The sequence below is a fragment of the Bidens hawaiensis genome, unplaced genomic scaffold, assembly GCF_021521415.1.
Source record: "Bidens hawaiensis isolate Kalapana, Puna unplaced genomic scaffold, B.hawaiensis_p1.1 tig00003653_1, whole genome shotgun sequence".
NCBI lineage: Eukaryota > Viridiplantae > Streptophyta > Magnoliopsida > Asterales > Asteraceae > Bidens > Bidens hawaiensis.
The window spans coordinates 304,093-376,181 of NW_027491209.1; the positions used below are offsets into that span (position 1 = coordinate 304,093).

General features: G+C 33.6%; 1 protein-coding gene and 3 pseudogenes across 3 annotated transcripts; 2 read left to right on the top strand and 2 right to left on the bottom strand.

Annotated features, from left to right (window-relative positions):
- The first annotated feature begins 24,058 nt into the window (after window positions 1-24,058).
- On the top strand, window positions 24,059-34,688 carry LOC143624056 (protein BRICK 1-like). The gene is made up of 2 exons (XM_077094805.1): window positions 24,059-24,285; window positions 34,497-34,688. The coding sequence occupies exons 1-2, from the start codon at window positions 24,153-24,155 to the stop codon at window positions 34,619-34,621; spliced, it is 258 nt and encodes an 85-aa protein (XP_076950920.1). The 5' UTR covers window positions 24,059-24,152; the 3' UTR covers window positions 34,622-34,688.
- A 221-nt stretch (window positions 34,689-34,909) lies between these two features.
- LOC143624055 (nodulation receptor kinase-like) lies at window positions 34,910-40,216 on the bottom strand (annotated as a pseudogene). Its single transcript, XR_013152029.1, has 15 exons — window positions 39,558-40,216; window positions 38,771-39,287; window positions 38,229-38,701; window positions 38,002-38,152; window positions 37,854-37,925; window positions 37,714-37,782; window positions 37,551-37,622; window positions 37,389-37,463; window positions 36,636-36,817; window positions 36,333-36,562; window positions 36,124-36,250; window positions 35,844-35,912; window positions 35,535-35,713; window positions 35,317-35,449; window positions 34,910-35,251 (listed from the first exon to the last, which is right to left on the bottom strand). The product of XR_013152029.1 is annotated as a nodulation receptor kinase-like (transcript).
- Window positions 40,217-47,168: 6,952 nt separating this feature from the next.
- On the top strand, window positions 47,169-52,107 carry LOC143624057 (glycine-rich domain-containing protein 1-like; annotated as a pseudogene). The gene is made up of 8 exons (XR_013152030.1): window positions 47,169-47,336; window positions 47,439-47,556; window positions 47,646-47,926; window positions 47,977-48,433; window positions 50,063-50,580; window positions 51,421-51,613; window positions 51,699-51,854; window positions 51,941-52,107. The product of XR_013152030.1 is annotated as a glycine-rich domain-containing protein 1-like (transcript).
- Window positions 52,108-66,071: 13,964 nt separating this feature from the next.
- LOC143623999 (secreted RxLR effector protein 161 pseudogene) lies at window positions 66,072-66,830 on the bottom strand (annotated as a pseudogene).
- Between the last annotated feature and the right edge of the window lie 5,259 nt (window positions 66,831-72,089).

Consider the following 72,089-nt stretch of genomic DNA (forward strand, 5'->3'; position numbering starts at 1 on the left):
ATCGACATGGTTCGTCTATGTCATGTCATGCTTTATCATTTCGTTTAATATCGAGTCATGCTTTATCATTAAAACGTTGTCACATCTCTTTATTAGCTGTTTTTAAGCTTTTCATGAGCTTTTGCTTTAGTTGTATGTTTTGCCTAGCTTTTCTATAGCTTTCCATACATCATGAGTTTGATTCAAGGAAATGATCCATTTAAATTTTCTCTCATATGCTTTGTTCAAAAAATAATAAGTTTAGTATTAAATTGCGTACATGCATTTTATAATGTATTGTGGAGAAAGTAATTAAAGTCAGTCAACCATGAAACCTATGTTGCAAGCAAGCATTTGAGTCCTATACAACATTTTACATTGTTCGTCCCACCTTAGGCTGTTATGCAGAGTGGCAGTTGAACGCTTGTGGTCAGGATATTGTATTAGTACCAGGGCCGTCTCCGAGAATTTAAATATCTAGGTCGAACCAAAATAAAAAGGCCTGTATTTTTTAAAGAAAATTTTTTATTCGCTAATGTACATGAATAAAACTTTTATCGACAAATTTATTATAAACAAAAACTATTCTGAGTATGTAATTATCTCATAAACCATTACAAATAACCTTATTTTTAACACCAAAAAACATATATATAATATATATATATATATATATATATATATATATATATATAAGTTTGTGCCCCAGAAACTTATGTGCCCCGACCGATGATGTGGCTCGCACACCCTCCGAGCCTCCCCTGATTAGTACCATGGGGAACACCATGTCGTCCCCATCGGTACCTATGATTTTTAGTATAGATGGTGAACTCATGAAAACTATCCCAATTATTTTCTATTGTTGGGATTAATTATAAAAGAGATCAAGAAATACTTTTGGACCGCCTAGATGAATTAATGAAGAAACGTATATTATTAATATTTTTATTTTATTTTTAAATCCCTATAAATTCAAACTTTTAAGTCACATTTTTTACATACCAAACTTTAATTGCTCTCACAAATATTAAGTATATATGGATTACTTGTAAACATCCGATGATGAGGCTTTTGATTTAAGCATGTGTATCTTGGGATTATTCACTGATATTGTTTTTGCATTGATGTTTGAAGTTCAAGACACAACATAATCAAGAACTAGCATATCTAGAGATTGTGAAGTGACGCACGAACGTCTAGTGCACCGTTATTTAGCTCAAAATTTCCTATACAATAACGAAATGTTACACAAAAGGTGTCGCATAATAGAGGACTTTAAGGAAAAATACCATTTCACTGTTCACATCCATCAAATTTAAAATCCTTCCATATTTACAATTTTTTTTATTTTTAAAAAAGAGAGAAAAAATAGATAAATTTTCATACAAAGTACAAACAATGAAAATTGATTTTAAAAAGACCTTATTCCATCATTCCATGATAAGTCCATTCTCACACAGGTTAAATGTCTAGTCTCAACGGGATCGCAGAATTAATGTTTGTTGCATACACAAAATGTTTCAAAGGAAGATTCGGGTCATAGTCTTCATTAACTTTGGTAAGTGACTGATAGTTAATCTAATCTTAACCCATTAACAGCTTGCTCTAGCTCAGCCCAATTAAACTCACTTAAAATTTAACTAGCCCGTGACTTAAAATTCAATCGAATAACGTTTGTTTTCTGAATAACGTTTGGAATTACTTTGAATACCTAAGCTAAGTGAGTCATTTAAGACGGGATGTCAATCATCCATACTGATTTAATTATTCAAGTCTAGCTCACAGAATAACACCATCCACGAGGAAAGCCAACGCTTTGGGACCCCTCAAGTCAGGCTTCAAACTTGAGACCATAAGATCCTAAACCTTAATCATCACCCCATGTCATTGGACCAGGAGAGCGACTACGTTCAATCCGGTAATTAAACCAACCAACCAAACCAGATGAATCAACTATTGAATCCGATTGAACATCTTTTTAGGTGAAGTGACGATTTAACACCAATTAAATTTTTACAATTTATAATGAACCTGATGGCTTGAGATTAAATTTTATTCAAACCATAACTTTTAGTAGGATTTGTTTTATATATATTTGAAAAGGAATAGATGGAATAATTTGAAGCTGTCACCTTTTGGCTTATGTAACACTGATAAACCAACAACCAACAACCAACAACTACCAACATTTGATGGATACTGACCATAACCTAAATTAACGTGAATGGTACTCGATTGTCGTTTGCCCACATGACTGTCAGTCTTCCCGCCCCACTACCAGCAAGCACAACCAAAAAAACATTCTTATCACCACAAATTCACTCTAATTATATTTTCTCATAAATAATTGTTTTTATCTTGTTACAAAAGTTAAATAAGTTAACATGTAACCATCATATTAGAACATTTGATCAACGAAAATTGTCTTACAAAATAGACATAATTAAAAACATCAATGAACAATTTAATTCCTGAAATTATCAAATACATTAGTAGGCATAAAAAAACATCAATGTACACGAATCTGATCTTAGCGACGATGATTGCCTTCATCGAAGTTTTGTGCATAGCTAACGGCGTCATATCGGTACACTAACGGCTTTGACGATCCGTAAATGCTCCTCTTGCTTTCTTCAACCACCTTGTGCATCAGCTTCTTCCAGTTTTTCCTTCTCTGACGTTCATTGTCATTGTCGTGTCTTCCGCTTTTGATTCTCGAGTAATGTTCATCGACAGGGATGCATGAGGGTGACATACAGCCAGAGAAGTAAGAAAACCGGCGTTGATTAGTGAAATCCATTATAGTAGCCATTGTTCCTAGAGAGTATGTGTTGTGATGACTGGTGACAAATAATGAAATAATTGTTTGGAGATAATATGTGGATCTATCTTATGGTTGGTTGATGGGGGCTACTTTGGTAAATTTACGATGAACAGATACGCCTTTTGGTTTTGTTTTTATATTTATTTTGAGTGTACAAGCCAAAAGGTCGTTTTAATTGTCACACTGAGTAATAAGTTGGTTTTGGTTAAATGGTAGAGCATTCACTTTATAAGTGAGAGGTAGGGGGATCAAACTTTACTATCACCAACTTATATGGGAGATATGAGGGATGACCCTGGCTTGCCAGGGTTCGAGTCCTGATCTCACCCGGTTTTACCAGCTCCTCGCTGTCGTGCCGTTTGACGGGCGTGGGGGTCGGGTTTTATCCGGTGAATCCCTCGGCAGGTGGACCGCTAGGGGCTCCGTCCGTCCGGACTAGTAGCTGGCTCGGGCTACCTTTAGCCAATAGGGGCCGCGTACGGGATACCCGGCGTTACTTAGTTGGCCGTTAAAAAAAAATTGTCACACTGAGTGACATTGACACTGTTTATATTGGGTAATAGTGAAGTGAGTAGATAACGTTTTATTTAACCGGAGTCCTATCTTATTAACTTACAAGTCACAGCCCAAAGTGTAGGCCCAACTACTAATAAATTAAAAAGAAATTATAAAATGGCTACACAACAAATTAAATCCCTTGCTATAGAACAAGCCCATCACCATGACCTAGTTTGAGAAATATTCGGTCATTTTCAATCCTATAGCTCTTATTGGAGCATGTGTAGTGAAGGGACATTCACTAACAAAAAGTACCGGCACATCACTAGCCTACTACTAAGGCAGATGAGGCATTCATTAGAGCATTCTCAACTCATCCTCTAAAATAATGTAAAGGAGATTTGTAAATTATATGGTATGATTATGAGTGATTTTGAGTAGAAGAGAAAGAAAATATTATATGGGAAAGTTAAATTTGGGGATTCATCCGTATAATTTTTTAATATTTTTTGAATGTGGTTGTGAGTAGAAAAGAGAGAAAATATAATAATAAAGGTATAAAATGCAGTGATGTTTAGTGTAATTATATGATATACAGTAAGGAATGGGCTGAGAATGCTCTTAACTTTTCCATAAAAAACGTGTAATAATTTAAGTAAGAACAAAATAACTATCTAAATTTTTTTTTGTAAATAAAAAAGTTGTATAAATGAATGTGATTGATTGAAAAAAATGTGACTCCACTTGTTTCCTTCAAGCCCGCTAATGGTTTAATCCTAACTGATTGGTGTTTGGTTTAATTTTAATCTATAGTGGAATTGTATAAAAATGTTGCTGCAACAATCATTGAAAAGCCATGTTAATCACCAGTACTTCTAAGAGTTTCTTTGGGTGCATTATTAAATTTTAAACAAAATTAAAATTCAATTCATTGTGTCCTTCATTGGCAATCAAAATTAACACCTCAAATAAATTTCACATCATTTCCTCATAGAATTTACCTTAGAAAATTTCTTACATCATCCCAAATTATATATGTATTAAAACCAAAATTTACTCCTTACTAGGTTTACAATTCGTGAAATCATCAATTTCCAACCACTCATTTTCGTACTAAGAAAGTCTTCAGTCAAGTTGTGAAAGTGGACGTAAAAAATAGCTACAGCAAAACCAATTATGGATTGTATGCAGTAAATTTGCATGATCTATTTTCAATACATTTTAGGTGTTATGAGTTTCTTGATATAAAATTGTATTGATAATATCTTTTCACACATTTAGTTGGTATTTTAGGATTGTATGTATAGAGACGTTAATTTTTTATTTTTTTTAACTTTAAAATGTTACTATAACGTTACGACTTTTTTGTAAGACTATATATAAATTTTTGACAACAACACTCTTCTAAAATACTTAGAGCAAACTATAAATTTTGGCCTAGGGTGTGTAACAAATTGGTTTGACTGCAATAGCACCCATCCTGCCCATCATAGATATCATAAAACCAAATCATAACACTCGCACGCAGCAACGTGCGGGTAAAAACCTTGTTAGATATTAAATTATAGATAAAATATCTTATTATTTTTCTTATTAATGAGAAAGAAAATGCCACTTCAGTTCTTTTGGATAAAGTTAAAAAAGCACAACTGTTATTCGATTAATAACATGACACGTTGCAAGTCTTATCCACTTATGTCAACGTTGAAAAAGAGCAGAAAAGCACGAAAAGTTGTATGTGATGGGCCTAATGGATCTCTCTATCGTATGGCCCATTACGTTTATCTTTTATTGTTTTCACAAAGGAGAACCCAAAATATTTGTGTTTCTATACATTCATAAAATGCAAATTTTAAATCACACATTTTATGATTTCATCAACATTATAACTTGAACTCAACTACCTAAATAAAATGGTTCTTTAGGGTATTTTCACAATCAGATGATAATTTCGTGAAGATGATGTTGATTTATTAAATTATTATTGATAAATATAAAGTCTTAATAATACTAATAATTCGAGTGACAATTCAAGTGAAACTAAATTTGACAAAGCTAATGTTTCTAGTGTTAAGCAAAGTAACAAACTATAATTGAAGTAATGATTTTAGTTGAGAAACCATGTTTTTTTATGATATTGATATATGTATAAATGACTGAGATTATTTCATATGATAAAAAGAATTAAAAAAAATCATGTTAATAATATGTTCTTTTTTCCTTAAACTTGATTATATTTATCAATAGTAACAAGCTTAACATCTAACCAAATCATTTGCAACCAAACCTATTCAATTATTAACATCTAAGAACTAAAATTGGTTATTTGCTTACCCCCATAACATGACTACAAAATTTGGAGTATATAAATACAAAGCCTTATTAAAAGTATATATAATTGATCTTACTATGGGGTAGAGGTAAGGTTGTCTACATCTTACCCTCCTCAGACCCTACCATAGCATTGCTATTGGTGGGATATACTGAGTACGATGATGACGATGATGATGATGATAATTGATCTTACTAACTTCAATATAAAAAAGAGCTTACATTCAAGATCCAATAAACTCTTCCTAGTCATTCTTAACTGAACAAACAAAACCTGTACATAACAAGAACATCCGCTTAACTAATAATCCTATGGGCATTCTCATAAAGCTCTCGAAAATCGACTACCATAGAGATAATACTCATCACAACGATTGCCTTCATCGAAATTCTGCGAGTAGCTAACCGCATCGTACCTAAATTCGGCAGGCTTTGAGGATCCATAAATGCTCTTCTTACTTTCTTCAACCACCTTTTTCATCTGCTTCTTCCACCTCCGGCCTCGCCTGTTGCGAGTGCCACTGTTTACAAGTGTGTATTCTTCGTGGACAGGTACGCATGACGGCGACATGCATCCGGTTAAGTATGATGATCTTCGGTGGCTGGTGGTGTTGATGAAGTCAGTTGTAGTGGACAATTTTCTAAGGAGAGGTGTGAGTTGTTTTTTCGTTACGTTTGATGTTAATAGGAAGGGATAATGTGAAGATTTTATTGTTGGTTTTTTGGGGATAGTTTGGTAATTTTGGTCTATGTTGGGAGTGTGAAGTCGTGTACCAATACCGTGTTAGGGACGTGTATTTCTCTATATGATTTTTATTTTTTCATTATAGATATTACTAGGTATGAGACAAATGTATGATATATAAAGTATTGACACTATATTTGAACTTATTTTTAAGTGCCCATGGTTGTTTGATTGTTAGTTGTGATGAGGTTACAACGTATAAATAAATAGTTGGTACATTTTGCTTTAAACATTTAATTACTTTGATAAGTTAATAAACAATCGTGCAAGTGCATTTTGTTAAAAGTGTAAAAAGAAAAAATAGATATGATTTACATCAATTTGGTTGTGTTAAAGAAAATTATCATGAGTTATGGGTTAATGTTTGTATGCACAACACATATGTACGTACAATTTTTATTCGATAGTAGGGATGTAATCGAGTCGAGCTCGGTCTCGAGTTTGAACTTAAACGAGCTAGCTTGAGCTTGGCTCGTTAACTTTATCGAGCTGAAAAATAAAGCTCGAGCTCGTTATTATTGATATATTTATTTAAAAGAAAGATATAAATATATAAACAACAAAAATATAACTGTTAACATCAATTTATATAAAAATTAAAAAATTAGAGAATTTATAACCTTATATATTTATTTTTTTTCCTTTTATATAATGTTTCAAAGCTTGAGTTGCATAATATATCTACTATATTTATTTATTTTTTTATCTAATTTAGTATGCTATTATTATTAATATTATTATAAATAATTTATTTAAGGGTTTAGTCTAAATGAACCAAAGATCCGAGCCAACCCTGGCTTGAGCTCAACTTGTTTGGAAACTGAGTTGAGCCGCCTTGTTAAGATTCAAGCTTTTTTCGCTTTTTTTAGCAAGCTTCAAGTGGCTACATGCCAATTATTTTTTGAACAACCTTATTTATTCAATAGTAATTGAAGACTAGTCAAACAAGTAGCAAGTCATATGTGTATGTATTTGAATTAACAAAACTTGTTTAAGAGTTTAAAACACCAACAAAAGAAAGTTTAGACGAAACAGAAATGATGAGATACATAAGAGTGAACGAAAAAAATAGTACAAGTCACATGTCTGTTGATTATATTGATAATGTATAAATTGATATAAAAACATAAAATCATATTTTTAATTTTAAAGGCCGAAAAAGGAGTATTATTACTTTGCATAAATGGAAGATACAGCAAATCACCAAGGTAGTAAGTGGATGAAGAGGGACACCATGATCAGTGAAGAAAAGAAGCATGTGAGTTTGGTACAACCACCCAGTTTTCATTACTAATAATCCAAATTGCATTTAATTATAAACATAATAAAATCAAAGATAACTTCCACCCATAAGTAGAGTATATATAAAATAAACAATATTACAAAATTAGTAATTAGAAACGTAACAAATTCGAAAACCCAAAGCTAGAATATCATCTATGATCTATGCGGAAAGAAATTAAAATAAAAATAAAAATTACTCGGATTGAGAAAGAAACAATACAAATCACAACTCTAACAAAACTACCTATTTGTAGCCGTTAATTCTTTGTCATCCATGGACCCCACATTGCTATTTGTGTTACATTTGTTGGCCTATTCCAGTTTGTCGACACGATTTATGTGTTGTACCAATATACGTTGGACCACATTAATGCATAAAAAGATATTTTTGTTAAATTAAATAGATAGATAATATCTTTCGATTTAATATATTGGATGCTGTTTTAGTCTATTTGAAATTAACTTGGTGTTCTAAGTTTACAAATTACAAATTATGTAAATGATTCTTGTATTTCTATTATGTCGATGGTTCATAATCCTAAAACTTATTCCATTAATGGCCTTTTAAGTATATGGTTGTTTGAAATGAACATTAATTAGAGTCTCTCACAGCTCACATATAACCTCTTCATATTTTTTTATATTCCGTCAATGCTCTCTACACCTCTCTCTCTCTCAGGTATCACAACTATCATCGTGGTCTTATGGCTTATAATACATAGCCTTGGTTAACTGATAAAGCCCGTTACTTGTTGGAGAAATGTATGTTGGTAAAAAATACCGTTGTATTAGTATAAGAGTGTAAAGTAGCTAGGCACGAATAAAGACTTAGAGCATTCAGTGATTTTTCTATGGGTGGAGTTTTTATAATGTAGAAAGTGATTTAGGATGTTGTTAGTGGATGCTAGAGACATGCAGTGATTTTTCTATAAATTTGAAAAGTTACTGTTTATGCCCTATAACTTTTTAATATATTTTGAAAATGGTTGTGAGTGAAAGAAAAAGAAATCGTAATGATAAAAGTATAAAAAAATATTATTTAATTGAAAAGGAGAGATAAAATATAGTGACTTTTAGTGTAATTTTAGGTTTGAATATAGAGATAGGATGAGAATGCTCTTAAATACCAAAAATATTTATCAAATTACATGAGCTAATGAGTAGAAACAACAAGAACGCTCGAAGTGCTATTGTTAATTTCTTGTGCTTATTTACCCTTGTGAGCTTATCGACACTTGAGAGTGCGCTGTTGGAATGATTTGATTATCGTTGACATATACTGGTTGCACGAAGGTTACTAGAGCATGATAAGTTGACAATTTCATATAGTTATCTATCATATTGCTAGCTATGACTTGATTATTGTTGCATACTTGCATGTTTACATCATGGAACAGATATATCATATATTGCGTGTGTAATTGGCCTTTTGGTTCATTGGTATCGAGATGATGGTTAAGGTTTGAGATTTTTATGGTCTCAAGTTCGAAACTTGCCTCGATAGGTTTTTCCATAAAACGTCTAAATTATTATAGATGGCTGATATTACGTCTCAGAAAGCTAAGTTTTATGCATGTGATAATTACATTAGCAACGTGTATGTGGGTTTCATCCCACCAGACTACTAAACGTATGTCACCTTCCTAGGCTAAATATACACGTATGTAGATTCCAACCCACTAGGCAAATGATTATATAAAATAATTTTTTCTATTAAAGTTTTAAGTATATTTTATTTGTTTTTTACGCACTAACATTGATAGTTTAGTGGTAAATCTTGTACATTCATTAGGCTCTTTAGACATAGCTCACTTCATATATGTGTCATGTGATAAGTAAAACATAGTTGGGTCAAGCAATAAGGACCGAAGTAGTAGAAGTTAGTTCATGTTTAAACAATATAATTACCTAACTTAGTCTCTTAAATAATTATGTTTAAATTAGTTACTAACCATATGTTAATTATGGATGTGTAATACTTAAGCATGCATGTTACTAGTTAGGTGCTCATTCTTTTAGATCAGCCATGATTCGTGTTTAATTTATATAGATTTTTGCAAATCACTCAAAATTTAGGAAGTAATAGATGGACTGTATTTAATATTTATGCGAGTATTAAATATTAATCATCATCAATCATCATCAGCACCTTAAGCGAACAAATAACTTGCATATGTACACGTTTCACTCACACTAAAAGGCGACTCCAAAACAACACCAAAAACAAAAAAAATGCTAAAATATCTAAAATAACATATAATTTAGAAATAGACTGTTTATAATAAATTGCATTACACTTCATTAATATGTTTTATCCATTTATATAAACGAATTATATGAACTGTATTCATATTATTTATTAAATGATTTCAAGTGCGTTGAGGTTTGAATTGATCTCTTTAACTCAAATAAATATACGGGTTTTGCATGAAATCAATTCAACTAAAAAAACACATTAATTATACTGACTTGTTATTTTCTTAGAAAAAAAGTTTGGGATGTTTGATGTATTTTGCTAAAGTTTCTCATTTCCTCACTCGATCTCCATGTTTTCTGCTTCTGTTATGAAAAAACACAAATTTCAAACACGATACAATCAAATTGAAAAAGTATTATAAATCATGACTACAAGATTATTGTGTATACAAGAGGAACTGGAAAAGCAAGAACCTTATTTGACTAAAAATATTAACCAAATTAACACTCATTCTTTAACAGCTTAGTTACTTAATTTGAGTCCTTAATATACTTGAGACTGTAATTTACACGATTAATTTGCTTCAGCGATTGTGTGTTTAATTATATCTCTATATTTTTAGTTGCCAGAAGGATAAATCATTTTAAGCCTAACGTATTAGAAAGATTGCAAATATAAGTAGACCTGATACTCTAAAACTTACCTTCATCATCATTTGATATGCTCAGGGCACCAATTAGTTATGAATCATCCGGATTTGATGAAAAATGGTGTAGAATGATTAGTCTTTACATGCTTCTCATCTTGTAGGTGTGTTAGAACTTAAATTTGATTGCTTTTGGGGTTATTTAGTAGCCTCTTAGTGAAATCATTAACATGTTATATCTGAATCGATCAGCATTAAGTGTATTTGTTTATGAGAATGGGGTTTCAGGGACAAGCTAGGGAAAGGACACGGTATACAAAAAGAAAATGACAAAATAAACTATTTCGAATCACTATTTTGAGTTCATGTTTATGAGAGTGACGAGTCTTGTAAGAGTAGCATTGACTAGTCACCTAAAATAAGTGAACATGTGCAACATAATGCAAAGCTAAAGTTATACCAACATTCTAAATATAGTGTATTTTGTTATTAGACGCTGATATATATTGCATACATACTACAAAGCTGTTGAATTTTACTTTTTTCCCGGCTTGCGTTTTATCCATGTTATATATAAAAATGTGTGTAAAATAGGTCAGATGGTAGAATAGTCATCATACACAATCATTCAGAAGTCTAACACATGGCCCTTACTAGCTCGGAGTTTCTTACCTAGTCAGATTTCTTATTGGTTAGGCACATATTTGTGCAAAGGTTGCGAACAAGCCATTGGTATATTTACATAAGATATTTTGTCTCCTAGATGCTACAACAAAGAGCCAACTGGCATCATTGAATGAAAAACTTGATACACTAGAGCGCCGTCTAGAATTGCTTGTACGTCGTCTAGAATTGCTTGATGTACAATTAGTACCCCTATGGCTAATTCAAAAGACATGATTATACTATATATGTTACATTGTTTATAAAGAAAAAAGAAGGGGAAAAACAAGGAATTTTTTTTCTCCTTAATTTTCTTCAAGTTCTCTATATGTTCATAGTACAAGTCAAAACTCTTATCTATATTAGTATACTTCAGAAAACTAGTGAAGTCAGAAAGTGCTACATTATCAAATTCATGTGGCCTATTAATCCATTATGATACATGAAAATTTACAAAGGGGACAACACTTAATATTTTCCATTTTTGTCTAGCCTTAAAGAGAGAGCATAACTAATGTTTGTTGGATACCCAACATTACTCCAAAAAGCCCATTCGCCTTTCAATCTTTACTTGCATTATTATCTACTGCATACACAATATATTTCAAATAAAAAGGATTGGGCCATGGTGTGTGCAATAGAATTTAGATTAGGTAAGTAATTATAGTTAATCTAACCCATTAACCACTTGCTCTAGCTAGCCCAATAAAACTTAATTAAAATTATAATCAGCCCATGATTTGAAATTCAGCCCAACGCATTTTTGGTCTCGGTGCAACACTGCAACCTGCTAACCAACCTACCAGAACTAGGACGGCTATAAACGACTGATACATACCGGACTGGCTGAGGAGTACGTTAGCAGCCTCGGTATTGTTATGATTCTTAGCTGTCCAGTCCGGTTAATTAGAAGCAGATGAGCAATATTAAACGAAGCGATCTGCCTGCATTTTATTCGATAAATAGAGGTAATTAAATGAAAGATAAACACCTACTATGTTTTTATAAGTTATTCATTTCTAATTGGTATTAAATAAATTTCTGCTAATATATGTTGTAGAAGTATATGTTGTATATATTTGAAAACAAATTTATTAAATAATTTGAAGTTGTCACCTTTTGTCTTTTGTAGCACTGATAAACCAACAGCCCTTAGCCAAAATATTTATGTGAATGGTACTCAATCGTCCTCTACTCGCATTACTTTCAGCCCTGGCACAACCAAAAAAAACATTCTTATCACCAGAAATTCACTAAAATAACTTTCTCATAACAATAATAGGTTGTATCTTGTGGCAACAAATAAATAAAATAGCATGTAATCATCATATTTTAATATTTGATTAACGAACGCTTACTTGTCTTATAAAATAAACATTCACTAATGAATTATTAATACGTAATCCAATGTACATGAATCCTAACAATGATGATTGCCTTCATCAGAGTTTTGTTAATAACTAACGGCGTCATACCGGAACACTAACGGCGTCATACCGGAACACTAACGGCTTAATTTGACGATCTGTATATGCTTCACTTGCTTTCTTCAACCGCCTAGTTCAACAACTACTTTCACTTCCGTCTCTGAGTGTTAAAATTGTTGGTTAAATTTGATTTTGTTTATCTAGTCTAACTTGGTTTTCTTTCTTAACATTAGTATACAGTGAAATTGCTTATAAAGGTTGTGTTGCAATAATTATTTAGTATGGTTTTTGACAAAGTTGTGATTTTTTAAAACTAATCTAAAATGGCAATTTAACTGATTTAGCATCCATCCTTAAGCTTCCAATTCTTCTCGAAATAAAATTGGAGTTTGCTGAAAGCATGAAAATATCACACTCTTGCACCAACCGTCAATGGTAATCATTCTCCTAACTATCACCATTCACCATTTGGTTTTGTGTGATCGATTTAGGTTTGAAGGCAATAAAATTTTGCCGGTATATGTAGAGATATCGTCTCAAATAAGCCAAAGCCCAATATGTAGGCCCTGACAGACCCAACTTGAAGGTAACTCATTAGGGTTATATTCATCATTTCCCCTATAAATAGAATGTTTTTTCTTCAACAAATGACATGTTCTTCCCAATTCTCTCTCTATACACAAATACTCTTATACTCATGTAAACGAGGGTGTTAATTGGCGATTGGATTGAGCACTGAAGAGTGGTTCAGAGACTCCGGTCTCTAACCCCCTTCTAATCGGTGTTCATGTTTTGCATATATGATGTGAGACAAAGAATATGAGATGAGGTTGAGTTCTCCTTTATCATCAAGGAAGCATTTATACGGATCTCCAGATTTGTTCCGAAATTTGCTTCTTCATTGATGCTATCCATGAAATCGGCAATGAAGCACGCTTTATCTTCTTCAGAGTCTTCAAATCAAGCTCGAACCCCAACCGAAACCCAAAAATGTGTAAATCACTAATCGTAACAATGCATACAAGATCGAGCACACAAAAATTTTAGATACTATTCACTAATAAAAACGTTCATTTATTGTTATTAAATATAAACTACACTTACATAGCAGATCCTGCAACTGACATGAACGCAACATCAACATTCAAGTCTTACGTTCAGAAGTTTCAACATAATGAACATTTGCATGTGCAGCACACCAAGCATTTGGCTCTCCCTCAGTGCAGCACACCAAGCTTATGCCTCCCACACCAAGCTTATGCCTCCACCTCGTCTGTAGCACACCCATCATTTACCTCATCCTCATGATGTGCTAAAAGTAAGGGTGACAATCCTGACCCAAACCCATTAATATGGGTCAGTTTGAGCTTTTTTTTAAACTTTATGGATTAATTTGGGGAAGTTATATAAACCAAGTGGGTCAGCATGAGTCATTACAAAAAATAGGGGGGGGGGGGGGGGGGTAGTGTGGGTCAAAAATGAATGGGTTATTAGGGTTGAGATTTCTAATTGAATAGGAAACCCATATTGGATATACTCATCGCCCAATCTCACGACAGACCTCCGCCGTTCATTTACAACAAGAAACCCATTTTAGTTAAGCGTCTCTTCCACCCAATCTGTCACTGCCGTGCCTCCGCCGCATGTAACCTCTAATTCTCTTCCATCTCTGCCGCCGTACCTCCACCGTGAAATACATAGCTGCCGCCGTGACGCCGCTGTGAGCTTCTTCACTCTATTTTCCACTCTATGTGAGCCTATTTGGGTGTTTTTACTACTTCAAATCTTGAAATGTGTGATTTTTAATAATAGGTATATGTGAATCTTTGTGTTTGAGTTGAATCTTACTGAATTTGTGTTATTGATGCGATTCGGAATGTCGGACAGTTGTATGCCGGAGGTTAGTGGTTTTGTGTTGTTGAATGTTGTTTGAGTTTGTTTTATAGGTAAGTGCAGAATAGTTTGTTGATTGAAATTGAATTTAATTTATATACATAATGTAATTTGTGTGGATAGTTTATTGAATGAAATTGATTTCAGCTTGTGATTGAAATTGTTACAGATTGTTTCCAGATTGAAATTGTGTGATAGTTTTTTGAGTGAAATTAATTTTAAGTTGTGAAATTTTATTAATTAATAGGTTTGGGCTATGGAAGATTTGTTGAATGAAAAGTTGTGAAACATTAAGTTTTTGGTTCTGTAATGTCTTAAAATCATTTGGACATTGAAATGATACTTTAAATTGTTAGTTATATAATATAGAATCATTTGAACATTGCAATTGTATGATACTTTGTTGAATGAAATTGATTAAATACCCTTGTGATTATTGTTTATTGTGTGCTTTTCGTTTGGTCTTTTTGTAAAATGTAGTGTGGTGATGATTGTACCATTGATTAGGTGGTGTTGTCTTATGTACAATGTTACAATTTTTTTTTTCTTTTTTACTTGACTTTTGGTAGGTCAAGAGTCACGAATATTTGGCAAATATGTTTATGCAACACTAGCTTTGATCGACATAGTGTAGGTGAGGAACACGATTATGAAGTTGATTCAGATGTTTCGAGTAAACTATGTTCTCATGTTTGGGACTACTTTGACCACTTACCCGTTGAATCTGATGGTATTAAGAAAGTAAGTTGTAAAGTGTGTGGAAGGAAGTACAAAACTGCTCTGGGAATATCTAACTTAAAACGACATATCCCTAAGTGTTTTGATCTTGATGAGCCAGGTCCACCAAGAAAACGTGCCCCTTTAGATCTAGAAATGTATAAGAAAAAGATAGAAATTTCTATCATCAAACATAACTATCCTTTTAGTTATATTGAACATGAGGGAACAAGAGATTTGCACAAATTCTTACATCCTGGTGTGAAGGACATGACAAGAAACACTGCAAAGGCTCATATCTTAAAAGTATATGATCGAGAGAAGATGATTCTTAAAGACAAATTGCAAAGTCTAACTAGTAGGATATGTTTGACTTCTGATTAATGGACTTCTCTCACGACAGACGAATATATGGTATTGATAGTTCATTATGTTGACGATGATTGGGTTCTAAGGAAAAAGGTGCTAAACTTTAGAGTAATACCCCCCCCCCCCCATAGTGGTTTCATTATAGCGGAGCACATAATCAGTTTGTTAGCTTAGGGTATTGAGAAAAAGGTTTTTACAGTCACACTAGATAATGCAAAGTATAATGATGTATTGGTAGCTTCTTTAAAAAGCCATTTGCGTTTAAATGAAGTACTATTGTGTGATGGATATTTTACTCATGTGCGTTGTTCGGCCCATATGTTAAATCTTGTTGTTCAAGCTGGATTGAAAGTAATTGAAGGATCCATTGAAAAGTTTCGAGATTCGGTTATGTATGTGAGAGGAAGTGCTGCTCGGAAATGTAAGTTTGCAGATTGCATTGAATCACTTTCATTACGATGTGGGAAACATGTTCGTTAATATATTGTAACAAGATGGAATTCTACCTATCTTATGCTTGATTGTGCATTGGCTTATCATCGGGCTTATTCTCGGTTAGCACTAGTTGATTCCATTTTCAATACAAATCCATCAGAAGAGGAATGGGCAAGGGTGGAAATAATCACCAAATTTTTGAAACCTTTTTATGATATCACGACTTTGTTTTTTGGAAGCTCGTATCCTACATCCAACTTATATTTCCATCAAGTGTGGAAAATTCAATTGCATATCGAAGATGCGCTTCGCAATACGGATGATGTCATAAGTAACATGGCAAAAGGCATGAAAGAAAAGTTTCATAAATATTGGGAAAGTTATAGTATGGTCTTGTATTTTGCGGTTATTCTAGATCCATGATACAAGATTAAGCTTGTTGAGTATTGTTTTTCAAAACTTTACATGGAAGATGAAGAGAGAAAAGAGAAACGAGTATTGTTGATGGCATGCATAATGTCACACCCCGACTTAGATCCTAGGCGTGTGACCAACAGTTGGTACTTGTTTTGTAAATGTATCATAGTTTAGCGGAAGTCTTTAAAAAGTATTAATATATTTTGAAATATTTATTTATTTGTTTATCAATATACATTTTGAAACTTTTGTCTATAAAAATAATATAAATTTTATTGAAAAGATTCTCGGATAATAAATACCCAAGTGTTTGATTTATAAACCTCCTTTTGTTTTAATAATCATAATATTGTTTATAATATTTTAATGATTTAAAACTGAACTATCTCTACCTTGCGAGCGTCTATCTTCTTGAATGGCTCTACTTCCTTGCTACCTGTACTAACTTTATCTCCTGTAATAGGGGGGATACGTCAGCGATATGCCAGTGAATCGTTGACTCTAAAAACATTTTATAAATCTTTCTTTGACTGACAAGATAGTTTTCTTGAACAATCTTAGCAGAAACGTCTCTTATTTCTAGGATTTGTATCACTTTCTATACACACATAATAACGATTCTCCGGGAGTTGACACCCATTGGAGAACTTTTATTATGATCTCTAGTCTGCGGCCACGTAGCCTTGATTGATAGACTAGATTAATTAGTTATGTTTAGATCCAGACACATGTGTACTCGGTCTGAGTTTGTTTTTATTTTATATCTTGTATTTTAATAGGGATCGCGTAATCCCATAAATCTTTATTTGACTGACTTTGTTTAAGATAAATAAACCGTTTATCTTGACTGAAAAAGGTTTAACATATTCATATGTGATTGTCTGTTCTGAATGATGAGGTAATCTCGTTTGAAAACCTTTGTGAATGAATGAATGATTGACCTATAATAAAATAGGTTTATATATAAATACCCGGACCATCTCTTAATTCGGCTACAGACCTTTAGTCTGGTTTTGATAGATTTAAACCTTGATTGATCTTTTGTTTGAATAAAACATTTTGGACATGAATTCTTTCTCTTTATTTTCCAATCATGTACTATGTTTCTTCTTCAAAAAGAAATGTCTATGATATGTTTTTTTCTTCAAGAAGAAACGTTATTTATCTATAACCTTTGTATGTTAAGTCTTATGTTTCTTAATAATAAAGAAACACTATTTTGACTATAACCTATGTATATAAAGTTGTAACTTTTACTTTTCTTAAACAATTCAAATATACCATTTGTATGTAAAAGCTTAGGTTTTTTAATTATGAAGAAACTATATTTTTTGCTATAACCTTTGATTTTATAATTTTGTATTTCTTAATCATAAAGAATTGTTATCTTTTAATTTGATCAAGGTCTAAGCTATACCCCCGACAAGGGTCAAAGCCTTTGAAATAACAATATTTTATTTGGGCAGAACCCCTACCTTTCTTAGCTTAATAATTACCTAGACTTTCGGCAGCACTTCCGCACTTGCACGAATGTCAGGGTATTCTTGATCTACTTTTCTTGGCACGCAAATCGAGGCAACGTTCGGGGGTCGCTGGTTCATGCACGTACTTCGAGGCAGAATGTCGGGTTATTTTAGGGTGGCACACACTTCGAGCAAACGTCGGGTATTTAGCACGGGTTACGAGGTTCGACACGCCAAACGATTTTCGGCACGCAAAACGATGTATAGAAAGAAAGTATTTCTAGAGAGCGAAAGTTTTGGTGTGTGAAGAATGAGCCGTGAACCCTCCTATTTATAGCTGAAATCTGGTTCCATCGCGTTACGCGATGGATCCTTTCTTATGGTCATCGCGTATCGCGATGACTCATGTTATTCAGAGAGCGCCACATGGCCTGACACATCTGCCACGTGTTGCCATGTGGTGGACACGTGTCATCTTTTTAGACACATCTGTCACGTGGCTGACACGTGTCATCGCGTATCGCAATGGCTTAATATCTTGGGCCGTAGCGTATCGCGGCACCACCCTTTTTGGATTTCTGTGACGTTACTATCGCGTATCGTGATGTCTCCTTGGCTATGCCCATCGCGTATCGCGATGGGTTAATAAATCAGAATTTTCAATTTTAATCCCTTTACTTTTACTAACTTGTCAAATTTGGATCGAAATTTTGGGTATTTTACATTCTCCCAACCTTGGAATGAATCTCGTCCTCGAGATTCGCTGTGAGTGATTTCTTTCTTATCGATTTGCTATCAGACTCTTTCTAATTTGTTGTTAGGGCTTAATCTGAACTGTTTGAATGGTTGTAATCTATGATTTGTTGCTAACTCATATCTTTGGATGATGTATTCAGTTAATAGTTCAGAATATCGTAAGTAATTGTAAATTGCTAAGCACGGTGGCCAGTTGTGTTTAACTATCTACCTTGCCTTTGTATTTTAAACATTTAATGACGTTAAGAAGATTGTTTCTTGGATTCAGTTTATCGAATCCTTTTTAACTTACTCATTTTAATAGCTTTCAAGATTTTCATACTTGTTTTATGTAATCCCTTGCTTCATGATCTTGATGGATTCTTTCCGTTTATTTCCATCAATTATACCCTTGAACTTTTAAAGTTCAGATAATTGATTTTCTTTGAATATACATGCTCTTATATCTTTGTTTAATTCATCATTTACTTTAGTTCATCTTTTTATAGATGATGATTTATTAGCATACTTTCTTGTATTTTGAAAATTTTACTATCTCTTTTCCTTCGCATATAAGCATTCTTGTGTAAAGACACGATCTATATGCTAATATCTTTCTTTATATACATTAGGGATTTAAATACCCTTATATGATTACAAAATTTCTCGTTTAATACAAGATTACAGATAATTTACAAGAGTTAACTAAACTATTAGTCATTTCTAATGCCTTTAGATCTTGAACATTTATTTGGCATACTCTTGTCTTTTTCTATTATTTATTGTCGGATGCTCCTTGTGCGTTCAATATATTTATTTTAACTTTTCCTTTCTTAGCACCACTTCTTCATTTGCGTTGTTTGTCTTATTTAGACATTCTGAGCTGAAGTGTCTATTTTCTCCACAGCTAAAACATACAACTGTTTTCCTTTTGCAATCGTCTTCCGAATGACCGAGTTTCTTGCAAAAGTTGCATGTGACCGAGTTTCTTCCGAATGACCTGGTTATGCCTCGATCTGCCATGACGGGCCGAACCTAAGTTATGTCTGAGAGAGGGTAATCATGTGTATATTGATGGTAGCTAAATAATCTCAAACGCTGCGGTGCTTGCTAAGCAGTTTCGAGTTGAGTTTAAGTTTAAAATTGTGATTTAGTTTTTAACTTGATTATTCCTAAACCACGATGGGCCAAGACCCAAGTTATGTCTCGAGTGGTAATTAAGCAAATAAAATTATTTTGTGTCAGCTTATTCACCAGCATGTGTTGCTAACGTATTTTAAACTGTTTTACAGGTAATGAAGATTAGATGCTTGGGGACGAAATAACCATTAGGCGATCTGATGGCTCAGATCAATATTGTATATGTTAAATATAAATTGTAGTTTTAACAAACAATCTTTTGTAAACATTAATAAACATTAAACGGGTATTTTGATAATCCCGTGTTTTGAGTATATAAAAATATGTTAATATTATATCCACGCCAAATTTCTGCTAACAAACCGTAACTCGGATTTATTTACAAAAACGATATCTACTATGGGTCGCACGCCTAGGCCCAAGATGTGGGTGTGACATTTTTCACATTGACAACTTCATAATTATATTAGTTATCGTGTGATGGTGTCCTGGTGTCCTAAACATTTACATTTAGTATATTTAAATTTTAAAATATTAAAATAAATTAATTTTAAGAAAGCTTTGGTTATTATTCTTTTAGATCAGACTTACAGGTTAAAGATTTATGCAGTTAAACGAGTTGCAAATATTTCATGAGTTAAAACTATTAAATGGGTCACATATATTATGTAGGTAAAATCTAGTTTTGCAGGTCATGTGATTCGTATATTTCGCGTGTCAAAACTGTTAAACAGATCATACCTGATCTACAGGTTAAAATTTTATTTCTGCAAGTTGTACGAATTAACATTATTTTAAGAGTCAAAAATGTTGTATGACTTAAAATTATTTTGCACGTTATATGGGTCTCCTCATGTTGATGTTAACTGTTTTAGTATGCAATCAGATCGCTTTCATAATGGGTCAAAAGGCAAAGAAATAAGAGAGTTTCAATGGGTTTTTAACCAATATTATCAATGGTTAATAGAATTAACAAACAAGTGTCATTCACTTTGTAGGTATGATATAAAAGAATAATAACGAAGGCTTTTGTCTTCTTGTATGTTCGTTTAATCTAACAAGAAACAAATACAAACATTAAAATTTTATAAATGCAACAGTAGTTTTAAAACACACTCGATACAACACCCTGTGCAGCTATTCAGTACAAAAAGCCACATAAGATAAATATGATCATACACCTCTTATATTTCTTCCATCTTCTCTTTTTATTTATAAAGGTATAATACCCATGTGTTTCACGCTGCCAATAATCAGTCAATATCAACAACTATATAAGTAGTGAAATATAAGTATTGTAGCATCATAATAGGCCCGAACATGAGTCGTCATCATCATCGTACTCAGTATATCCCATCAATAGCAAAGCTATGGTAGGGTCTGAGGAGGGTAAGATGCAGACAGCGTTACCTCTACCCCGTAGGAATAGAGAGGTTGCTTCCGGTGAGACCTCCGGCTCGGTAGTAGCTTTGCATCAAGCCTTGGACATGAGGCACATAACACTCAACCATTCTGACACCGACCGATTTGTGCATGTACCTTGTCTTTCGGCTATCAACGCCACCACATGATGCCTGATTAACCTTCCGCCACTTTTAACGTTATTTTCACGAGGTTAGTAAAATAACGTCAAAATTAGTGCAATTTCACTTTTGCCCACCCGAGACCCGAACATAAGTGTTAAACAGAATTGCAACAGAATCATAAATAACCCTAAAACCTAATGTAATGTACAATTTTAACTTTAATTTGAACCGCATATCTTCTATTACTTTATTGACAATTATTGGTATGCACGCTTACAAGGGATGTTCCATTAGCTTCAGTCAAATACAAGTTGATATATTGGCACAACACCATCTCACCATCCATATATGATTTGTTACCATATTACCGTATTATTAGTTGTGTCACCATTTCACCATATGTTTGCTTTTGACTTTTAGGGAGTCAAACATAGTACTTTTGTGCTCCAAATTTGACACAACTTTTCAAATCTTTTTTTATCCTTGAAATGGTCAATAACATTCAATTACACTAATTAAAAGGGCAAAATGGTCACCATATTCCAACTGTTTGTTATAAGGCCAAAATTATCAATAACATAGTACTTTTGTGCGCTAGATGCTTAGTAATTTAACGATTCACTTTTGCATACATTTTATTTCAAAATATAAACTAAGAACAATTAACTATTTCTATTGTTGATCATTCATTTATTGAACAAGATGCATGTTCTTCAGCTTCATGCGGCTTGAGCTAAATAGTCAACAAGATTTCATACCAAACCAACTCTATCAATATAATCATTAGGGATGGAAATACAGACTTCGGCCTAACGGGAATGAGCAAGGACGAAATGACAAGATGAGGTGCCCTGGGCACCCCCCTTTAGAAAGAAGGGTCGAAGTTTTTGGGCTTGTAGCTTTACCCGTCCCCCCTTCGTCGGGCGGTGCTAATTCGGTTCGGATAGACTTCATTCAAGAACGCCGCCGCCCCTGGAATCAATAAGAAAACAAGTGCTAAGTTTCAGATCAGTGAATAAACCGAAACGAAAGAAGAGACCTTTCTCGCTCGGCGCCTAAAGCACTCGTTAACTATTCTGGAGGTTAATGGTAATCAAATCAAACTTTACCATTCAATTACAACCTTGAAACTTGATTTCATTGGTCTTTCTCGTCTTTATATCTCTCATTCACAAAGGGTTCTATAAAAGAAAGAACTCCTCTTCTTTCTTTTTTGATTACCTTCCTCGCGTATGTATAAGACCGAATCCATTCGATTTCTAAAAAAGATTACTAATCGTTAACTTCATTCGCTCCCCTAGCTTTCGTCTCTCAATGTCAGTGTCGGCCCAGCAGAGTGTAAGTATTTCTGATAGACTTGTTGCGGTTCATGGAACCCCTTTTGAGGAGTGGTGAACTTATAGATAGTAGGTTTGCATCTTTTCACTCATTATATTTATGCATACAAATGCACGGGTCTTCTATTAGTATTTACACACATAGAAACCAACCAATTTTAAAAAAAAATTGCAGCCAAATAATTTATTACAACCTGACTAATCCGGCCTGCCTAACACGAAACCCGAACCTTCCTGATTAACCCAAAACCCGATCAGGTTGACCCGATTAGACACAAATTTTTTCTCTCCTAATCTCTTCAATTTGGGAGGATGAACATACACTCAAATTTTCCAGCGTTTTCCTTCCTTTCATTCTCTCTTTAAAAAACCTCTAGAGCATGGTTTTTTCCTCTTTTCATTTCTCTTCCCTTGTTAGAATGAGACTCGGGAACGCAGCGTAAGCCTTCTCCAAGCCCCAGTGTAGATAATGATGTAAGAAACACTGTTTCGAGTATTTGAACGAACTTTACAAAAGTAAAAACGTGAAAAAGTGAAAGATGGTTTATCAATTATCACTACCACATTTGGCACATACTAGACGAGTGTCCGCGCGATGTAGCGGGAAATACAGGCCTTAATAATCACGTAAGAGATTTTGGGTGCTCATCGTTCCATTTAAAACCGTGGATTAAGAATTCTTATTTTAAACTCAATTTAGTAGCGAAGTACAAATGAAACCGAAATCTAACCATTGTTAATCGTTTGTTTTTGTTGGGTTATAATTTTCAACGGTTTGGTTTCAGTTTTCGATGACAAAAAACGGCTTGGCCCACGGCTTAGTTTAAAACCATCAAAACCGGACCACAAACGACTATACGTAAGATGTTGTTTTTTTAACTGAAAACAAACTATGACAATATCATACTCAAATTAAAGAAAATTAAATGCTTGTTTTTATAATGCAATTTTTTAAAAAAAATATTAACGTATGAAAAAAGTTATGACCGTTTAAAAATCTTGGGGGAATTTGGGTTAAAAGTGAAATTATAAATAATATATAGTTAAAAATGGGGGATCAAAGTGGTAACTATTCTTTAAATTTTCAAATGTTGATTAAAGTTGAGGGGCATTGTTGTAAATAATTTGAAGAAATATGAAAGAAACGTTAAATTTAATGTTAGAATGTCTATTATGCCCCTATTTAAGGTTATACAATGTGTTTGAAAAATTGTAAATTACTTAAAATTGGGTGTCTTAATTTACCCATGGGTGGTGCATTATATATAGTACAGTTAAACTTCGTCTTTCTATTAGATCAAAGATTGGGGTGTTTATTACATTCCACAAAAGCTGAAGGGTCTATTACAATATACATTCCCCCTTTATAACCACCAGCAAAACCACCATCATGTTTGCTTCATAATCCGTTGCTTAAACCACACAACTCACCGTCACAAGAAATCATTTATCATCATCATAACCGATTCATCCGCATAAGACCTAAATCCAGAAATCATAATCAATCAACATCGATAATAATACTAATGGCTCGAGCAGGTGGAATAACAAATGCAGTAAACGTAGGGATCGCAGTACAAGCTGACTGGGAGAATCGAGAGTTCATTTCTCACATCTCTCTTAACGTTCGTCAACTCTTTGACTTCCTCGTTCAATTCGGTAACTCCATCTCCATGTTTAATGCTTCCTCTTACTTAATTTGAGTCCTTAATATACTTGCGATTGTAATTTACACGACGAATTGCATAGACGATTGTAATGCGGTTTATATCTCTATATTATTATTTGCCAATAGTAGATCTGACACTCTAATTGAATTCAGAGCTTAATTTCGTCATCAATTAATATGTTTAGGAACTTTAGGTTTAATTGCTTTAGTGTATTTATAATAGATATTTTGTCTTTAAGAGCCTACAACAAATAGCAAATCCTTCTTAATTTGAGTTCTTAATGCACTTGAGATTCTGATTTACACGACGAATTTGCATCGAAGATTGTAATGCGGTTTATATCTCTATACGTTTAGTTGCAATAGGATGAATTAAATACAAACGTTCTTCGAGTTTTATATGAATTGGTGTACTTTAAGCAAAGGTTATTACAAGGATTGCGAAAATAAGTAGATCTGACACTTTGAATTTACAACTTATCTTCATCATCATCATTTGATCCGGTTAGGACACATCTGGTATGTCACACCGCGACCAAAGGCGGAACATGCCGGGGTGTAACGTGATTGGACAAATACACAAGACACTATTAAAGTGAAAATATTTAATCAACTCATTTATTTCACAAATCAATAAACAACACATCTTGGTCATACAAACAAATTGAACACAAGTAAACAAATATATTGTTCGTTTTACTAATATCTTAATAGTCTTGGTAACGTTTTCCGTCAAGTCCTCAAGTCGATAAAAGTCAAACCTGTAACAATGCATAAAATAATATTTTATCAACACGTATGTTGGTGAGCAATTTCATAGTTTGAGTATATATAATATGAGCGAAATCCACAAACGTATATGAGACTATAAATAAAAGCATCAATCGTGGCATATAAAACATATGTAAATGAGGATCCTTTCTACTCGGTAACAACCGACATACTCGGATAATGAGGCCCTATTCTACTAGCACAATGCTAAGTAGTTAGGGGAGCGTATGATCATACTTAATGAGGCTCAACAACAACATAAAAATAAACAATCGCGCACGTAAAGCATATGAGGCATATAACACACAAAAGAGCAAGTATTCCAAGTGTCATATACCCTAAAGTTTGTGGTTTGAGAAAAATGTATAATAAATCATTCTTGTTTTGAATAAGTATGCATGTTACCCCCAAAATATAAAAGGGAAAACGGGGGATGAAATGTACTCACCTCGATTGACGAATCGAGAAATAATAAATGATCGAAATGTAGAAAGCATGCGAACGAAACGAACGAATCCAACTTGAAAGCTAAATGAAAACGAATAAATAAAATATATTAATGAACTTGAACTTTAGTTGAAACTTTATTTGAAACATTGAATGAGAAGGTTCGGTGGTTAATCGGATTACCGGTTAGTTTGTTAACGATTAGGGACTCGTACTTAATTGATAATAAAATATTATTTTATTGGGCTTTTAAATAGCTAAACCAATATTAAAAGAAACAAGACGGGTTTAAGTCAAGAGTTCGGTTTTTATGAAAATGAATAGATAATAAAGTTTATAATAATATTATTAATGATAATGATAGTAATGATAATAATAATTCTAAAAAGATATGTTATATATATATGATAATAACGATAATGATATATAAATATACTACTAATCGAGAATTGTTGTTAAACTAATAATAGTAGTAGTAATAATAAATATAATAATTTTACTTTATTGTTGAAAACGTTATTAATAGATTTATAGGTTTTAATAATAATAATTATTATTGTTATTATAATAATTATATGTGTCATATTAATAATAACTAATACGTATAACATTTTAATAATAGTAGTATTAGTGATAAAAAGGATATAACTCGAGTGACGATTACGTTAAATGGTAACTATGCCCGACATGGGTTTCGGTTTAATAAAACAAGTAGATAATATTAACAATATTAGATTTTAGTAATATTCCTTAATAACCATAATAATAATCTATTATTATTAAAATAATGATAATAATAATTGTTTTGTTAGACAATAATAATAATAATAATAATAATAATAAATATTATCTTGTTAATAATAATAATTATTATAATTATAATAATCTTGTTAATAATGATAATAATAAATAATCTAGTTAATAATAATAATAATCTAGTTAATAATAATAATTATAATAATAACAATAATCTAGTTAATAATAATAATAATAACAATTATATAGAAAACAAACATGGTTGCCGGAGTTGATTCCGGCCGCCGGAAAACAGAAACAGAGAGAGACTTATTGTGAGAGAGAGGGAGTCCGCGAGAGAGAGAGAGTTTGCGAGAGAGAAAGAGAGATACGGGAAAGAGAGAGACGAATATATAGAGAGAGACGGAGGGACAGAGATAGACAGAGAGAGAGAGAGAGGGAGAGAGAGGCCGAGAGACGGAGAGCGAGAGAGAGGTCAGTGGAGCTCGTTGGAGATCGACGCCGGACTTCCGAGGTCGCCGGAAAAACGGTAGGGAAGGAGGGAGGGAAAAAGGTAGCGGCTGTGTGTTGTGTGTGGAAGAGGGGGTGGCTGAGATGGTGGTGATACAGTGGGGTGTGATGGCCGGAGGTGTTTGGCATCGCCGGATTCTCGCCGGAAATCCGAGGTCTGCTGGAAAACGGCTACCAAGGGAGGGGGCGGCTGAATGTTTTAAATGGGTTTAGGGTTAGGGTATTTTAATATATATATATATATGGCATATGGATATTACATTTTTGGCCCCTCAAGTTCTAATGGTTATACGAAGAGGTATTAAACTTAGGAAATATTAATATAGATTTGGAAACAAAATGTTGAGTCGGTTTTATAAAATAAAAGTTTACAAAACGAATATAACACGAGACCTAAATTTGACGAATGTCACAGTATCCCCAACTTTTTGGAGTTTCGTCCCGAAATTAAATAAACTTAAAGAAAAGTAATTATTAACGAATGTTGTCTTTAGTAAGATAATTGCATGAACAAATTTTAAGCAACGAATAACGTCAAATCCTTGCATGATTTGAAAAACGTTACAAATGAGAAACATAATAAAGACACTTATATATAGGATGTACCAGCGGCGTATCCACCATGCCTTTATCATGATTCGCATTTTTATCGTTTTTCAGCCATCATCCTCGGGTCTGAGTTATCGCACACAACCGTACTTACCATGGCTTTCATACGGGGATTTCGATAATTAAGTGTGCACCCAAAATTATTTAGATCGTCGTATGGTCCACATGGTTCGTCCATTATGTGGTTTAAGAGGCATATTTATTTTGAAATATTTAAAATAGATGCGTAAATAAATTTGTTGAATTTTACCAATATTGACAAAACATTACTAGCATATGAAAATTTCGGGATTACTTTTTAATAAGTAGGAAAATGGGATACATAAATGAAACAATTTAAAGTCTTAGAATATAAACAAGACGAAAATAACAATTCGACTTAAATTAAGTAAAGACGATCAATTAAATAAATAAAAAAAATTGAGTAAACAATATGAAATAAGATTTGAAATCAAAAGTCATCAACATAATTACCAAAGTCTATAAATCGAGGTACTAAATAAAATTGATAAAATGAAACCCGATAAATATAAATGAAAAAGTCCGATAAATGAGTACATGAGGTTGGGATAAACGATTATACAGCTTGCAATAACGTCGTACGATGAGTTTCACACGTGAACAAACTTGAGGTTATAAGTATTTGAGGATATGATTTCATTAGTTATGACAACACGAGAATGAGGTGAGTTTCTTTGGGGTGACGCATACGTGTAACAATATAAATAAAATAGTATTTGATTAACAATCACAACAATCGATAAAACGTGATAAAACAAGAATACGGCCACTATTGTGAAACCATTTATATAATCGTCATTATAATAACGGTTCCTAATAACGCCAAAAGTTGTAGACAGCCACACATAGGCCGTTAATAGATTAGATGAATTGATATAGAATAATGTATAGAATCGTGTTTACATAAATGCTCAACTATAAATAACATAGTCATGATAATATCGTTTAAAAGATAAACGAGATTTTGGCAAAGTTAAAGTTTTGAAAGTATTACACAAATTGTTATTGAATAGTTTGCATTCGGTCACGAAAATCAAAACACAAGATGAAATCTCATGTGCAAAATATTGTCATCGAAACATTCTATCAAATGAAGAAAAATCGCAATAATTGTGTGACTCGAATTTAATGACTAAATACGTAAATCGCGTTTTATATGCTCATTGAAAATATAAGAATAACATCGAAAATGAAATCTCAAGTAAAGTCATTTTATTGTTTCCAAGAAAATGAATATAATAATATTAATATATCGCGGTAACGCGTAGCTAGAGAAACGTTTTGATCATTGTCAAGTGTAAATCTTGTAAGCCCAATTTGTTAATGGAATTTGTATACAATAAGCAGTTGTGATAAAAAGTTATTTATAAAATAATCTTTGCGATAATAAGAAGTAATAGTTTGCGTAAATCGTTATTGAACAAAAATTTGTGTAACAATATAAAATATTTATAAATGCGTCCCAAAAGATTTGCAAAGCCATGGTCATTGAGTTTATGCAATATGGTGAAAGTTGTAATTTATTACTAAATAAATCTCGCATTCAATATTCAAAATGAAACCTCGATTATAAAGTCTTTATGAGATTTATCACCTTAGGTGACAATATTTATAAATCTTGAAATCATGCATATAATCGTTTAATAATCTTTGAAAGCAAATCGTCATAATTAAATTTTGTTATCATGATAATATTACATTTTACAAAGATAATTTATAAAATATGGACATAACATGTAAACCGTTAATATTGAAAGAGTTTATAATCTATAAGTGATTATTTGAACACATGCGGTTGTTATAAAAAATAAAAAATAACAAAAAACACTAGTTGTATGTAGGCATACCTATATATATATATATATATATAAAGGAATTTAAGGGTAAAGCGAAGCTTGCGTGTGTATAGAGAGGTTTTAGGCTTCGGGTGGTGGATGGTTTGGAAATTTGGTGAGGAGTGAGTATGTTTCGGTTGGCTTGCGTAGTTGGGTTTTCTTGAGTTGGATTTATAAGGTTTGTTGAATTTAGGTCGTTTGAGTGGTTTGGGCTTGGATGCTTGTGTGAGTAGTGGTTTGGCTAATATGTGAGGTTTTGATTATTTGAGCTCGGGTTAAGTTGATGGGTTGGATAATTTTGATCTAGGTTAGTTTGGGTTGAGATTTGGTTTATACATGTATTTGGTAAGGAGTGTTTGGATTGCTATTTTGATATCAAAGTCTATGGTTAGATGAGAACGGTGTGGCGATATGGTTTGTGACTCGACATAGTATGGGTCGAAGGATTTTAAGTCATAGTTGGGTAAGCTTTGGTTTGTATATGTTCAAGCCATTCGTGAGTGTGTTTGTTAATGTCCTTGAAGTATTGGTATAGCAAGTTTGATAGGTTTTCGTGGCGTGGGAGTGTCGGTATTTAAGGCTTTTTGTTGGGTTAATGTTGTACATCTTGGATTTTGCATGGGGCTTGAGTTGGTGAGGGTATACTTTTGGATCTTTAGGATTTCGTTCATATTGAGGAAAGACTTGAGTACGTGGGAAAGCTTTTGTAGTGGAAGGATGGTTTGATTTGAGGCGGTAGTTTGAGAGGGAATACGGGTGGTTCGAAACTTGGTTGCGTCTGGGGAGATTTTTTTTTTTAACTAATAATAGGTATTAAATTGAAAATATCATATTTTATAAATAATGTTTGAAGCATCCATGAGAATTTTGATAATAAAAATACAAGTTAATATATATATATATATATATATATATATATGTGTGTGTGTGTGTGTGTGTGTGAATATATATTATATAAATAGAATTTTTGAGATCCGAGCGTGTGAGCCACACAATTTTTTATTTATTTTTTTTTTTTGCTTATGAGGAAATTTAAAATACGTAAATTGAATGTCAAAATTTGTTATGAGGTCAATGTCGTTTTTTTTTTGGGAATGCAAAGTTGCGTGATGAAAAATCTCTTTACCAAGTTCGTTACCTAATGTCTTGTGACGAAAATATTATAGTTAGTTAGAATGACCGGCGTTGTAAATCGAGAAACCACAAGTAAACGATTTTTGTCTTTTAAGTAAAAGTTCTATGAAGTTTTGCATGAGATTTTCAAGAAGATTGCAAGCTATAAGTTTGTGACTTTCTTGAAAGATCATGACAAAAACTATCATAAGATTTTCAAGAAGATTGCAAGCTATAAATTTGTTATGATGTAATTTTATTCGTGAAAATTTATAATGAACCAAGGATTGCATGGTGATAGTTGTTATGAAAATAGATTTGGGTAGCGAAAATTTTACCACGTGTATTATATAATGTAGTATAATTAAAAATGTCGAGAGAGGTTTAAATAATTAAAATTTTGAAGTGATCGTTCAAAATAAACGAAATAGTTATAAAATAAAATTTTATAATTTTTTTTTTCTTTTTTTTATACAAGGACCTTAAAGAAAATTTAAAGTTTATACAATAGGAAATTTACTTGAAAAGTTGAGGTGCAATTTATCATAAAAACCTTCTTAATATGATTATATATATATTTAACTTATATCGAAGAGATCATAATGAACTAAATTTGTAATAAAAATCATCGTGAAATCAAAATGAGAAATGATATAAAACTTTACCATATAAAATCAAGATATAAAAGAATTATTAACAATAAGAAAAATATAACATTTATAAATAAAGACTTTTGATAAGAATTTATAACAAAATGAAGGAAAAATGGTTTAAATTCTTGAAATGTAATAATAATGTTTTAAGATTTTAAGGCGGAAAAATCGTGCATGAACCACCATGACTTGATATTCCGACACTAAAAACCTTTATAACAAAAAAAAAATACCATATTGGGGTCTAAAGATGTGCACGTACCACCGCGTCTTTTTCATGTCTTCGACTCAAATAACGATTGTAACCAAAATAATAAATCAGAATACAACGTCATGTCAAAACACTAGTCCGCGAAATCACCGTAGTTCTATTGTTTTAACACCGAAAATTAGGATGGCGGGCGGAACGCTCGCATTCAACTACTTAAAGTGGTTATCTCATATGAGAATCTTTAAGGAGATTTGAAACAACGGGATCCAAGTTAAGCTCGTGATCCATAAAACACAATAAAAAACTAATGTTTTTGCGTTTTAAAATAAGGATACCTTGGAGTACTATGAAAAGTGTGTGTATGTGTATATTTATGATTTGATAAATAAATAAGTATATAAATAAACAAGTGCATTGAACAATCAAGTAGGGTAAACACGTATAGGCAACACGTATAAGGACCTATCCTTATATGCAACACGTATAAGGACCCTAAAGTAAAGACTATACTAGGTCGTTACGTCTAACCACCTATCATATAGTCTTGTGGCTCTGATACCAATCTGTAACATTCGGCCCCTCGCACCACCAATATTGTCCGCTCTGCCCACGAAGAGCTCACGGATTTGTTTTTGGTCGCCTAAAACGCGTTGGTGATTGAAGAGGCAGAACATTACTTATGAACCAGTGATCTCTCTTGTCCACGGCCGATGTGGTATAGCCTAAGAGTGGGACGATGTTGTGTTTGCCAAGGGTGTTACAGACAACCCCCATTTGGACTCATCGTCCTCGATGAGGCGTGTCCCAACATCCCGAACGACACAAGAGTGGCTCTGATACCAATCTGTCACACCCCGACCAAAGGCAGAACATGCCGGGGTGCAACGTGATTGGACAAATACACAAGACACTATTAAAGTGAAAATATTTAATCAACTCATTTATTTCACAAATCAATAAACACATCTTGGTCATACAAACAAATTGAACACAAGTAAACAAATATATTGTTCGTTTTACTAATATCTTAATAGTCTTGGTAACGTTTTCCGTCAAGTCCTCAAGTCGATAAAAGTCAAACCTGTAACAATGCATAAAATAATATTTTATCAACACGTATGTTGGTGAGCAATTTCATAGTTTGAGTATATATAATATGAGCGAAATCCACAAACGTATATGAGACTATAAATAAAAGCATCAATCGTGGCATATAAAACATATGTAAATGAGGATCCTTTCTACTCGGTAACAACCGACATACTCGGATAATGAGGCCCTATTCTACTAGCACAAGGCTAAGTAGTTAGGGGAGCGTATGATCATACTTAATGAGGCTCAACAACAACATAAAAATAAACAATCGCGCACGTAAAGCATATGAGGCATATAACACACAAAAGAGCAAGTATTCCAAGTGTCATATACCCTAAAGTTTGTGGTTTGAGAAAAATGTATAATAAATCATTCTTGTTTTGAATAAGTATGCATGTTACCCCCAAAATATAAAAGGGAAAACGGGGGATGAAATGTACTCACCTCGATTGACGAATCGAGAAATAATAAATGATCGAAATGTAGAAAGCTTGCGAACGAAACGAACGAATCCAACTTGAAAGCTAAATGAAAACGAATAAATAAAATATATTAATAAACTTGAACTTTAGTTGAAACTTTATTTGAAACATTGAACGAGAATGTTCGGTGGTTAATCGGATTACCGGTTAGTTTGTTAACGATTAGGGACTCGTACTTAATTGATAATAAAATATTATTTTATTGGGCTTTTAAATAGCTAAACCAATATTAAAAGAAACAAGACGGGTTTAAGTCAAGAGTTCGGTTTTTATGAAAATGAATAGATAATAAAGTTTATAATAATATTATTAATGATAATGATAGTAATGATAATAATAATTCTAAAAAGATATGTTATATATATATATATATGATAATGACGATAATGATATGTAAATATACTACTAATCGAGAATTGTTGTTAAACTAATAATAGTAGTAGTAATAATAAATATAATAATTTTACTTTATTGTTGAAAACGTTATTAATAGATTTATAGGTTTTAATAATAATTATTATTATTGTTATTATAATAATTATATGTGTCATATTAATAATAACTAATACGTATAACATTTTAATAATAGTAGTATTAGTGATAAAAAGGATATAACTCGAGTGACGATGACGTTAAATGGTAACTATGTCTGACATGGGTTTCGGTTTAATAAAACAAGTAGATAATATTAACAATATTAGATTTTAGTAATATTTCTTAATAACCATAATAATAATCATAATAATAATCTATTATTATTAAAATAATGATAATAATAATTGTTTTGTTACATAATAATAATAATAATAATAATAATAATAAATATTATCTTGTTAATAATAATAATAATTATAATTATAATAATCTTGTTAATAATGATAATAATAATAATCTAGTTAATAATAATAATGATAATAATAACAATAATCTAGTTAATAATAATAATAACAATTATATAGATAACAAACATGGTTCCCGGAGTTGATTCCGGCCGTCGGAAAACGAAAACAGAGAGAGAGACTTACTGTGAGAGAGAGGGAGTCCGCGAGAGAGAGAGTTCGCGAGAGAGAAAGAGAGATACGGGAAAGAGAGAGAGAGACGGATATAGAGAGAGAGACGGAGGGACAGAGAGAGAGAGTACGACAGGGAGAGAGAGGCCGTGAGACGGAGAGCGAGAGAGAGGTCGGTGGAGCTCGCCGGAGATCGACGCCAGACTTCCGAGGTCGCCGGTAAAACGGTAGGGAAGGAGGGAGGGAAAAAGGTAGCGGCTGTGTGTTGTGTGTGGAAGAGGGGGTGGCTGAGATGGTGGTGATACAGTGGGGGGTGATGGCCGGAGGTGTTTGGCGTCGCCGGATTCTCGCCGGAAATCCGAGGTCTGCCGGAAAACGGCTACCATGGGAGGGGCGGCTGAATGTTTTAAATGGGTTTAGGGTTAGGGTATTTTAATATATATATATATGGCATATGGATATTACATTTTTGGCCCCTCAAGTTCTAATGGTTATACGAAGAGGTATTAAACTTAGGAAATATTAATATAGATTTGGAAACAAAATGTTGAGTCGGTTTTATAAAATAAAAGTTTGCAAAACGAATATAACTCGAGACCTAAATTTGACGAATGTCACATGGTAGGTATGCTAGAACTTTAAGTTGAATTGTTTTAGTGTATTTACGAAAGATATTTTTGTCTTTCAGAGGCTACAACAAAGAGCAAATTGGCGTCTCTGAATGAAAAACTTGATACACTAGAGCGTCGTCTAGAGTTGATTGAAGTACAAGTTAGTACCGCTACCGCCAATCCGAATTTATTCAAGACTTGATTCTGCTATATGTTGACATTGTTAACAAAAAGAAAGAAAACTAAGGCCTGTAATAAACACCGTTTGCCTGCTTTGAATATAGTTATATATGTAGCTCATATGTGCTTTTTGTTATTGCAAGAGTTCGCTTCTCTTTGTTTTCATATCACTTTATGTCTTGATGAAGATTTGAGTTACAACATATTGACATGATAATATAAATATATTCCAAAGTATGCCCTCTGATTAACCGAAAAGTGTACATATTTACTTGATATCATACATCATGTGCTACATATAGACACAAATTCATCTTGGTTGGGGATGAGCGGGTTGTGATAGAAGAGATGATGGTTCTGATGGGGTCGGGGTAGCTAAAGGTAGAATAACAATTGTTCTGTCAATGGAAAACCGATTAGATCCCCCGAAGCTATCCATTGATTTCATGTATTCAGATGCATTATTTTCAATAATCAATGCATCTTCTAGCTCACGAACGATGTCTAACATAGATGGCCTATATGCTGAAAATGGCTCAATACATGCTAATGCTACTTCCACAACTCTCCACATAGCTTCCGTGTGATATCCTCCTTTTATACTAGGATCTACTATTTCCTCTATTCGTGAATTCCTTATATAAGGTTTTGCCTACATAATATATAAAAGTTATAATCTTTTTACTGTTATGTAATTTATGTTATACTGAAGCATACCCATTCAATCAAGCTCCACTCGTTTCGCGGTCGGTGTATATTTAGAGGTTCCCGCCCAGTGATGATTTCAAGCAACACAACTCCATAGCTAAATACATCACTCTTGGCAGACAAATGTTGGGTTGAATAATATCTGAAAATCAAAAGATATAGTTTGGTACTGTCTGAAATATGATGAATATATATGGGAAGTGAAAAGGTTATACTTAATTACTTACTCTGGATCCAAATATCCAGCTGTCCCCCTTACTTCTAAGGAAGCATTACTATCACCTTCTTGAGGTGAAACCAAAATCTGCCACCTTGGGGCACATACTATCGTCTAGGAGTATGTTACTTGATTTCACATCTCTATGTATGACAGAACATCCCGAGTATGTATGAAGATAGCTTAAACCTGGAGGATGAAACTCAGTATTAGTGTTATGTACAGATTAACAGACATGATATTAATTAATAATATTAATATAGTCGATATATCATATATATGTGTGTGTGTGTGTGTGTGATATAACATAGTAACTTACCTCGAGCCGATCCTAAAGCTATTGAAAGTCTGGTTGGCCAGTCTAGAGCTCTTCGTTTAGATGCTTCACCTTTTTTAAAACACAATGAAACCGTTAAGAATAATATTCCTCGTGTCCCACTTTTATGTCCACAAACACAAAAGGTCAATCTTAAGATAGGTGCATTTAAGTTAGTTTTAAGTTAACAGAATGTCATTTTTACCCTTGCGTTAAAACACTCGGGCCATATTAAACTTTATGTTGACAATAGTTAATTAGGGGCAAAACAGGAAAGACATACCATAAAGCCGATCTTGTAGGGATCCATTAGACATAAACGGATAGACAAGAATTTGTTGATCATTTTCAGAGCAAAAACCAAGAAGTGGCACCAAATTTTCATGCCGAATAGCTGATAAAAGTGTCAACTGTAGATAAGAATGTCAATATCTATATATATTCATCACTATATCAGTATTCGAATATACTAATTAAAAGTTACTATTTCACCTCATTGTTAAATTCACGGGTTCCCTGTGTTGAAGTTGCTGACCGGACTTTTACAGCTACTTCTTGACCATCGGGTAGGGTCCCACGGTAAACCGATCCAAACCCTCCTTCGCCTATTAATATTTTATAATCATGTATTGCACTTTCTATCTGCTCAAGAGTAAAATTTTGTATGTTTATCTCCTTTAAACTTATATCATCCTTGCTGCTCGGTATTGCATAAATTGCATCTGCATTTTATGTTTGTGACACGAACATGAATAGAAAATCTTGAAAGAAAATTTAAACATTAATTATACTCACTCCTGGTCATTGTATTTCTTTTTCTTTCTGATTTCTTGTTGACCATTCTCCTTTTCTTGTAAATGCACATTAGGCACACCAGTATTATAATAAGTAAAAAGCCAGCACCTGCAATTGCTGCTATCAAAACACCACGTGCGCGATTTGATGATTTTGAATTCTCTTCCCTGCAAATTCCGTTGCTAAAACCAGAACAGTTATATGTTTTGTATAACGTTTTAAGCATTTTTTTAGGTCTGTAAACGAACTGAACATTCAGTAAACCGTTTGGTGGAATATTCGTTTGTTTATTAAATGGAGGAACATGAATATAAGTTTTTGTTCATTTAGTTAAACAAACGAATATGAACGCATGTCTCGTTTGTTTATAAATATTCGTTTATACTCGTTTGCTTGCATTCGTTACTTTACATTTATTTATGTTTGTTTGTTAATATATTCATTTGAATTTTGAGGCGCATTCCAATTTAGTGTACTTTTAATAACTTTTTAGGGCCAATACATTGTTGTTCGCATTTACTTTTAATTGTTTTTAGCTCAATTATGATCATTCATCTATGTTCAGTTATGTTCGTTCGTTTATGTTCGTGAACCGTTCGTTTATACTATCAACGTAAAAATATAAATCAACACAAACACACTCATTTTCTTAATGATTGGACACAAATAAGAAAACCCCTTTCATTTAGTTCATGTTCGTTCAGTTCTTTTACAAGCCTAATTATTATAAAATTAAATATTTGAAGTCCTTACTCTGTATCAAGAAGCCTGGATGAATTTTGACTTGTGGGAAACTCTTTGTTAAGATCTTCATTGCAGCCATAGTATCTATAAATACCAACACTTATATTAGTTGTATTTATTTTTAATATTTTGTTAACATTTTAATTTTATGGAACTGATTAGAGAACTCACAGCTGTGTCAAGTTTGGAAGGGTGGTAAGCGAGTGTAGGATCCTTCCAGTGAAATTATTGTTTCGGAGGTCCCTAAAATATGATTACCAATCATTAGTTTCTTCTGTTAGAAACAGATTAATAATATTTAACCACTAAACATTGATTTTGAAAGGAAGGATACATTGAAGTGAGAACCGAGGAAGACGGGAATACGGGAATGCTGTTGGTGAAACGGTTATTGCTCACGTTCCTGTAGTTGACAACCAAAAGGTAAGCAATTAATAATGTTTTGAATTTTGAGAAGTTGATTGTTAGTCTTACAGTTCCATAAGATGAGTCAGCATAGTGATGCCCTGTGCAAGTGATCCTTCAAATTTCCCATCTGATAAATCCCTGCAAAATATATATATAGCATATTGTTCATCTTTTATCCATGCTAATATGACATCTTATAATCTTAAAAACTTACAGCTTAGTTATAACTGTTTTTCCATTCGATTGATTACACGTCACCCCATGCCAGCTGTACGGGAGACACGGGTCACCTGTCCAACTTTCCAATACTTCATTATCTTCATTCTCCACCAATAGCTCGTTTTTTATGACCGAAATCACATCCGCTGCACAAAATTAAATCATTAATGTTTTTAAGAGTATATAAAGTAGGCACAAGTTAAATACTTAAATACATATTACCATCTTGTTGGTCAGTAGCTTGAAGCAACGGGCGAACTTGCAAAATTTCATACGCATTACAAATTGGGCCCCACTGAGAACCTTTAGCTTTCGTTATCGTCAAATTAAGAAATTCACTTGCTGTGAAGTTTATAGAAGCAGCCTTGTAATTTGAACCACCAGATAATATATCAATATTCTCCCTTTGTTTGTCATTGATATAAATATCAAACACTCATTGCCTGTTTTGCACAGATTCATTAAGTTCTAGAAAATATAGATTAAGAATATAATCGTTGTATCCTGGGTTGAAATTGTGCCAAAACTCTAAGCGATCCGAATGTGTTCGAGCTGTTTGTAGCACTGTAATAGGTGGTAATGCTTTTGTGTCATTTGGACCAATGATATTGCTGTTTTGTAGTGTTGTCGAATTGCCGTTTTGGTTCATATCGGATTCAGGTTTCCAGATTCGATCATACGAGTCTTGTGGATACCTGAAATTACATAGGTTAATATTATTACTATTACAATCTTGTATCATGAATAAAGTTTTGGAATAATACCTGATTTCTCCTTTTGTGTTCCCAACATCAACTCTATGCACAACTTTGAGAACTGTTGAAGGATCTTTATAATCTGAATCCAGCGGCCTTAATTCGATCTTGGAAACATAAGGATTACCTTGTTTTGGTAATAAACAAAAATTGATATAGTCATTAGTAGCTATAACAATCCCTTCAATTTCGGTTTCATCTGTTGTGTTTACTCGGCCTATTGGTGTAGTACCTATTAAAACATCAAAAAATGTTCCTGTTGGTAATGTGTTAATATCTTCATAAGGGAATGTGCCCCTAATCAGATAATTTTGACCCTTGTTTGTTGGTAATTCATAACACCATTTTGTACCATAATTTGAGTTGAAGAATCGAGTATGATCATATGTTGTACCATTTTGTAACGGTCTCACTATGTCTTGACATTGTCTGTTGTCAGAGAACCATTTATCATCTGGGATCCATATTATATTGTTGTTTGGATCTGTGAAATTTGAATCGGCGCAACATTGTATACTTACAAAATCTGCATCAATATGATAGTTTATGTTAAACAGCACTTAAAATAGCAAAATTGAAGATAACCTGCCTAATATAATATCTTTAAAGCTTTGATCAAGATTATTAGTTTTGACAAAAATATCCTTATTAGCAAGATCTAGTCTTGCACAATTTCTGATTAGTATACTTGATCAATATTATCATTTATGAAATATGGCAATTATTATCCTGAAAATTGTTATAATTCTTTAATATGAAATTAATATTAACTGAATTTTGAGATAAATAAACATACCCTCTTGTGAACAAGTTGATTGGATGGATATTAAGATGCAGAGAACAATACAACATGAAACCAATCTTGAATTCTTGTAATTCAGTTCTTCCATTATTCTCTGTTATTATAAATTTAAGTTTCTCCATCTGGTGATCAAATTCATAACTTAATATGTCTCTCAAAATTATCACAACTGTTGACTGATATTCTACTTCAAATTTGTGAGAAACCTTTTTGACTTGGTCAATAAAGGATGAATATTTGAGGTCAAAATAGCATGAAATAATAGTGTTCTTGGAAGGGAGAAGGTATTGGTAGAATAGAGGTTTGACTTTAAGATTTGAAGTATTACATATGCCTTAGTACCTTAGATAGAAGATGAGAGGGAAATTGCATGGTTTAGAATAATATAACATTAAGTTCTCAATCAGTTTGCTTGATTTTCCAGTTATTATTATTAATTTAATTGGGATTTGTTAGTTTTAGTGAGGAAGGTGGGCATTGTTTATGTTAAATAATGTTTAATGATCAAATTAACTAGGGTAAGGTTTAGTCGTATTAGTTTTTCATCTTGGTGGATCTTCCGTCTCTCCTCTTGTCTGCTACATTAGAATCCAACAACGTTAAACGTTGTTTATTCAAGAAAAGACTCATCGATTGCGACCTTCAACCACCAATCATTTCTCCTACTAGACGCCCACGGCCACCAGTTGCTATATATTATTTAGGATTTTGCATATGCGGGACCTACAAAATTGACCCTGTGACAAGTTCAAATGTTTGATGTGTCAATTTCGCACGCGACAAGAAGATCGAGCGGATATATATGGAAGATGATGAATTTCCAGGTAAGGCAAGACTGTCTATTTAGTATTTCATTAACTGAATCATATATATGTTTTTGTGATAGTTGCTAACAAAATAAAATTTTGGTGTGAGAAGTCTATATGGATGATTGAAATCTTATTTATATCAAGTTAAGAGACTGTTAGTTTGTTTCTCACTTATATGCTGTATCCTCTCAAGAATATGCCAACCAATTAGGTGCATATAAACTATTTTTTGGTGACCAATTTTAAAGAAGATTCTTCTAGAGTTGCATCCAATCATAACTAGCCAAGTAAAATGAATAATTAAATACATATAGAAGGAAAGGTTTAAACAAGAATCAAAAACTCTTGTAAATCATAAGTTCTATTAATGAAAAGGTTACATGAAAATATATTAAGCAGCAGTTGATTTTTATTGAAGTTCTAAAATTAATGAAAATGATTATGTTAAAGAAAATTTTTAAATAAATGATAAAAATGACAAAGCTCTTATGGCAATCGAAGAATTGCTAAAAGGAAGTAAGTATGAGTGCACGCTCAAGTGCACGAGTGCATGGAAACTATCGGGATGGCACATCGAAGGAGATGATGCAAGAAAAAGTATGACAAATATAACCAACTTTATAAAAGTCATGGAAAAAGAAAAATGATCTCAATCTTTGATACCAATACAGAGGACCGATGAAACATTGGGTACCACGCATTTCTTCTTGATCGAAATTTCAGCGTAGTAAAATGAATAACAAGGAAGCTATAAGAAAATCATGATAATTGTAACTTCATAATTGGGAACAAGATGTATCAAAAGCTTACTAAAAGGGGAATCTTGATATCTTTCAAAAGTCAAGATAATTTATCTTTGACTTGTAGAACTTTGTTATGTGAACTATACAAAGAAATAGGTATTGATGCTTATACTTGAAAAGTTATTAAGGTTTCTAGCAATACTATATCTATATTCCTTGAATAGTGTTAAACAGAAATTGTGCTACAACTTTGTTATGTGAACTGTGCAAAACATGAACAAATGTCACTGAACAATTACAATTGATACAGTAAGATAAATCGTATCACATTTGCTAAAAACGACTCATTTCAGAAGAGGTGGTAATTTCCGTGGTCGAACCGTGCATCAACTGTATAACATCTGCAACTTAAGCCCTTCAAATCTCTCAAAGTCCCTCATTAAAAAACCTAATTCTTTTCCTCCAATATGGTTTCTAGTCAATCCTCTCCATTAATCAAACATGGCCGGGGCCGGCCCAACAACATAGGAAACTAAAGCCATAGCTCTAGGCCCCAAAATTTTAAGGCCCATTTTAAAAAAAGAATTATTCCTCTAACGTTTATATTAATATATACTTGCATTATATCAAATAACCGTTGTGTAGTGCAGTGGTATTCATTGTGCTTCATACCACAGAGACTCAGGGTTGAATCCCTTCGTTCCATGTTTTCTTTCTTTCCTACAATTTATTGTTTGTGCAATAATTTTTCCTTGTTTTTTTTGTTATTTTGTTATTTTTTTTTAAATTACATGTGATATAAATTTCTAATACTTGTTCCGTATTCGATTAAAATATTAAATTTGATTAGAATACATGTTCACTATTTGATTTGAAAAAAAAGTTTGTCATGTCGGTTGATTGTTTCTTATTAAGAGTGCTATATTATATTATTATGATATACATCATTGACCCTCACAATTCACTATCAACGGACTTTCATGGGTTAGGATTTCTAAAGTTTGATTATCTTCATCAATCTTTCATGATTCAAGAATTCTGCTTAGTTGATTGCTGGCGTAACTTTTCTCCTTCATGAAATCTACTAAGTTCGTTAGTTGGTTTATATTAAAGTTCTTTTATTTGTCTTATAGTTGTCGATTTTGAATCGGAGTAGCTAAAGCAAGATTCCGTATAAAATCTTATTAGTTAATTTCATCATATTTTGAAGTTTTATGTTCGTAAGCAACAACATAATATATTTTGGAAAAAAGGGCCCATATATTTAATTCGCTTTAGGCCACCAAAAAAGTTGGGCCGCCACTGAACGTAGCAACATTGGACTTAACATCTTATCATGGTCTACACCTTTCCGGTACATTTATCTATTATTCTTGATTACACACTTGTCGTGGCTTTGTAATTAAAAACTTTCCACTCACTAAATGCATTTCATTAAACTTGCGTTCATGTGTGATGATAACGTGCGTTCAAGTGTGATGAGATAGATCTTATGGAATGGTTGATAATTTCGATATGAAATGAACTTCACATGGAGCTAAACTATGCCAAAAAAAAGAAATATATAAATTTAGTGGGAGATGGAATTTGAGCAAAGGAGTTGTACTGATATAGTGATATCTTAATGTAAAACTTAGGCGGTGTGTAACGGGGCAGTATAGGGGTGAATAAAGCCTCTACACCACTCCCGATGTTGTATGAATATTTTAAAATAATGTCACATGTGGTTTGAAATGGTAATCATTGAAACATTACGTATTCTGACAAAAAAATGATAATTATGTGACGGAAAATACCCTTAAGATACATTAAGACCCTTCATTGTGGGCACAGAAGGAGCCCGGCAAAGTGAGGTGGCCCGGCTTTAAAGTCCGGCACACCTCGCCGGGGCTTTAAAGGTCGGGTGACAAAGTTAAATTTGGTAACACGTTAACGGGGGCAATGGTGAGAAGGGTGGGCAAGCAATGATGACAACAATCACTTTTAACACTTGAGATTAAGAAATAAAAATATTTTTATCAAAATTATTTATATTTAGAGAGAGAGGGGTTTAAAAGGGAACTTAAAAAATGTAGATGAAGAGTAGTTTTATTTGAATTTTAGTTTAAGTAGTTTTATGTTTTTATTTACTTTTTATTGTATTGTCATATTTTTATAAATTAAAAATATAATTTAATTAATTTTAAACGGGGTTTTAAGAAAAATGAACTTAAAGCTTCCATTGCTTACATGACACTGACGTGACGTTTTAACTTGGTATTTAAAGCTCCTCCATAACAACCAGCCTAATTATTAAGCATTCAAAGTTTCAATTCACTAGTCCATATAAACAACAATATATTTATTTTTCATCTATCATATATGATATACTTTACATAAAATAGCAACATACTTAAATTAAAAAAAACTTTTAAACAGAATTACAAAGATTGTCTTTTATTTTTATACCAAATTAAAGTGTTTGTCAATTATCTTCGTAATTGATATGATTTGTATTTTACGGTTCTAACTTCTACACCGTTTGTCATTTGGCCTTAACCCAATTAATTTTTCTTATTAAGTCAGGCCATGTGTCGTGCGCATACGGGAAAATTAGTCACTCTACCAATTTATTTGAAAATCAGACGAGTTGAACTGATATCCTAATTTAATACAAAAATATTTGAAGTCAAAATGTAAAAACTTATACATATCAAAATAAAATTATAATTCCATGACTCGTCCTTTCACGTAAACAGATAATATGTTTTTCTTTATCGGTTAAATGTTACACTCTATAAGGATTAAACCATTATATTATATACCCTAACCACCTTACGCCAAAACGAGAATGGCATAAACAAGTAGTATGTTTAGATAATATATAACCATATATTTTACAAAAATAGTAACATAGTTAAATAATAATTTAGTTGAAAAAAACTACACGATGCAAGTAATAAAGTACTCCGTAATAAACATTATATAAAATAAACTTGGTGTAAAATACTAAAATACATCATTATTATCTATTTCAACCTTTTTTTAATGCCATTTGAAAAAAAATAATAAAAAAAGAAAAGAATAAGAATTTGGTGTTGCGTGACCGTGTTTTGGGAAATAAGTTTCACAAAAATTTCCAACAAAAAAAATATATATATCTCTACTATATATAATGGAGGAGTCAAGGACCTCTTAATTTTTAAGAGGTGTAAGATTTGTTGTTAATTGTACAACACACAATGCATAAGATTAAGAGGTATAAGATTTGTTGCTAATTGTACAACACACAATGCATAAGATTATGAAGTTTTAGGGGTAATATGGTCTTTTCAAACTTTATGAACGGTTAACAACTTAACATTATTTCATTCAAATATAGTTACAAATATGATCATTTTACTTCAATCAAATTATGTTAATTTTGTAGTATAGTTACATATAAACCCCCTTATCTTTACCCATTTATTTGACAAGTTTATATATAATTTTTATTTCTTCTATATCTTCTAATATATTATATTTAGAAAAAAACCGAATTTACCGTTGTGACGCGCTTATTTTTGTCAACGTTTTTGTATAAAAAAATTTCAACAACTATGTGTAGTCTATAATGTACAAGTTAATAGAACATTAATGTACAAGCAAATGATGCAATTATGAACCTATTACATGTTACACATACAACCCATGTTCTCTTTTTACTATACCTCAAATATAAAATTACAAAACAAGTCCTTCCAATTATACCACCATTCAAACTACAAGATTTAGTGTCTTAACTTGGTAATTATACGTCATTAATCCTTATAACAAATAAACCACATAATAAATGTGAATTGGTTTTGTTTATTTTTCATTTTTAGCATGGCAATGCAATTATTATAATATGTTTAAATATAAGTTTGAAACAAATTATTGACTTTATTATTGCATTATCAAAATTATCAACATAAAATCTTTATTTTTCGTAATTACGTACATCCTTTGAAACTATAATATGTTTTAACATCAAGTGAAACTTATTTTCATTAGGTTATATAAAGAAATATTAGCATTAATCTTATATAAGTTTATTACTATTGTAAACATGTTAAACTTCTATCAAGGAACTGCACTGAACTCGAACATGGCTCAAGTTTGTCTGAGACGAGTCTTAACTCAAGTTCAAACATTAAAAAATAAACTCCAACTTGGTGATATTAAGAAAATCGAGCTCTAAATATAGAACATGCCACTTTATTACGGTTACTTAAAACTATGTTATAAATGCATGCCACTTATATTAAGTTTTACTGTGTATGCTAATCTTTAACAAACATAAAATGAGAAGTTATGTTGACAAAATGAGTAAAAAAACTTCTAAAAACAACGTTGAAAATCTAACACGTAATAGTCATATAACAACTTTTAACACATATAACCACTATAAAATCACATGTTACATAAATTTACGTTAAACTACATCTTATTCTCATATGTAATGGTCACAAGGGAAGGAAGAAACATTGGTGATGCAAGTAGCCATAACATATGTGCAATTTATGTAGAGTTACTGGTTATACTAAGTCATATAACATAAGAGAGTGAAGTGTCTCACTTAAATCTGTTTAAAAAGGTAGCATATCAAATCCACTTTAGCTAGCTCGAATTGTATCATAGCCAAATTGAAGTTCTAAGGGTTTTTTTTATTTTATTTTTTTAGTTTTAAATTCATTGAAATTTTTTTTCTTTTTGAACTACAAATTCGTTTTAACTTAATTGACTACTATAGCCCAAACTATCTATGATTTGTTATGGATTTCGTTGTGATGTTAATAGGTTATTATATAAATAAAGAGAGATAAAAATTGAATGATGAAAAAGGTCAAAGTTTCTTAAATAACAAAAAATGCTTCTAATAATGTGTTATCCCAATAAAAATATGTCATTCCTTTAACATTAACACCAAAACTAAAATTACTAAAGTAATTTCATCTTTATTTAAGTTGATTTTTTAATTTGTTTGAAAATATTGTATTATACAGGGTTTGAATTATTTACCTTATATTTCACATATTAAACACCTTATCACTCAATCAAAATGAGAATGACTAGTTTAGTTTGAAATATTTGCGCTCGATGATCTTTGATTTTTCAAATATGACAACTTTTTTTAAGTATTTTTAAATTTACATATATATACTATATTTAATACAGGAGTGATGGACCACTTAAAACTTTTTTATATGACATCCATGTAATGCTTATAAAATATATATATCACATTCATGTTATTAACTTAAAATCTTTAATAACTAATAAACAAATAATATTATGAACACTTGTAACATATTGCATGAATAACAAAAGTACTATCCAGTATATCACGAGATGATTGATAAATCAACATAAACGAGTATAGCGTTGCAAATTGCTGACACCGCAGCATCGCGCGGGCACTCAACTAATATGTATTGGAAAGGTATAAGGGACCTGTAGACAGGTCACAGACCGCCTCTGCTAGTTTGATCAAACAAACATTTATCCACCGGCAGGCACTCTTCAACCCTCATCTTCTCTTCTCAGACCACCTTACCAAACACACACACGCGGCTATTATTAATTAACTTCCCCTGGTAATTGTTATTAGCTTATTTTTACAATTTTATTTTTACCTGCTTGCTTTCATCACTTATTTTTATTAATTACTTTTAATCATCGTTCCGGCTTCTTCTTCAAATTCTCATCGATCAATTTGAAGTTAAACGCCATCAGGTCTTCAATTTCTAGCTTAATTTAATTCAATTCAATTTAATTATACACAAAATTGATATGCCACAAGTTAGGGCTCTTAATGGATTCATATAATTATCTCCAATCGTATTACAATAATTTAGGATCAGTCTATACATATTGCAATAAGTAATTTCGGATCAGAAACATTGATGGCTTATTAACAATTGTTTTTTCTTCTTTACTTCTAAATAAATACGTGTATACAAATAAGTTTTATACTTTTCTTTTCATCCGTTTTATGGAATAATATTACATCGCCGATATTATTTTAAAACTCGATTACAGTTTTCGTAGGTGAGATTCAAAATGAATACAGAACAACAGTCAGAGTGGAATGCAGCACAGAGTATTTCAATAAGTGAAGATCTCTTGGCTGCTGCTAAACGTCAACTGCGGTTTCTTGACGCTGTAGATAGAAACCGTTGGCTTTACGAAGGCCAAGCCTTACAATGGGCAATCTATAGGTAAATCAACAAATTATTATGCGGCTTTGATGTATTATGCTTGTATAATTTATTTGATCTTCTCTTTAGGAAATGTTATAATACTGGTAAACTCAATTTCAGGTACAATGCGTGCTGGCTTCCGTTGCTTGCTAAACATTCGGAGTCTCGGATCACTGAAGGACCGTTAGCGGTTCCTCTTGATTGTGAATGGGTTTGGCATTGCCACAGACTCAATCCGGTATGATTCTTATTAACCGAAAATCTTTTGTATTCTTGACTATATGTTTTTGGAGACTAAAAACAATCTGTTCATGGTATCTTTATCAGGTTAGATACAAATCTGACTGTGAAGAGTTTTATGAAAAGATTCTTGACAACCGTAACGTTGTGTCTTCCGTTCAAGGAGTATCAAGACGGGAAACTGAAGAAATATGGAACAAACTATACCCTAATGAGCCCTATGACTTTGACATGACACGTGCTTTATCAACAGAGTTTTCTGAAGATATGTATAAAAATCAAAGCTTTTCAAAGTATGATTTCCCTTTGGCTATTGAGAGACAAAGCCCATTCTATTATCAGGTAATCATGAGTCCTTAGCATGCTTTGTTTGTATTATTTGGAGACTAATTTGTACAATTTGTTTGTTAATGATTAGGGTATCCAGACCTCATGTGAAGAGTGATCTGTTTCTTGAAGCAGCTGTTGCAAGATACAAAGGCTTTTTGTATCTCATTAGGAGAAACTGGGAGCGATCCTTAAAACGGTTTTGTGTTCCAACTTATGATATTGATCTGATGTGGCATACTCACCAGTTACACCCTGCTTCCTACTGCAAAGACCTTACTGAGTTAATTGGGAAGGTTCTAGAACATGATGACACAGATCAAAACCGAGCAAAAGGTCAGAAGCTGGACACGGGATTTTCTGAAACTACCAAACAATGGGAGGAAACTTTTGGTTCAGGGTATTGGAGGGCAGGTACAATGTATAGAGGCACTGCCCCGTCTCCTGTAACTACCACTCCTTGCATACCAGAGATTACCACTAGTAAATCTGATTCGGCTAGTGGGCTTGAGAGGTTGATTGATGGCTCTAAAATAAGTTACATGGAGGTAATTTATTTGTTTTTCATTGAAAGATTCAACATTTGTTAGATGTGGCAATATGGGCAGGTCTGGTTACGGCCAAAAGGGCCATATACAGACATGGTTGGTTCGGGGGGATTGACCTGCTAACATGTTGTTTTCATTTGAAATTATAACAAAAAAATTATTAAATACAATTAGAAGGTATACTATTTATAACTAGAAGTAATGAAGGGCAGTATCAAAAAGTTTTAGAACTAATTACAATTGAGACTTAGAAGGTTCAAAAGTAACATTTATTGCAAATAATTATATGATTAATTTGTTACTAGTAATCATACAGCCATACTTAATAATCTAGTTATTCGTAACTGTTAATGTGTCAACATGACCTGATCCAAAATACCGCTAAGATCTGTGGTGCTTTATGTTGTAGCCGTTATGTTGGTTTTCTCTAAGCAAATACAAAGTATTAACAAAAGGGTGAATCTGTTTGCACCAACGTTTTTGCCTATTCATATCAAGTGGCGTGACTTTAGTTAATATACATTTTTGCTTTATTCTTTGGCTTATATTTTAATATATAATGATTCATATAAGGACCAAATATGGTGATATGTTTATTGTTATCTACATTTCAGTGTTAACTTGATAAAAAACCGAGCCGTGCCAAATATAAAAGTTTATCGTTTGGTATATTTGATACGGCTCTGTTTTTTTTAAACTTAATACTATAATGTATATAAAAATAAGCGTATCTCAAGAACATATTCGGTTTTACATAAAACATTATATATTTGAAGTTATCAAACAAAAGTAAAAGTTACATATTCACTAAGTCACATACCTTGGTGCAATAAGCATAAAAAAACCTTGTGTAAATTGTACAAAATACCGCTAAGATCTGTAGCGCTTTATGCTGTAGTTGTTATGTTGGTTTTCTCTAAACAAACACAAAGTATTAACGAAAGGGGGAATCTGTTTGCACAAATGTTTTTGCCCTTTCATATCTGTGACTTTAGTTAATATACATTTTTGCTTTATCCTTTAGCTTATATTATAATATATAATGTTTCATAAAAGGACCAGATATGGTGATATGTTTATTGTTATCTTCATAAAAAAACCGAGCCGTGCCAAATATAAAAGTTTATCGTTTGGTATATTTGATACGGGTCTGTTTTTTTTTTACACTATTTTTTTATATAAAAATAGGCATATCTCAAGAACATATTCGGTTTACATAAAACATTATATATTTATAGTTATCAAACAAAAGTAAAAGTTACATATTAACTAAAGTCACATACCTTGGTGCAATAAGCATAAAAAACTTGGTGTAAGTTAGGATCCTTAACAAAAAATCTCAAGTGGGCCAAATTTTGCTTATTTGGACCAAAATCGCCCCTTGTTTCTATTATGTAACTTTGAGGTACAAATTTTATTTGATGTGCTTTATGGTAGCTTCTATGCTATAAATCATTTATCTCTTCTGTTACTTCCATATTAGATGAACATTCTTCTCTTTGATGTTTAATTATAAAATTTCCTTTTTCTACTTGAGAAAACATTCAAGCTTTAAGCTTTTCTTCTCTGATCCACTCACACGTCTGTTGCTTATTACTAGAGTTGGCTTAAACTGTGTTAACTTTGCAGGTCCTTTTGGAGTTTGTAGAAATTAGGAACCTACCAGAGAATTATAAGGGAAAAGTCAATATCTTGTTTAGCAAGGACCAACCCGATGGAATATTCAATGTGAAAAGGAAACTCAACATCGAATCTGAGTCAGGCCAGAAACAGGTTGCCATATATCAATGTCAACCTACCGGATATTTGGTATTTGAACTCGTGTCGCAGTCAACAAAGGTCAAAACTATTGGTTCCTGTTTTATTTCTGTGGAAGAGTTTTTTGGCCCTATCCATCAACTCTCAGTGGAAAAATGGTTGGATTTGGCTCCTAGTTCAGATACTGTTACCTCTGAACCAATCAGACTGCGAGTTGCAGCTTCGTGTACCGTGCCAATTCCCGCACCACATGTGGTTCAGATGTTACAAACGTCCCGTCCTATAACAAAATCTTGCTTTTTACCACTTCCAAGTATGCTGCGGTTGACCAAGAGTTGGAGTTATATTATAGATGCAGCTGGCGATGAGATTATTAGACTTCGAATGAGGTATTTATTATGATTTTTTTTAACTAAAATGTTTGGCACAAACCTGTTTTTGTGAAAATCAACTTTAGGCTGGGTTAGGGGTGTGTATGAAACCAGAAAAAACAGAACCCAAACAAAAACTCAGGATTTGGTGTTATGTTTTTGTAAAAAAACCGAATTTTCAGTTCGGTTTTGGTTTTGTATGTAATTACAAACGAAAAACTGAACTACGTTTATGTGCTTTCATTAGTTATTTTGGATATTAAGTAATTTATAAGAATATAATAAATTGTGTTAAACCAAATATTTTAGCCCAAATGTAGTATCATTAACTAAAAAAGAAAAAAAAATATAGGTCTAAATTCATTATTTTGGACCAATTTAATTTTTCGGCCCAAAAGTTTCAAGTCCAAACTGGATGGTTTTTCAAGAACTTAAAAACCGGAATTTTGGTTTGAGCCCAAAACCGACCCACGCAAGCCTCCAGGTTGGGTAATAGGTCAAAATGTGTTGGGCTGACCAACTAACAAATTATTTCTATAAATAAATGATGCGCTAGTTTATGATTACAAAAACAATCTTATTACAGTAAGGATCTAATTCTTTGTATAAAATGATTTAAAAGGCTTCTTTTACGTGTTCAACCAATTTGACCTGTTCTCTTTTGTATTTGAGTAATCAAACTTGTTTATAAAACAAAACTCAAATCGACTCATTCATAAATAAATGGGCCAAAATCTAGGTTAGAAAGATACTATTAATATCTGTTTATACTACTTTTCATTTAATGTTTTAATTTCCGTGACACTATTATATGGTTGAAGATACATGAAAAAAAATCTAATTTAGTTCGGTTGACAGGGGGTTAAAAAGAGCAAAAAGTACAGACAATAACTCTAGTAAAGAGATACTAGGTTTCACAACAGCAGGAAAAACGGTTGTTGTGGGTCAACGTATAGGGCAAGAATGGTCCTTACTGGATTCCTTATGGTCCCTTAAGCCCGAGAACAGCAACAATAAAGAGTCTGCCTTCCTGCTCACGGGCCCACACATGGTGAGCATTGTTTGTGTTAATCAATCATATCTACATTTACATATCTTATACCTATTTATGATTATTATTATTATTATGATGCAAGGTTAAACTCATTACTGGTAGAAAGCTCGATTATGAACCAAAACACGTTCATAAGCAAACAGACGAACATGATTTCATGACAGCAGTCGAGTTCTCGGCTGAACATTCATATGGGAAATCTGTAGGACTGATTGACCTAAAGTCTGGACTTTTAACGGTACGTTTCATCTTCTCAGTTTTTAACTATTTTAAGACTTGTGGACTTGCTAATAATAATTACATGCTCTGTTTCTGTTTTCTCAGTTGCAAGAAGATTGGTTTGCATTTGTTGGAATAGTTTCAGCTTTTATAGCATCTAAACATTTACACAAAGGAAGAATATAATGAGATTGGTTTTAAGTTTGTATAGTCATTTAACTTTTTCTTTGCATGCTGTTCATAGCTTTCTTTTTTTCCAATAGACGCCTTACAAATTCTAATAAACAGCGGTTTTTGAAATATGTAAGCAGTAGGCATTTGATTATTTAAAAATGTAAAGTTTGTGTGTTTGATGCAGAATAAGGTTTTTTATTATATTTTATGTATAAAGATGATAATGCATTAGTATTTTGTTTACAGTTTTATTAGCGAAGAATATCATGAGTTGATTTGTTATCTAAGAGACTTGGAGTGTTTATTCATGCTTGTCAAGATCCCAGTCTTGATTTCCAATAAAGTGTGGAACTAATCGAAAGGATTGCGATTAAACTAGTCGGTTACTGGATAAAAACTGCACCCTGATTCACTGCTTCACCTCCTGCGAATAGTCTTCAGCTAGGGGATTTAGGCGAGAACCAAGCATTACTTCATTTAGCTCCATAGATGAGCCTGATTTGACCCGTGTTCTTTTACAAGTATAAACCGTAACAGGGTTTGTATCATTACTTCTGTCCCAGTAATAAGACTTTTCCTTAAGTTGAAACGAAGGGAACTACACGGCTGCTGAGTCATAATTCTCCTAAGTAGCTTCTTCAGCTAGTTGATTACCACCAAGATTCCAGTAATTCCAGCACTAAATGCCCAGCTATGGTACCAATCAATAATTGAGCACTGAGTTGGGTTTCAGGTCTATCTCAGAGTCGTTGGTGATCGGCTAATGGACGATGGGAGCTGAAAGTGGGCTGGCTTGAGCATGGATACAGGCTCTTCAACATAAGGGATAAGAGGAGGGTCATGCCCATAAGCGTCTTTTTGTATCTCATTTGGACAAACCGAGAGCAATCCATATAACAGTTTGTGTTCCAATTTATGATGCTGATCTGATGTTCCAACTTTCAGATCTATGTTTTTTCACGATACAACATGCATTTGTTGACTAAAGTTTAGTCTCAATATCATCACCTCCAGGTCGTGTTTCGTCAAGTTCAACATGTGGTTTGTACCTTGGACTTCTTCTTTTAACATTACAGTTTAAAGCCAAATATAGTCAAACGAAAGTGTTATGATTTATGAAAAGAAAACCACGAAAAATATATTATTTTACATGGGAATAGTCATGAACCGGTTCTACTAGATGGTCCGATATCAGGCCTCATGTGTTGTGAAACCGGGTTAAAAGCCCAAATAAAGGAATGTCCCGGTTGGTCAAAATATTGAGACTTGTAATTATCTGATTGTTATGTCTAAATTCTAAGCCTACAACGAGTTTTATAATATAGAGTAACGTACAACTCTTCTAATATAGAGTAACGTACAACTCTTCCCACATTATGAGTTTTATGAATCTTTCGATCACGACTTCTACGCAATAAGTCCCTCTGGATATTGTATGCCTTCGTAAAGGGTCCATTGGCTTAATGACGATCAACCTAGGCCATTTAGTGGCTCATGTGAGCAACGCACAAGCAGCGGCGGCCCTGAGAATTCATGTGCCCCGGCCGAGTCGGAAAAATAGCTAGCTAAAGTTATTTTTTTAAGCGTTAACGAACTAAATAACGAATACTATTTTTTTTAAACGACGATTAAAGTTATAGTAATAAACATAACAATTGGCAAAATAAGGGTATTCTAAAAATCATATATATAATATCGGGAATTTTTAATATTATTGTGCCCCTAAAAAAGTGTGCCCCGGTCAGGCCCCCACATCGCCCACCCTCAGAGCCTCCTCTGCGCACAAGTATGTTAAGGGAACTCACTTGTCTAGTTCCATCTGTAAGGAACAAAATTTAATAGAATATAAAACAACCAATACCCAACCCTCTCCCTCTCCAAAGCATCGATTGTTAATGATTTTAGTGTAATTGGGGATTAACTTATTGATCAAGTTAATTGTAATATGTATCTAAATAAGTCGGGTGCGAAGTGCACACTTATTTGATCTTATTATAATTGGAACTTAGGGGTGAAACCCCTAACTCATGGGGGTTCCAAGGGGACAACGCCCCTGGTAGCAGGTCAGCTTGGAAAATTTTTATTTTGAACATATGTTTCTTTATTAAAAACGTATTAGAAAATTAATTAATTTTCTTTACAAAGTTTAATAAAATAAAAGGAGCGTATTTTCATTTATTAGTTAGATAACTGTTATGATAACTACAAAGCAGTTATCATTATCACTGTTTTTCAAACCCTAATATAACGTAGTTTGATCATATGATACGTTCTCTAGTCATAAACTCTCTCATTCTCCATACTGATTCTTGTACTCATTCTAAGTTTTATTCGGTCAAAACATTTGAGAACCAACAAATAGTTTTGATCTGAAAGTGTTTCACGACTCTCAGATTTTTCTAAGATATACGATTGCAAAAATCCCCAACATCGATTGTTCGTCCAGCCCTAGCTCCCGTCGTTGGCAATAATTTTTCCGGCCTCCCCTACTCATAACCTTTATTTCCTACCCACGCCACAACCATCCCCCTTTTCTCCCTTAGAAATCAAATTTAAACTTACGAAATTAAATAGTTATATTCCCTCTAATTATATTAATCTTTCTATAATATAAGGATATATCCTTTATTAAAATACCGAGAATTTTATATACGATTTTCATTGAAAAATTGGTTAAAACTTAACCGTAACTTTACTTTTTTTTAAAAAAAAGTATCTACATAATTCAGTAATATAAATTAATATAAGTAAGATATGACCAAATCATTAAAACTTAAAGTGTGGTTAGATATTTAGGGAGACAAATTACTATGTTGAAGTGATGGTGCTTCAAGGGTACAAATATAAATTAAGGATCCCCGTCAATTCACATTTTGGACCATGTCACTCTTTCATCACCTTAGTCAGCATGTACTACTAAAGAGAGACAAAGATTCTTCATAACTGCATGCATAGTCGTATTGTCATTTTCACTTTATTCTAATAAAATAGATATAATGTTTATTTAGGCTATTTGTTGTGGTTAACCCCAACCACTATATCAACACTTTTGGGGCGTCAAACACATGCCCAGGGACGAGGCGTGAGTGGGTTAACGAGAGCGAAAGGGAAAGACGATGTGACAACCAATCAAAATATCCATTTAGAGGTGGGCGCCAGCCCACAAGTAATGGTCTTAGAAGTTACAATCTATGACGTCCTTATTAAATGGATCGTGAAAAACGAAACGTAGCATCATATGTTAAAACACAATGTCTGGCAAGACGATAAGCATGTCTAGAAAATAAAGACGTGTTATAAGATAAAAAGAAGATACAATAAACACATAAGGTTCACGCGTTTAGATGATGAAACATGCTTTTAGACTTATGTAGTTAGTAATCAATTAATCATATATCTATTAAAGAGTGTCTTGAGATTGCGTTTTCCAAATAGTCTTTTAGCATTTATAACTCTAGATGAAAAAAATAAAAATTGATTATTTGTTTATTTCATACCCACATAAGCATTTGTTTTATAACTTTAAAACTTTATTGATGATAAATTAATTCAAGTATAATAATAAATAATAATGACAATAATGCAACAAATTGGCAAAAGATTAGAACCGGGTAACTGTAATTGAACCACTAAACACATAAACCACAAAAATTTGTAATCCAAACAAAAGAAAACCAAAACGATATCAAGTTTATCAACAAAAGATATACCATTTCTTTCATTATTATTCATTCCCTTAATTCAAGCATCAAGGTGGGCCCCAGGAACGAACTTAGATTCATGATTACACGTGGCGTTCATCATCGCCGTAGAAAACCGCGGCCTCACCCCTCGTCCCATCATAACTCAGTGGACTCCCACTCATTGGAATATTCGCCCCATCTTGAACCCCTGAGGGCATAACCGGAATAAAACTATAAACCACCGGCTGCTCCCGGTTCCCACCCGGCACATAACCATACACCACCGGCTGTTCCCGGTTTCCCATTCTCTGCGGTCCAGCCTGGAAATAACCGCTTGACGTCTGGTACACAACCGGCGTCACGTAGCTGCCACGTGTCACCGTACCGTTATCCGGTGCCGGAATTTGCTGAATCACCACCGCATTCTCCTGTTTTCCGGTGACTGAATCCGTAGCTTCCGAACTGTTGTTTGAATACTCCTTATCGAATCCGAACAGAAAGTCCGGATTCACGGACCGCAATGCGACCGGAGTGGTGGCCGTAACCGTCGCCGGAAAGAAAACGAACAGACGTAGCCTCGCCGGAGCGGCGGAGACGCGGCGGAGGAGATCGTACTCCGTAAACATGTTATCGACGTCTTCGTCGTCGAAGACTGAAACCAGAGCGTCGAGATCTTGTCCAGGTAACTTATACTTGAATCGGATTTCGGAATTGGACTCGCACAGTGCGTTCAATTTGGAGATGAGGTTTGAGAAATTGATGCCGCGATCGACGGTGAGGATCTTCGTATCGCCGCCGACGTACGAGAGTTTACGGTCGTGAGGACGGTGGTGGATTTTGCCGCCATAACTGCACATCAATTTCACTTTCTCCATTGAATTGAACGAATGAATTAGGGGTTTCGTTAGGGTATTGTTTTGCATGTTGTTGTTATAATAAGTTATAACAAAATGTCAGTGTTAATAATCAGTTGTGATCGTGACCGTCCATTGTGATCTGGAAATGTAACGTAACAACGTGGGTGGGGTCCACACGGGGTTGAGGTGGGGTGGGGTGGGGCCGTGACTAAAAGACTGGTCTGCCATGCTGACCAATTTTGACTTGCTTTATATAATTTAGATGGTCTTTTTCTAATCCTTAACGAATTTATTGGTTGTGAATTGTATCTAATTGTGTGCAATATAATATTGTCAGAAACAATTTGCATGTAGTTACTGTTCGTCATCATTGCTTTTATTTTATTTACTTTTTCCATCTTTAAATCCTTTTTAAGTTTTTTTCATCCCAACCATTTAATAAGCATTAAAGTTTTATTTGCCATATTATAAATGAAGTTATAATGTATTATGTGCCATAAATAAATGAAGGTAATTAATATATAGGTTCCAAGAGAATGAATTAGTTGACACTAATTTTTTAGTTTTTGCGTAAGTGTACTTAGGCCTTCTAGTCTAATAATATGAATATGAGTTGATGGCTAAGGCTTGAAATTGTTATAATCTCATGTTTAAAGTCTTATTATTTCCTCATAGTTTTGGGTTTCTTCTTTGATGAGGTTTCTGAATGAGTATCAAAATCAATATCGATGTTTGACATGTCATCTTTGGAGGTTCACCCGAGTATGATATAGTTCAAACGTTTAACAAAAATGTACACGTGTATTTTTTGAGAAAAAAAGAAAAAAAAAAGAAATAAAATAATAAGAAAAAAGTAAACAAACTAGAACAAGCATTTATGTATAACTTTAAATTTTAATAAATCAATGAAATAGAGCTATATGCATTTTTTTTTATCAATTTTAAACTTTATAATTTAACTAAAAATTAAATCTATAACATTTAATAATCTTCTAAAAACTTCTCAAATCTTATTTTCTACTAGCTTGGTGCCCGCGCGATGCGGCGAGGTACACGCTCAAACACGATATCGAACGCATAAGCGGTGACCTCACTATAGTACGCACGTAGTCTGACTATAGTATGCATGTAATGCTGCGTCGTACGTGCAACCATTCGTCAGTGAAAGAATAACTCGGTCTGAAACATGTTATTTTTTAAATTCTTAAAAGTATAGCAATACCATACTCAAATTAAAGATAATAAAATGCTCGTTTTTATGGCGTAATTTTTTTTTACAAAGATATTAACATGTATAAAAGTTATGGTCGTTAAAACTTTGTGGGGTTTTTGGTTTAGAACAAGGGGGTTAATATGTAACTATTTAGTAAGTTAACAAAACTTAAGGGAACTTACCCTTAAGTTTAAGGACCATAATTGTAAGTATGTTTCAAACTAAATTGTTAAAACTTTAACGTACATGATAGTAAGCAAAGACTATACTACCCCTAGAATTTCAAAATTGATTGCATTAGTGATTATACTTTAAGCAATAGTGATTGTACCTTTTAAAATTTAAGAGGTCCTTCACTCATGCATTATATATAGTATAGATATATATCTCTATTTAATTAGAACATATCTCTTTGTTTATTTTTTTCTTTTTCCACTCATAAGTCATAACCACCATAGACATTATATATAGAGAATAAATAGTGAATCTACATTTTTAAAGAATCAATGTAGCTTTACTTAATGTTTTAAAAACCGGTATTTTACTTGTATCAGATTGGGTTAAAAAATGGTACAACCGGTTGAACTGGGTTATATCGGGAGGTTCAACTGTTTGAATAGTTTACCTTATAATTTCCTATAAATGTAACTTCAATATAAAAATAACCCAAAACTAAATGATTCCATAACAAAAAATAATCCAAAATTTAATCCATATTAAAAAAAATAATGAAAAAGCACTCAATTTAAAAAAAATGGTCATAAAGTTTACACGTTTGAATGTTAATTGTTGTGTTAAAAATAATTTTGGAAAATATGGGCCGCAAAAATAAAAAATTTTACGGGCTTAAACGGTTTGCCGGTAAAAACCGGTATTTTAGACAAAAACCGCCGGTACGATGTTCTAGCAAACCGGTGAAAAATACCGGACTCAAAGTATCAGCCAGCTGTGCAATATCCGGTTTAACCGGTTCAACCGGTCGGTTTGAACCGGTTTTTAAAACATTGGCTTTACCATAATTGTTCTTTATTTAGAGATCTTAATGTAGTATAATAAACAATCGAGGTGAATTCATACATTTTTCCAAAGTTTAAACTGTTATCCATCTTATATAAAAGCTAGGATTTGCATGGTGAAATAAGCTGGATACGTTTGTGATTATATGATGTACATCAAATATACTTGATTTGATTTATGTTTTTGAAACATGTTTTATATAACATGTGGTATCATGTGTGGAAAAGGGAACATCTTTACATATGGTTGAAAAATGTGATCGTATAAAGTTAGTGAACTTCACAAAGAAGGTTGAAAGTAATTAGATTAGGCAGGTCTATGACTTATAAGAATGAGATCACAGATCAGAGAACAATAAATTATAAATCTAAGGAATATTTAAGTTTGACTTTTGTATGTTGAATTCTTGACCGTTAATATAAAAGATAACGACTCGTTTGTTGACTTGCATGAATCTTAACATGAGGATAACATTAGTTAGTTTTGTAATTGAATGCAGATTGGTATGGCTCATAGACCCTTACATACCCCATTCCTTGTTTTTGGTTGGTGTATGGCATATGATGTCACTTAGACCATGCATAAGATTAAGGGGTGTGGGGGCTCCAGCAAAGCCAAGAACCAATAATATTATAACGTGTGGCAGAGAGAGAAACTGGATAAGGGGGTGTTGGAGCCCCTGGCCCCTGGCGTGGAGGGGCTCCAGCAGGGGCTCCAGCGAATTTTTTTTTTATTTTTTTTATAAATATATACAAATAACATATTATTAAAAAAACACATAAAATATTAAAAAAAAAACACACATTAATAAAAAAACACATTAATATCTAAAATTCAAATTACAAAAAAAAACATACTAAAAATTAAACAAACAATAATACTTAATAATAACACTAATCTAATACAAGATCATCGGGTCGCATCGCCCACAAATGTTCAACTAACTCATGTCGAAGATTCCGTGTGTCTCACGGCTCTTGATATTTGCTATGTTATGAAGCCTTTGTTGATCACTGATTGTGGACGGTTGTGGCGGAATGTCACCTTGGTAGTTTTGGCAGATAGCTTTGCCATCGTCTTCTAACGTCATGTTGTGTAGGATCAGACACGTGTAGACGACGTCCATTATCCTCTTCCGAGTCCAATAACGTATCGGGTTCGCCAGCACATGATATTGTTTTTTCAGAACTCCAAAAGCTCTTTTAATAGCTTTTCTAGCAGACTCTTGCTTCTTCGAAAAATACTTCCGTTTATCGGCGATTGGATCTGTAAAAGCTTTCACTAACAAAGCCCATTCGTTGTAAATACCATCGACCAAATAGTACCCGTACTTGAAGAGTTCTCCATTTGCAACAAAAGCTTGAGGTGGTTCAACCCCGTCGATAAGGTCGTTGATCAAATGTGACTGATCGATAACATTAAGGTCGTTATTTGACCCAGCAACACCAAAAAAAGCATGCCAAAACCAAAGATCCTGTGACACCGCCGCCTCAAGTATAAGGGTCGGCCTTTCATGATCACCACGGTAGAACTGACCTCGCCAAGCCGTTGGACACATAGCCCATCCAACATGCGTACAATCGAGGCTACCTAGCATCCCAGGAAAACCATGTTTTTCTGCGTGCACCTCATATATGCGTTGGATGTCATACATTGTAGGTTTACGCAGATATCTCCGAGAGTAAATCGATATGACTCCTACGTATATAAATACGATATAAGTATATATATATCTATAGTTATAGGCATTAAAATAATCTATAAACATATAATATATATTAAAAAATGTAATAAATATTTAATAAAAACTAAAATTAATGTTTTTTACCTTGGCAGAAAAAATGAAGGGATTCACGTGCAACCCTTTTCGACATCTGTAAATACTCATCCAAAGCGTCCGACGAAATGCCGTACGCTAATTGACGGATAGCAGCCGTGCATTTTTGAAGAGAGGTAAAACCGGGGAGACCCCTAGCATCCTCCCTTTGTTGAAAAAAGGGATATCGTGCCTCTAAATCACTTGCAATACGCATGAACAATTGTCTGCTCATTCGGTAACGAGTTCGAAAATCCGACTCCTCGTATACCGGTTGAGGGCTAAAATAATGCCTAATCAAAGTATCGTTAGCACCCGATCGATCATGATCACGAGATGGTGCTCTAACTCTCGGGACTCGATGTTGCTGGGCTTGATTTTGCAAAAGATCCACCACGGTTGCGGTCAAAACTCCCCCTACTTGAAGAAGCAAATCATCCTCTTCGGAGGAGTCGGAATCAGACGAGAACCACGACATTTTTTTTTGTTAATTTTGAGAGGATTTTAGAAGGAAAGGTGTATAATTGTTGTGTGTTTTGATTGTTTATTTGTATAGGTATATATATAAGTAATTTTTTTTTAATTTAATAATGAGCCAACGGCTCTTTTTGCTAAAAACGAGGAATTTTTTATGTTGTAAATTAAAAACACAATTAATATATAAAAACAACATTAATAAAAAAAATACATTAATAACTAAAAATTAAAAAACCAACAAAAAAAATAAAATAAAAATTAAAGTACTAAAAAGAAACATTCTTCTTATTCTTCGGCTTGGTCTTCTTCGATCAACCTCTTTCGGATACGTTCCTTTTGCTTTTCCATTAGCATTTGATCGACCGGATGGAGGTGACTGAAGTCTCCGGAACATCAAAGTTAAGAGACGGTTGTGTGTTGGATGGTTGAAAGCCGGATGATTCTTGCGGCTCCGAATAAAACATCGGTTGGTGCGGTGAGAAAACCATAAACGTGTTCAATGAATCGTCGTTAAGATAATCTGAATCAAGGTTTGGGAACCAATTTCAGCCATTTTTTTAAAAAAAAGTTGAGAAGATGAATTGATTTTGGGTGAAGGTTTGAAGTTTTGGTATAAAAATGGGTGAAATGGAGTATATTTTATAAAGAAAATATATATATTTTTTAATATAATATAGAGCCAACGGCTCTTTTTGCTAAAAACAAGGTGCCCTCCCCTCTCTCTTCTCCCGCTACCAAGCTCACGCCTGCCTCTATTCTCCTTCTAGCGCCCCTGGTGGTGTGGTGTTAGCGCTTGGGGGCGCGAGCGGAGGGGCTCTAGCGCCCCCTTTGAAGCCCCCACACCCCTCAGTCTAGAGTGTTTCATTTAAATGCGTGTAATATCATTTGACGCATCAATCATCTTCAATATTATTTTTTAATATATGAATTTTATAAAAAAAATAACAATTAATAAATAAAAAATAAACAAATACAATAAAAAAAAACAGTTGTGAAGTTATCGTTGCCTTTATATTTTATTTCATCTTGAAATTATTTATCATAATAAATTATTGTAACACTCCAAATTTTCATGAAAATGTAAGATATTTTAAATTTCGTATTGTAATGATGAGTATTAGTTGATGATATGGTTGATTTGAGTTTATCATGATTATTAAAAAAGTGAATGTACTAGCAATGTCATAAAACATTATGCTAGGGTTATCTATGCAACTATTAAATTGTGATAAAATGCCATGAAAGCTTGTTTTTGCAAAGTTAACAAGTGAAAGCCACACGTTATTCATTTATGCCTTATTGATAAAGCTAGACTCTTCCCCAAAGTATGTGCATGTGTGTGTTCACAGTGTTTGACAATGTTAAACAACAAGAAAAGCTTGGCGTATCACCAACTTGAGGAATTAAACTCAATCCATCTTCATCATATAACCTTCCTTAGTAAACGAAGTCTTGAATCTTCATCTTAGTTTTTCTAAAGCGTCAAGTTCAAACTGATGTTACAAGTGAGTTTTTAGCTTATGTGTGTAGTTTAATCAGCTGTTAAAGCTAATGATATAGAACTTGAGCATTTGGTTCCAAAAATATCAAAGGAGTTAATAAAATGATAATGTAAATACTTTATTTGATTTACTGGCTAGTTTTTTTATAAACCCTTGAAGTATTGATGAATTTGGTGTTATCAAGTCATTTTAGATCACTAGGATTTGCTTAAGACGAAATGAAAATCCAAATAAACCTTGTAACAAGTTAGGAGGTGAAGTGTTCACATTCGTTCAAAACTCTTGATATTTCTAGCACCAACGAAGCTCCAAGTGTGATATTCGTCATTTTCCGGTTCGATTCGTTTTTATCTTTGTATTGTAAACCGATTCGATTCGTTTCCCGAACCCTTCGATATTATTAAAATGATAGATTTTATGTTTCATAATCATTTCACAATTGTCGGATCGCGAAAACACCTTTTACAGCTCTTAAAATGCTCCTATAACGCTCAAAACACCTTGAAACGAACTGCAGGGACCAAAATTGCCAAACAATCAAAGTTGGAGACCAACCCTACCCCTAGGGGCGCCGCGCCGCACAGCCACTAAGGGGCAGGGGTTGCGCAGCGCCTAGCCAGAGCTGCATTCACCATCTCGTTTTTGTTGTTATTTATCACATGTTTGACCCTTGTTAACCAATGAGAAAGCTTGGAAATATTTAAAACAACCTTATAGATAACCCTAACACCTTATCCTTCATAAAGCAAAGCCACACCACTCATTTCAACCTACCCTTTCACATCAAACTCTCTCAAACAAAGTTCTAAGCTTCAACCTTCAAGTTCCTTCTTATTTGACTTCTAAGAGTCAAACAAGAACTATTCTTTGATTCTAACTAACTCATTATAATTAAAGATTGTTATTACAACATACATATAATATTTACCCCTTGTTTTCCTTTGGCTTTCACTTCCCCGGTCATGGTCGGTTGAGGTTAAATGCTTATAAGGCAAGGCTACATGGAGGATTATTGCAATCCTTGACTAACTTTCTAACTTATTTAATGTTTACTAATCTTGTTTAGTTTCTGTTTATTTTAGTTTGTAAACTCATTTTTGTAAGTTCCGTGGATTGGGTATGTGGCCACCATTTTCGGTTTCATCCCAAGTCAAGAGCCGAACCAAAACCGAACTTTTGTTTAATACTTTATTATTAACATATTTTATAAAATATTTGAGTATTATTGTTTTTAAGTTTATCTTAATGAGTTCTATGGTATTTGATATGTGGAACCATCCTCGATTTTATTCCGAGTCAAGGACCGAACCAAAACCGAACTCTTATTTAAATGCTTTATATTTAAAATGATTTATTAATGTGTTACAAGCAAGATTTGTGTATTATAATTTCTAAGTTCATATTAATAAGTTCTATGGTATTGGGTATGTGGCAACCATCCTTGGTCTTATACCGAGTCAAGGACCGAACCAAGACCGAACTAAACCGAGTTCACACGCTTAAAACACACTAGTGTGTTTTGAGCAACCGAATCTCACATTTTCTCTAAAACTATTTTATAAACTAATTTTAAATGTTTTCTTAAAATACTTGGTATGTTGGATCCAACTTGATCTTATAACAAGGTTGGACCGACAAAGCCAAACACTCGCTTAACGGACGTTGAGGTTCTTCCTAATAGAACTACACACTTGGTTAAGTTTCTTTTAATTTTATTGAGTTATCTCATGACATGTATCACTTTGGAATGTCGGGTTCGGACTTGACTATTTATCAAGACCCGAACCGACTAACCGAACACTCGTTAAAATCTCGTTTTGGTATATCTAACAAGGGGTCGTGCACCATTGCATTAAACCAATCCCCACATATTTACTTAACAAAGGTTAAGTAAAACTAATGAGTAGAATACCGAGACCCAATTTCGAGTAAACTTACTTTTCAAAAACCGTTACTTCAAATTCTTAAATATTTACGTTTTAAACCTCAAACTTTGATTAGTTATTTAACTTGTCATTTTATTTTACTTTAAAGTCTTTCAAGTCCATCTTCTAAACCGAAACCCTTTTAACCTAGACCTCACTCGTTGAACTTATTATCCCGGTGTAACACAAACAACCCTTCAAGTTATTTATTTCACGTGAGTAATCACACTCCCCTTATTTACGCTTTTATATCTTTTGGGAGTGGCATGCATACATATTCAAACTTACTTGTTTTATGATCTCATTATCAAATCCACAATTCAACATTATGTGTTTGTACGATACTTGCTCAATCTTTGTTTATGCCTCAATTTGATTATGTGCACAAGTGCTTATTTTTATGTAGTTGTTGAAACGCAATAAGTATGATTATACGCTCCCCTAACTATCCTACCTTAAGTGTGAATAGAATAGGGCCTCATTATCCGAGTATGTCGGTTGCTACCGATTATAAAGGATCCTCATTCTCCGAGTATTTTGGTTGTTACCAAGTAGAAAGGAGCCACAATTATATGTTTTACATTTACAATGGTTGTTGCATTATTCTATTTACACATATGAATTGTATGTGATTTTTGCCTCGTTATGTACATATGTCAAAACTAGTTATTGCTCACCAACATTCGTGTTGATCAAATCTATTTTATGCATGCTACTGGTTTACTATTTGATTGCTTGTGAAGATTGAAGACTCATCACTTAGATCATACCTTTAGGATACTTTAACGAATGTTGTGTTGACGTAATTGTTTGTATTTTATTGTGAACAAGTTGTATTTGTGATTATTGAATGAAATAAACAAGTTGAGTAAATATTGTCACTTTAATAGCATCATCGCGCATGAGTGATCCGTTACACCTCGACATGTTCCGCCGCCTTTGTTCGGGGTGTGACACCAAGGGACTGAGCTCCAATCAAGAGAAATTCAATTACTATAGTTGAAAGCCTCTAAAACTTGTTTCTCGTCTAGTTGTTTGATTAATCCATCAATAGAAACTAATCATGCTCGACCGAAACTATTGATTGATTGATCACCAGTAAGCATGCTATGTGTAGTAACTAGCTACAATCAACTATTCTATCTTTAGCAACAACTTGATTAATATGCGATTAGCATAACATCAAATAACAACGTGAACAAAGCATTGTGTTGTTTCAAATAAACATTACAACATTTCCCTACCCGAAAAGAAATTTGTCGATTTCCATGACGCATTTTCGAAACCGGAATTACACACTCTTTGTTGATTTTTCCGAATCATTCGATTAAGATTTTGGGCCACCATTGACATACTTCAATCTGAAAGTAAACTTCATAGTCCTCAGGGACATCCTGGTGGTAAGGATGTCTACTCAATATCTAAGAGGTCGAGGGTTTAAATCTTACAACATGTAGATATAGGTGGTTAATACTGATAAGATTACTCACACACTTTGTATATTTCTATATATCAAAAACAAGAATACAAGAGGTATATATAACCCAACAAGGAAAGCTAAGAGATAAAAACCTACAAACAATAAATATACAATATTAACAGGAACCATCCATATTCATCGGTTAACACCCCCCTCAAGCGAAACGTTGGCGGGCCGAGACGAAGCATATCACGAAAGATCTCAAACTGAGAACGGGATAAGCTCTTGGTGAATATATCAGCCACCTGAAGCTTGGATGGTACAAACTTAGTTATTAGCTTTCCAGAAGAAACGAGCTCTCGAATAAAATGAACATCCAGTTCCAAATGTTTAATACGTTTGTGAGCAACAGAATTCTGGGTTAAAAATAATGCACTTTGGTTGTCACATAAAAGAGTTGGAGACCCGGAAGGGAGTGAGCCGAGTTCACGTAGGAGTTGGGTGACCCATATGATTTCAGCAGCAGTGTATGCCATGGCCCGATATTCAGATTCACAACTTGAGCTTGAGAGTGTGGGTTGTTTCTTTGCACACCATGAGACGAGATTACCACCAAGGAAAATGGAATAACCATAGGTAGAACGCCTTGTTTCGAGACAACGTGCCCAGTCTGCGTCTGAGAAACCAACTAAAGTATTTCGAGTCGGGACTAAGAAATGAATCCCATAGGAAATGGTGCCTTTTACATATCGTAAGATTCGCTTAACCTCTTGGAAATGATTTGTTGTTGGAGAATGCATAAACTGGCTGACCTGATTGACTGCATAAGAGAGATCCGGGCGGGTGATGGTGAGATATTGTAGAGCACCAAAAATCGACGGATAAAGTGGGATCATTAAATGGAGTGCCATTTGCTACCAAAGAAATGTTTGCGGGTAAGGGAGTATGGGCCGGTTTACACTCCAACATTTTTGCGCGTTCCAATATTTCAGTAGCATATTTAGATTGATGAAGGAACAAGCCATTTGAGTGGTGCACAACCTCTAGGCCAAAAAAATAATTTAACTTACCCAGATCCTGGATAGCAAATTCTTTATTTAGCGTGTGAATGAATGCTTGCATGACAGTTTCCTGATTACCTGTTAGTATTAAGTCATCTACATATACTAACAAATAAATAACACATTCATCCTTATGAAACGTAAACAAAGATGTGTCAGCACGAGAGCAAACAAAACCATTTTTGATTAAGAATTCACTTAACCGTTGAAACCATGCACGTGGAGCCTGTTTTAACCCATACAAGGCTTTATTTAAACGACAAACATGATTAGGAAACCGAGGATCATGAAAACCAGGCGGTTGTTCCATAAGAACACAATCATCCAAACGACCATGTAAAAATGCATTGTTGACATCTAGTTGGTGTAACTTCCATTTATTCAAAACTGCAAGAGATAAAATAATCCAAACTGTGGTTGCTTTGACAACTGGATTGAACGTGTGGGAGTAATCAATACCAGGATACTGAGCGTAACCCTGAGCAACTAGACGAGCTTTATAACGATCAACTGACCCATCAGATAGAAACTTGGTGCGGAAAATCCATTTACAGCCCACAACATGACGGTCAGGAGGACGCGGGACAAGAGACCATGTATGATTGTGATGAAGAGCTTGTAGTTCTTTGGTCATAGCCGCAAGCCAGTGTGGCCGTTTAATAGCAGAAAGATAGGATTTCGGGTCATGAGTAGTATGTAATGCAATGTGAAGCGGGTCCGTTTGGAGTTGAGAGTAATTTGCTAAATGTCTTGGTTTGAAAATTCCTGCTTTTGCACGGGTTATCATAGGGTGCGATGGTTGAGAAGGATGTGGTGGAGATGGATTAGAGTCTGACTCGGACGAAGCCGGGGATGGTGAGGATGTGGGAGACTCAGACAAGGCCGAATATGGGGAATTTGGAGGGCTAGGTTGTGGTGGAATAACAGGTGGTGGAGTGGGTGGCATTGGAGGAAGAATGTCACCAATAAAAGGAATGGGGCATGGGTTTTAGGATCAGTAGGCAGCTTAGGTTATGGCTTAGGAATAGAAGGGGAAGGATCAAGAAAAGAAGTGAGTCCGAGATGGCTGATGGGTACTTCATTGGGTATATTTTTGAAGGGAAAATTAGTTTGGTCGAAGCAAGCATGACGAGTAATAAAGATGCGAGAGGTTTGAGGGTCAAAACATCGTTAACCTTTGTGAACAGTGCTATAGCCGATAAATACACAGGGAAAGCTTCGTGGCGCGAGCTTGTGATCGGCATAGTCACGAAGAACGGGAGAGACCCGACACCCGAAGGTACGAAGGGTTTTATAATTTGGTGTTTTTGAGAATAAAGCCTCAAAAGGTGAGATACCACCAATAGTGTCAGTCTGTAAAGGATTAATTATAAAAACTGCAGTGGCGAAAGCATCGACCCAGAAAGTAGTGGGAATTTGAGCATTAAACATCATGGCTAGCCCGGTTTCAACTATGTGGCAATGTTTGCGCCCAGCTCGACCGTTTTGTTGAGGAGTGTGGGGGCATGAAAAACGATGGTAAGTGCCATTTTGTTCAAATATATGTCTAACTTTGTGATTAGCAAATTCACAACCTCCGTCACTTTGAAACGTTTTGACTTTGGTGGAAAATTGATTTTGAACAAGTTTCAAGAAAATGTCCATATGACAAACTGAAAATTTTTCTTACTTTTTCAGACACTCATCACGACTTGACTCAAATTTTCGGGACGAAAATTCTTTAACATGGGAATGATTTGACAATCGTCAATTTCAGGTTAACTCCGTTAACTCAACTCCGTCAATTCAAACTTTAGATCACTGAATCTATAACGCACACCTCATTACATTTAAACTAGGGTTTAAATGACGCTTGACACTTACTACATGTGTAGTCTTTCGGGAATTGCACCGAAACGCAAACGAGTTGACGCAAACGATTGGTGAATAAACGAGAAACGTCAAAACAATAATTATGTGATAATTATGTGTTATGTGATAACATGTTATATAATGTTAACTCAATGTGCAAAACTAAATTAATTAAGCTAGAGATGTAACATTTGGAAGTTTAGGGACTAAAGTGTAACATGTTATTATTATATAATATTATCAAACCCTAGCTCCCTCTCCCACTTCTCCCAAACCCGACGGCAACTCTAGACCCCCCCCCCCCTGCGATCGGCCTCATATACACACATACAATCAATTATTCAAGCTTTTGATTGGAGATTAAGGTGCTAGGAAGGTATAAACGACTATCCCTTGCATCCTTTATACTTAATTTCGATTTTTAATGGGTTAATTGAAAACCCTAGGGGCCGATTTTTGTATGTATGGTGTTCATATGATTGTTGTTGATTTGATGATGTATTGATGATGATTTGATAACTAGTTTTGATATTATTGCATGTTAATTGTTGTGTCTTTGAGTTTGAGATCAAATAAAACCCTAACTATGTATGTATGGTGTAATTGATATGCATGGATAGTAGTTATGGTATCTAGAATGTTATATGAATGATTTGTGGTCCATAGATAGTTAAATTGTTGAGTTTGGATGCAAACAGTTTCTGGACAGATTGTGTTGTTGATGTTTGATTGACTGTAACGGGGTGTAAAAGTGAAAATTGATTGAGATAATTGATACTACAGTAAACTAGGTTGAGTCTAGTTTCTAAAGAATGTAAATTTGCAATTTTTGGACATGTAAAAGTTAACCTTTATGATTTTAATAAAACGTTGTGCAAAGCTGAGTTGTTAGACCTGCTGTTGGGTTGTTTTGTAAATGTTATATCTCATGAACTACGAGACCAATTGGGTTGGTTCCACTTCTAGAAGTTGATTTATTGAGTTAGGAACCTAACCCAAGTGGTCTTGCATTTATTGGATTTTTCGTTTAACGGGAATTTCAAATAACATTATGTTGCGCATGAATTTGACTGTTATGAGTTTGCTGTAATGATTTGATTATTGTGAGAAACCTATGTGGAATAAAAATATAATAAAATATGTTCTGGAAACCTAGGACATATATGATTTTGTGATGATTTTTGGTAAATTAATTGTGATGCTATGATCGGTGGGATAGACTAGTTTTTCAAGTAGAAATTCTGTCGTTAAGAAACTAGTTGCTGAATTTTGTGAAAGTTGCATGAAACAACGTGATTGCTAATTTTTTATCGTGTTTTGACCAAATTGCCCTTGAGGGGAATGATTGCTAATTAATTGTCGTGTTTTGACCAAAATGCCCTTGCGGGGAATAATTGCTAGTTAATTGTTATGTGTTGACCAAATTGCCCTTATGGGGAGTAATTGCTAGTGATGTACATTATGAATACATGACACGTAAATAATTGCTCACACATGTAACGTATCACAAATACACTTGTTAAAGTCACACACGATTCACAAACGAAACACGAAACATGCTGTGTGCATAGGTATTATGTGCCGGGTCTAGAGACTCGATAATATTCCGACACTTAGAAAAATCTCTTTGTTGTTTTAGAACGCTAGAGAGAGTTTTTCTGTGACGCGCATCTTGGTGAATTATTTTGGGAATACTTCGCAAACAGTGAGTTCACTTACCCCTTTTAAACTGTTTTCAAACGCTTTTCTCTTGGGGGAGATAACATACTCCGAAAACGCATTTAAGATTTTGTTAATATAGATTATATATCACTTGTAAAGACTAAGTGGCAAACGCGTTAACTAAAGTCCTTCATTCACATCGAACCGTTTAATATTGGATAATAGCGAGTCATTGTTGAGTAGTACTACTGGGTTTGACAAACCCCACCCAACGCTAAACTCGACTGGAGGTCGAGTGGGTGTAATCTTGGCTAAACACATACCATGGTCGGGATAGACCTGGTGGCAAGGCAAATGATAAACAGTCAGCTTCGGTGTCGAACACTTAGTAATACTTGTTTTATAGGCTAGCTACCTATAGATATATAATTGACATAACACTATCTGGTAACGCAAAACGCTTAACGCAAAACGCTGAACGCAAAACGCTGAACGCAAACGCTAACGCTTTATTTTATTTGAACTCGTGAACTCACCAACCCTGTGTTGACACTTTTAGTATGTTATTCTCAGGTAGCCGAGGCGGGCGCGCGGTTTAGGATCATGCATTGCTTGAAACACTTTTAATTATGCAAACTTATTTTAAACTGTTATCATTGGGTTTTAAGTCGTCCTGCGTGACGCAACATTGTTTTCTATGGTTTTACGCTTCCGCATTTAATTACTCGTAAACCTTTTCATGGTTTTAAAACTTTGTTTTATGGTTTGATTATAACTAATGATTCCGATCCTGTTAGTTCACACCCTCTGACGGTAAAACTCCGTTAGTGGATTTTGAGGGTGTGACAGTCCAAAACGGTTGAAAAATCCGATTTTAACCGTAGTGGGTAGAACCAACAAAAGCGGGAATAATCATCGATAAAAATGGCATAATATCTATAGTCATCATTTGTATATATGGGAGCGGGTCCCCAAAGATTGCAATGGACGATGTCCAAAGGAGAGATGGCACGGTCCATATTTAAGTCAAAAGGCAAGCGGGTGCATTTGGCCATTTGACAAGAAGTACACAACCCCGGTTTTGGTAAAATAGAGGAAACAGAGAGTAATTATGACATCGTAATTTATTTATTAAGTCAAAATGGGCATGTCCCAAACGGGAGAGCCAAATTTCATATGATGCCAAACGTAAATATGACGAAACAAAACACGTAGGAACCGAGTCTTTCAAAACATATAGCCCATCTGCACATTCACCGCGGGCTAGCACTTGACTTGTTTTGCGATCCTGAACATAAAATGAAGGGTGAGATAACAAAACATCAACTGGGTTATCCCGGGTTAACCGACCAATAGAGAGTAAGTTATGAGCCAAATTGGGCACAACAAGAACATTTTGCAACTTTAGTGATGATGCAATGGTCGTATTACCTGTGTGAGTAACTGGTAATGAAGTGCCATTTCCAAAGAAGACCCGATTTTTACCTGAGGAAGCCGAGACATGTTGGAGATTTTGGGTGTTGGAAGTCATATGGTCAGTTGCTCTGGAGTCAACGAACCAATCCGGGTGAGGGTTTGATAGGTTGCACTGAGATA

Coding starts and splice junctions, on each gene's coding strand:
- LOC143624056 (XM_077094805.1), top strand. CDS start 24,153: ATGGCTCGAGCAGGTGGAATAACAAATGCAGTAAACGTAGGGATCGCA. Junction 24,286..34,496: donor TGACTTCCTCGTTCAATTCG/GTAACTCCATCT, acceptor TTTGTCTTTCAG/AGGCTACAACAAAGAGCAAA.